General features: G+C 42.3%; 1 protein-coding gene across 2 annotated transcripts; it reads right to left on the reverse strand.

The window, feature by feature from the left end:
- Positions 1-1,092: 1,092 nt before the first annotated feature.
- PRDM1 (PR/SET domain 1) lies at positions 1,093-25,872 on the reverse strand. Of its 2 annotated transcripts, XM_053974004.1 has the most exons (7): positions 25,715-25,872; positions 23,954-24,202; positions 17,290-17,409; positions 13,911-14,163; positions 5,092-6,200; positions 4,660-4,788; positions 1,093-4,258 (listed from the first exon to the last, which is right to left on the reverse strand). In XM_053974004.1, exons 2-7 carry the CDS (start codon positions 24,134-24,136, stop codon positions 3,683-3,685), a joined length of 2,370 nt encoding a protein of 789 aa, XP_053829979.1. In that variant the 5' UTR covers positions 24,137-24,202; positions 25,715-25,872; the 3' UTR covers positions 1,093-3,682. The 2 variants fall into 2 exon arrangements, with proteins under 2 accessions (XP_053829979.1, XP_053829978.1); XM_053974003.1 differs by lacking the exon at positions 25,715-25,872 and having other exon boundaries at positions 23,954-24,235.
- Between the last annotated feature and the right edge of the window lie 46,217 nt (positions 25,873-72,089).

Genomic DNA, 72,089 nt, shown 5'->3' on the forward strand with positions numbered 1-72,089 from the left:
CAGAACCCAAGGCAGCAGCTGCCGCGCTCGGCCTCGCGAGGCTGAGATCTATAACGTGCATTGTCTTTTTATGTAATGTGTTTTATTAAACATCTTCTAAAGCTTACAAGTGTCCCCAGGACATAACTCTCCAGCACAACGTAACGCTTTGCCAAGTAATGAAGTATGATTTATGGCGGTAATGGTTATCCTATGTTTTTTTTTAAAATTATTACAGCAATAGCTCTGTCGAATATAGGAATATAACATGCTGCATTTGGCACGTTTATGACAACAGTGCTCTGGTTTTCTTAACTCCACAGTTCAGTGTTGGCAGTATTTCAAATTCTTGAGACAGATGTTTAAATGAATTTTTTTAAGAGGACAGTGAAATACTTTTAAAACATCATACGGCACTGAGTGTCTCAATATGTGCAGGAACGTTATTTCTTTAACATTCAGGTAGGGCAGGGCAGCACATGGCCTCTCTGGTTTAGATCTCACGGTAAATGATGGAAGTAGCAAATGTTGAATTAGCTTTCTGGGGCATCCTGGCCTGCTGTTGCTCTTGGGCTGAGGTGGGGAGGGAGGGATGGACACTTGACCTTCCCCTGGATTTAGTGCAGTGTTCACATCTCCTTTGTGAGCACTTACAACAGATCCACGTTTGTTTTGAATGCAGTTCCCACCATGCTGAGACAGGACTAAGTGGTCTCACACTGGCATTTTGAGTGTGTCATTGTGGTCCCAGTGGTTAGGGTTTCAGGCCAGAAATGACAATCATTTGGAAAAATGTAAATGAGAACCCTGGTCATGTATTTCTGAGGCAGATAGCATTCAAGTATTTCCATTGAAACACTGAAAATTCTTGGGGTTTTTTTTTTCTAAAAATAGGTATTGGCTTAAACTGAGGAAACCTCTGTACAAAATGAAGCCAGGGTATTCAGCTCTGGCATTGCTGTTTGCACCTTTCAATGAGACAAAATCAGAACCCACAAAGGCAGGAGTCAGCACTGCTGAAGACACCATCACCCTCAGTGTACCAGCGTTGGGGCCACAACCAGGCTGTGCATCCAGCTGGTGCAGAGAGATTGAAGACAAGGGAAGCATCAGTAAAGCAATGAACACTTATATTTAATTTACATTTGACAATTTGCACATAAATAATGATGTAAACCAATACGTAAACATATAATAGTTTGTTGTTCTAGCAAAGTAAAAAGCCTGTTAACTTTGGTCAGAGTCTTTCTTAAGAGAGACAAAAAAACCCCCAAAAACACTGTTGATTGTTGCTACATTCACATGTAAAACGTCTAAGGGGAGGGGGAAACAGTAAAGAGAAGTAACAATTCTTAAAGCTGATGCATATAAATTCTTGTAAATTTTGTATCAAATACAAGAAAGCACTACAGGCAATAATAGGAAAAGTGTGTGTCCAGTGACAGAGTAGTGATACTTTGGTTTATCCTACAATTAAGTACTATATTTATGAACTATTGCTACATTTAAAAGATGTCAGCCTCACAATTTGCAGGAGTGGAAATGTAATGAACTGGAGTCCTTCAAAAACTGTGTTTAGAGACTTGTATTTCAGGATTGTCTGTTTTTTTTAACAGAAGGCATTAAATTGAAGTTTGCTGTAAAGAAGACCACCGAATCCTGAATTCTTGAGGTGGACTTCTAAATTTTTTTTTAAAGAACATAACCAGACAAAAAGGGACACAGGAAGGTGAGGTGTGTAATAATGCTACTTATGTTTGTGTGAGTTGATTGTGCAACTCCTTAGTGGCAGGGCACAATGAGACAAGGACCTTGTCCCACCAGACTTCCATCCTACCCTTACTGTGATTTGTGACCACATCACGCACTGGTCATATTTGGCTTCTTTTCAAGTTCTTTCAGTTATATTTTCTGGTTGTCTGTTGACTGACCACCAGCCTCCTTCCTCCCCCGTGCAAACTGCCAGGAGAGCACAGGACTGAAGGAGCCCTGGCCTGCAAACAGGATCATTCCCACCAAATCCACACGTGGATGCAGGAACATGTCATTCATGTGTTTGCAAGTTCCAGCTTCGCCTTCAGCTGCGCATGTGTATTTGCAAGTGATAAATGCCTTGGTACAACCTTCTGGTTTTGAGGTCACTGGTTATTTGCAAAACTGGGATAACATTTGATTTTCACACTTAGATGAAAAATAAGTTTTATTACATGGTTTGGCTCACAACTTAAGTGGTATAAATATATATACATATACATATATCGTATAGTGGTATAAATATATCTATAAATATACATGTATTCTTTGCTACACCTCAAACATCACCATATCATCTTTGGGCTTAGCAAAACAAAAAGATAAAAGGATGTGCATTCTATCTTTCCCTGTGCACATTTTGGTTTCTTCTCTAAAGTAGCAAAGCATTTAGGTAAAACAGCATTGTCTGCACCACTGGACACAAGCACTGAGGTAATTGTTGTTCAACAACTTTGCAATGCCCTTTTCTTCTTTAATTAAATTAACCACAAAATGTACAAACACAAATACTGAGAAAAATCTGAGTCGTACAGGAAGGAAGAAAAAAAATTTATGTGCCAGGAAAGGACTTTGTTCCCCACTTCTACCCAGGCAAAGTGGGAGAGAAAAATACAAGTAAAACTGAACCCCTTCTTACTCAGGGAATCTGACCATCTTTTTTTTTTTTTTTTTTTTTTTTTTAATTATCCCTGGAAGGCTCTGGCCAAAAAAAAAACCCAAAATAAAACAAAAATCCCAAGAAAGAAATCTGCCCTAACCCCCCTTTTAGGCAGAATAATATTTGTGTCTTTGCTTTTAAACTGCTTTTGGAAACAAAAAAATGTAAGTGAGATTTTATTTTGGAAAAGCCACTTTAAGTTCATGTGTTCCTTTGGTCTTAAAGTTACATGACAATGTGTGGGGCTGGAGCTGTGTTCTAAAAACCTGTGGTTTTGTCCATGGCAGGTCAGTGTTTGCTGTGCCGCATCTGTTCCAGGGAGAGCTGCAGGTAGAAGAATCTTTCTCCTCCCCTCAGAGAGGCAGGAGAAAAAGTTTCTTCCCTGCTTGCTGCTACTCTGGGTTGTTGGTTTGCTATTTTTTTCTCCTTTTCAGTTCCCAGTGGGGTGATTTGCTCATGAAAGTACACAGCATTTTTTTTCAAACCAACAGCATCTAGGATTCTGTATGTCACATGTCCAACTTTGGCAATATGAAAAACCACATTTGTTTAAAAGACATCGGTACATAAAACATATTTACTGAAACCCTAATCTTAGGTTCTTAAAACAGATGTGCAGAAAAAAAATATCTACAAAGAATGGCCATAAAACAAAAAAAAAAAAACATTTAAAGTAAAAATTACAATGAATTTTTCCAGTCATTGTAAACATTTTCCTAATTATTGCTTTTAGAATGATTAATTGCATAATAAATTATGAAGTACTATCATTGAAAAAATAATTATGAATAGATGATTGTCTCTTAGTAACTGGCGAGGCAATGCAGAGTCCTTTGCCCCTTTTTATGCCCTGAGAAAACAGTAACTTTGGAGTTCCTTTCAGCTGGAGAGCGTAGGGAAACTACTGTAAGCCAAGACTGCTTTGCAGCATTGAAACTATGTACAAGCAACTGCTACAGGCACCCTGACTTGCCAAGTCATAAATAAAAAAAATCACTTTGCCAAAAAGTCTTAAGGGTCCATTGGTTCAATTGTTTCTTGCTTGACCTTTACAGGTAACAGAGGTAGTGGGTGACCATGAGGCAACTTCATAACTGACATATCTGATGACTCGTAAAGGTTGCATCCTGAGGAGATAAGCCCATTTCCCAGGTTCCTCTGTAGAGAGACTTTAAGGTTAGCTCCTTCCATTTCCCTCCTGAGCATGGTCAGTATATCCTTCTCCACGATCGATGTTAAGTCGATATTGTCCTCCACTTCTTCCAGCTTGTCAGCATTGTCACTGATGTCAAACTTCTCAATCTCCTCATTGATTCGGTTCAGGTCCTCCATGGAGAGGCCAGAGGCCGGGGCGACGGGGCAGTTGCCCTTCAGGTGGACCTGGAGGCTGCAGAGGTGAATGTAGCTCTTGTGGCAGTGGATGCATTTATGGGGGCGTTCCCGGGTGTGGAGACGCTTGTGCAGCTTCAGGTGCACAAACTGGGTGAATTTGGCTGGGCAGAGCTTGCACTGGTAAGGCTTCTCTCCAGAGTGGAGCCGCAGGTGGGTTTTGAGATTGCTGGTGCTGCTGAACCGCTTGTGACAAACCTAGTGTGGGGGGTGGCAGAGAAACAGCAAATGAGTGGGAGGCGATTTTATAGTTCAAATCACAGACACCTAGGAGGAGACGGCAGGATGAAGCAGCAGCTTTCTATATCTTCACACTTTCTCACAAAGGGAAAAAAATCCCCACCTTTTTTATTTAAATATTGCTGAATGTCATTTTGAATGTGGCTGATGGCAAAACTGTATCAGGCAGGTGTTGCTCTAGCAGGCTGCAGGCAATCGTGCTGTGTCACAGACGCTGCTGCACCAGGGCTGGGCCCGGCTGTGGTGCAGATTCTGGCTCTCTGAGCAGCCAAAAATTTGTCCCTCAGCCCTCCCTGCACACTGTAGGGGGTGTGCAAAACCCCCTCCGAAGGAATCACCTCTCTCTCTGTGTTACATACCTGACACTCGTGGGGTTTTTCTCCCGTGTGTACCAGATAGTGCTTCTGGAGGTGAGCCAGCTGCGTGAAGCCCTTATTGCAAGTCTGGCATTTAAATGGTCTCTCTCCACTGTGTACTCGGAGGTGCACCTAGGGAGAGACAAAGCAATTAACAATTTGCAGTTTCCACTACTACAACAAAAGTGCTTTCAGATGTTTCCTAAAGTCAGCGGAAGAGTCCCATTGCCAAAGTACAATGTTATCTAGTTAATTAGGTGGCGTCAGTATTAAAGCACACAACCACGCTTTCTTGCAGGGGGATGCTGTATTAAGCCCAGACGCGTAAACAGCCTAACAAGCAAGGGAGACCTGACCCTGCTTTTCCTCGAAAACCTACAGGGAGAAATCCGAGCCTTCAAAGAAGGCTCTCCTGTCTTATTCTCCGCTGCCTACCTTCAGATTGGAGAGCTGGCCAAAGGTCTTGGAGCAAACATTGCATTCGTACTTGATCTTCCCATTCTGCTTTTTCAGTGGGTATGGGAGGGTTTTGTAACCAGTCACATTCCTCTTACTTTTAATGAGATTCATGGCTTCTTCACCGCCGGTGGCAGCCAACACCACTGAGGTAGGTTTAGGTTGCATTATGTGTTCCGAACTGGCTGCTGTACCAGCGGTGGGGGACCCACTGGTAGGGCTGCATGGCTTGTCCTTCATGCTGGCAGCAGCGCCTGTGACAGAGAAGGCACTGTTGGGTGCTGGTATGAGGAAGTCTCTCGGATGATCAGGCTGCAGCAATCGACGGCCTCCTTCACTGGGCAATGAGCTGGGGAGCGTGGTGGGGTTGAGCATGTGGTGGGAAAGGCTACCTCCGCTGAGCAGGTTGCCATAAAGAGGGTACATCCTTGGGAAGAGATTGAAATTGTTGATGCCATTGATATTGTTCAAAGCGCTCAGGTTATTACAGCTCATATTGAATGGAGGTAACAGGAATTTGGGGTAATGGGGGTTATAGGACGGTAGAAAGGCAGGTGAGAGGTGGCCAGGGGGTGCATATCCAGGATAAGACCCCAATCCTTCTGAGCCATATGATCCGTTCAAGTAAGAGTATGGCTCTCTGTGCTCTTGGGAAGTAGGTGCCAGAGGTGAAACTGTGACCCCCGGACTACTGTGAGGGCTTGAACTTTTTAAACTTTGGTCTGGGCTGCTCCTCCCGGAAGGACTTGGCGTAGTAGATGCCTGGATGGGCGAGTGAGTAATGTAGCTGGGTCTGTCCATGCCATATGCTAAAGAAGCTTTCAGATAGTCTTCTGGAATGTGAGGTCGGATCGGGTAGACAACTCGAGGGAAGAAACACCTCTCCGGGCTATAGTTCTTACGTAAATCGTCCAAGTCTTTTTCTGGAGTAACTGGTGAAATGTTGGTCTGAAAGAAGTCTTTTCCTTTAGGAGGATTGGATTCCATTTTCAGGATTTCTTTCACACTGTGCTCCTTCTTTGGGACGCTTTTCTGATAAAGCTCATCTTTATCAGCGCTGTGCTGCTTTGGATTAATGTGGGTTTGTGCTGAAATACAAAAACAAGATAATGATTATTTAGATATGTCACTGGTGTTATCTCTTTTCAAAACAGAATCTAACCCCTACAAGTTTAGTGGGAAGGAAGGGCTACTCTCAGAGACGAGCAATCATTCAACTTGCCACAAAACTAATGGCTGTGTGAAGAAATGCCTGCTGGTATTAAGTGTTAATAAAGAGCATTGTTAATTTAAGGGATACTGACCAGTACATAAGATCTGGATGATGATGCATTTGCAGAGTGCCAGCCTCCACTCCGGAAACTGATTTCACCTTCCTTCCCCCTTAAATTTGCCTAGCTTTGCTGCTGAATGTCTCTTTAAGCAGTATTTCTAATAAATGTGGTAATGAGCATTTGTTCACAAAACAGGTTTAACTGAAGGACTTTGCAGAACACAAGCTCCCAGAAATGTTCCTCAGTAAAATAACAAGGCATGACAAATCGGGTTTTGCCAAACCGCAGCAGTCACTTCACCAGCCAGTTCAATTACTTACAGTACCAAAAAAACCATGGCTGGCTAGGATGAAAGCCTTCTTCAAAGAGAAGGTATTCTCCATCAGTAAACAGATCATTACTCATTAAATATACTGCTTAGGAACATCTACAACAAAGCAGACTATTTACTGCAGATTTCTGTGGCATTCAGTCTATGCAAAACTCCTCTGCTTACAGCTGTATTTTATAAAAAAAATGCTGAAGCAAAGCAAAAGAAAGCAAGACTGGTTGGCTCCAGCTTAAGTTGAAATGTGCTTTAAAAAAAAGGGAAAAGAAATATGTATTTAGAAGGAAATAGAAACTAGCATACATTCATTTCAGTTCAGCACATACTCTATCTGTATTCAAAGACCTTGCTGTCTGGACATTATACAATCTTAACAGCACACTGAAAGATGACTTCAGTAGAAAAACAAATCTGCCTTTATCTTTGTTACATAATCTTGATTACTTGTAAGATATTTTATTAAAGGGGGGAAAACTACAAGAAGGTTTCATAATCATAGTTAGTGCAAGGCTTTCCATCAGGAGGTAGAAGCCAACACCAGTAGGTATGTGACTCAACAACACTGCAGTCCTTTAGCCACGTTTCTGCTTCCATGACTGACTGTTCTTACTTCACTATCTGAGGTGAGAAACGGTTATTTCTGATTTTTGGAGGATCATCTGAACCAAGTGAGGAACGTGACAACAGGCAATGACCACGCCACTTTCAACACAGATTCTTTGCTTCACTATTCACTACCCTGATGGAATCTATCATTTGGCAACATTACCCTATAAGGCAAAGAAACAGCCATTTATTAAACATATCCAAGAAAACAGCTGCTTGCAAAGCATGCTCCTACTTACAGCAACCCACTTTACAGTAGCATTCTTTTTGAAATGGCATTAGACTAGAAACAAGAAAATTTAGTTTGAGATTTTTGAGTAGTTTGTATATTTTCAAGCTCCAGTGAAATGCAATTGAACACAGTTAAGTTCAATTAAAATATTTATGATAAAACTTAAATGTGTTGTACAGCAAGCATATGCATACATAAGGTCACAGCTTTCCAGTTACTTCTCTTGGTGTCCAAAATTTAATGCAGAGCTGTATCAAAAATAAAGTAATAACATGTTGTGTTTTCTGGCTTTAAAAAACATTCACTTTCTTTGGTAATTTTGTCTGTACTTGTGGACTGGTAACTGATTTCCTAAATGTCAGCCAGATTTTTGGGCATAGCATAGAGGTCCTACTACGTTCAAAAAACTCTGTAATGGCACTGTGAATAATATTATCTGTATGTTCTTATCAGCTGCCTTTCACCACAGCAGTGTCTCAGAGCAAACATTCTTGGTGACACTATCAGCATCAGGAAGTATCAAGACCAGCAGTATTGAAAACTGGACATGGGGGTGGGAGGCAGGACTTGTGAAGCCTTGCAGCAGGAAAAATAAATAAATACCACGTTATCAGGCCCGTATCAGTTTCTCAGTGGGGTCTGTCAAGCAGGAAGTTCAAATTGACACTTTTCTCTTTTAAAGAAAAAAACCCAGGGGGAGGGGAAGAGGAAGGAGAAATACTGGTGGTGCTGGAAAAGTGATAGAGAAACTGGGGCCTCTTCAGCTGGAGAAAGAGCTCCCACTGTCACAAGGTTAAATGTGAGGATGGGGATGTACGTGCCTTATGTGCAGGAGCAAGCCCAGGAGTGACAGAAAGGAAGCTCATGCAGAGATCGTAACTTTCTTTGTGCAACAATCCATGCTCACTCTTGACTGACTAAAGAAAATTGCTCTTTTCTTCCCTTCTGAATTTTCCCGGTAAAGCTGTCCCTCTTACTAATTTCCATGTTTAGGCAGAAGTTGTGATATTTAAAGATAATTTTCCAAGTCTAACTGTGACAGGTCTCGTTAGTTTGCAAGCTATCTTTGGTCCATAAATCCCCTCCTGGCTTTTTCCCTTATTACTTGAGCACAAAGGACACTTGGGAACACCAGAGAGATCAAAACATAAACAAGTGTGTCAGCACTGTGTAAAATAAGAGAAGGTAATGTCCATGAGTTTTATACTGAAGGTGAATTTAAACCAGGGCTGAAATTGATTGAGAGGTTTACAACCTTTCTTGTTGCTCTTAAAGGAGCCATACTTCAAAGTTAAAGAGATATATTTCTTTAAAATGGATTTTTTTTTTGAACTTGTGATCTTAGATTTAAGGCTTTTCCAATCAGAATGTCTCCTATTCACTCCTGAAATGCATTTCTCCCCTCAACCCCCATATATACACACATACATACATATATATACAGTAAATAGAGGCACATACTCTTCCAAGATCTGTCTAGTTTCTGTGGTCAGAGGGACACACAGAAAAGAGAATCATGACAAAACAAGAATGGTGCAGCTGCATTTTTAAGTTACTGATCTGAGGGGGGGGGGGGAGTAGAAAGGAAAAAAACCCCAAACGTGCCTATTGAGGAGCCTGATCCACTTCTGAGGTCAACAGATTATTTGCTCAGATCTGAGATTAGTGAGTGCATGCAAGAGGAAAAGGGACAAAACTTCTGTTACTTTTAAGTATTAATAAAACTTGGGTGAAGGAGCTGCCTGAAGTCACTCCAGTGTGGGTGTTCCAGCTACAGACTACTGCAGAGCTATAGACTTTGCTCTCGGTTCTTGTGCTCTGAGCTGTAGCCTGAGAAACATTTCATAAAAACAATGATCTGTTCTTTTCTAAAAACTTGAAAAACGGTTGTAGGCAGACAGTAATTGCAATAGTAATTTCAGGAGTGAGATGGTACTGAACACTTCGAGTGGTAGAGCTTAATTATGCCGATTCACATTTTCGATCTAAATTAAGCACCTCTTTTCCTAGTAGAAAGAGAACCTCGAAGTTGCGAAGCGGGCAAAACAAAGACTGTTTCCACTCAAAATGAGAACAGAGACCAACATTTACAAGTACAAAATTTGATCATCTGTTTTCTAAATGTGTCTGTGGCAGTGTGACATGCCTTTGAAAACTTTTTGCTCAGAGAAGGGCTTTCTGGGAGCCTTCAAATAATTCTCAATATTAAGACAACTTCAGCCCCCAAATTTTGATTTTGTGAAGACAACTTCTCATATCATTTAAAAATCATTTTTCCTGAGCCCTTTTGAACATTCCAGGAGGCATTTTTTTAAGCAAGTGCAGATGTTTCCTCTCAACCCAAACAGAAAAGCTTCAAAACCAGAAAGTGAAACTGCCCATAAACAAAAGGGAAAGCGAGTGACAGGGCTGAGCTAACGGCCAGCATGTCAGGGCCAGCAGGAAGAAGAGACGAATAAATTGTATTTAAGAAAAAAGCATGAAAAAGTTAATCTTCATAGAACCGGAAACATTTTAAATAATGTCTCACTAAACCTGTTAATGAAACAAAAAGATTGCCACATATTTTGCAAATATGCAAATTATCTTCCCCCAGCTTGAACTTTTTTCTGAAGCTTGACCAAAAGATGTCACCTGCCTGTACTTGACTGAGGAGACAAACATGACATGAGCAGCAGGAAGTTGCATCATATGATTGCAATATATGAACAAATTATTATCAAATAGTCATGTCCTGAGTCAATGCAATTGTTTGGATTTTGTTGGGTTTTTGTTGTTTGGTTTTGGTTTTTGTTTTTTTTTTTTTTAACTGTTACCCTCTCCACCCCTCCATCCTAAAATAATCCTCCCATGTTGAGGTAAGAATGAAATTCTAAACCGTTTGGAACTGCCAAAGCAAATTTCCTCAGTGTTTGCTAAATAAAATATCACAGACAAAAAGACAATCTGAAGGAGCAGTTGAATGAGGTTAAGCACATTTAATTAATTACTGAAAATTTATTTTTAGCAGAATACAGAAATCTTGTGCCACCATACTTAAAACTATTTACTGGATAACGGCACCATCTGAAGGTGACATCTCAAATCTTGACAGAAAACATCAGAGGCCTCAAAACAGGCAGGAAGGGAATGACACTTGAGTTTCCAGCACTGGGATAATGTGGAGTCTTGCCTCTACCACTATTGTGCAACTCCTTGCAGGCACTTCAACATCCATTTGAAGTTACGTAGCTCCACTCGGAGCTAATCATGGCCATGAAGGTAGGTGTGTGCTCCAGCGTCTGAAGGACTGGGTCAAAGGCCCCAATTCAGGAAAACACAGAGGACAGGGTTAAACCCACAACTAAGTACATCCCTAATTGCTGTCTTGCATCTGGATGCTTTCCTTCTGCGGCACAAATGAGCTAATGCTGGGGAAGTTACCTTTAATTTGAAAGTTTGCTGTTACAGAGGCAAGTAGATGTTACATGTGGGTGTGTAAATACATTTATGCTCTAAAGTGGTAGTTCTCTCATTTTTGAGGCCACTAATTACAGGAAATAAAGCCAGAGAAATTCCCTGATACATTTTTCCCCAGAGGCCCATCCTGCTCTGGTGCCTAAAGAGGAACTAAGGTGCTGAACTCTAAGGCTGTGATCCCCAAACCCTTGAGGCACTTAAAGCAGCTGCCTATATTTTAAGTTGGCAAGACTGGAAGGTCTCTGTAGGTGTGTGTCCCAGGTGGCCTCTCCTGTGCTGGGCAGCCAGCCAAGGTACGACTCTTCCAAAGCCTCCCACGGGCACCAGTGTGCACTGCACACCCAAGACACAGCGAAGAGAGTGATCTGGGTGCAACACACCATGGCCACTGGCTGCCCCCCACCCACACCAGCATGTATCCCATGGGAGGAGGCCCTGACTTCAACTTGCCTCTTGGGACCTGGACCCCAGCTTTCCCTCCCTCCTCCTCAGCGGGTGCCAAACTCAGCAGGCACAGGCTGTGAGAGCTGGTGATGCACCCCTGCTCTTCTGAGGGAAGCCATACCACTTTAAACACCAAATTATTAGCAATCCATTTGGCTGGAGAGGACTTTCCTGACTTCCTAACAGGTTGTGGGGGGAGGAGGGGGTCCCCTCTAGCAAGGCTGTGTTCAGATGTCTTGCTGGGCCAAAGCCCCACATCTCTAGCAGGTACAGGGTGCCAGTGAACTGGGGATAAACTCCTGCACTTTACTCATGGATGAATGCTGTGCCAGGGTACCTTGACCAGCCTTTGTGACAGAGAGAGGCTGGAGAGGCAGTATGATGCTCTCTAATTCTAGATTTAACTAGTGACCGGGGAGAAAGAGCAGAAGAAAGCTAAACAGTGCTGGCATTCACAGTAAACTCATCTGGTTCCAGTACTAATGCTGGAAAAACCACCCCTGCTTACACCATTGCTACAGGGAATTTGGCAAATAAGGATCTTTGGGAGAGTTTTGGATTTTTCTTCCACACTTTTCAAAAAGCTAACTTCAGAAAACCTCAATCTTTATGGTACCTGTAAGGTTTTGGCCCATCTGCAGGCTTTAGGCCTGAATGTGCTGCTCACAAGAATGAGGGGAAAAGAAAAAAAAAAAAAGTGAAAAGTATTTCTCATTTTCTGAACTGCTATTTTCTTTAGGTGGAAGGAGCCAACATAAAATTTCTAAATGGTTTAAATGCAATTATCTTAAAGAAAAGAACGTCTATTTCAAACTCATCATCTGGAAATACTGCAAATATTAAGGCTGAACTACAAAATTGTGGCTCAGGTTCCCATTTCATTAAATCCTTATACTGAGCCTACTACTTTTACTAAAATCAGTTATTCTGCCATGTCCAGACACCCCTAGTTTTGACCTGATTAAGAGTAACTGGACAGAGTAAGAAACACTTTACAAATACATTAATTGCTACTTCTGCAAGGAAGCCTACAATGCCAGCAGATGCAGGAAACCCATCCTGCGTTTGTGTATCCTCCTAGCTAGTGACCAAATGTGCCTGACTAGATTTTAGCAAACTCCTCATCCACCAGAGCTCTGCATGCTCATCTCACCTCCAGGTCCCACTGAAAAGCCAACAGTTCATTACATCAGGAAATAAAATTGCACAGACAGCGGTGAAATTACATATATGCAAAGATGACAGAATCAGTGACATAGTTTTTGAATAGAAAATATAGCTGCATAAGACATTCCCTCCCTCTCTTCCCTCTGTCAATAGGAGACAACGAATTTTCTTCTATTAGTTTGTAGGGAAAGACAAGAAGCTACTGAAAGGATGACACCAACAGAGTATAGATGTACTTTTGATTAATCTGAATGTGTGATCTAAGTTTTATAATATGGGATTCTAATGATTCCCGAAGTAAAACTGATATTTTATGAACCATCCCTTGTTGCCACATAACTGTAAATAGTTATTTTTATTAAAAAAAAAAACAAAAAAACAAACAAACGAAAAAAGACACCAAAACAAAACAAAACAAAAAAAAACCAAAACACCTGCTTGCAGTTTTTCCTTCAAGTTTCAATGTAGTCACTGGCAGAAGGACAAAAGAATACTCTGCTCTATCTTAGAGTAGCAGCAGGGGAAGTAGCCTAAGAGTCCACTGAGAAGTCAGCAAGAGTCTTTTCTTCTCTAGAAGGGGCTCTGGGTAAGGCATCAGGCAGTGATTAAACGAGAAGCAAAGCACCAAGGCTGGAAATAATCAGAAACCACAGAGGAACACAAACTCCTGGAAACACCTCTTCCCTCTGCTACCAGTGCTATTATTTTTGAACAGAAAATGAAAGCTGCAATAAAAGTCAAGAAATGGGGACAAAGTACACTAAGCTTAAAACACAAGTAACCAGAATAAGAAGAGCACAGGAGGTTTGCTCCCATAAGATAAGTAAGGGTAGATGCAAGGCTCAAAGTGCATTATGCAGTAAACATGTATTTTGTCAGACACCTAGACAGAGTCATGGCATGTTGCCACTTCCTGGTACAGTGAGGGCAGCCCTTTGGGAGCATGAGTGGACAGCTTTTAGTATATGCTACCAAAGCAGACTTTTGCTCAACACACTGTGAGATCTGAAATTGCAAAGTCTGAGAGTGAACCAAGACAGAGGTCAGGTTGTCTGTCCAGAATTTCACCAGGTAAGACTCAGATTCAGATTTTATAATCCCTTTCCATTTGAACAGGCACAGGGAACTCAATCTCTTGTGTTGGGTTTTTTAATTCCCCTTTTCCACTCCAAGCTACCCCCTGTGACACAACAGATGATGCAGCTGTGTAATTATACAACTCATTATTAGATCGTATAGGCAGAAGAGACATTACTAGCATTCCTTGTTTATACTGTAATCCACTTACTGAGGTTCATCATTGTCAGCTCTCTGGAGGGGGGATAGTGCAGCCTCTCTGCAAAGTCTCGGCAATACCACACAAGCAGCTCTTGGTTGGCAGGGATGGGCTTGATGGTATAGAAGTAGATGTTCATTCCATTCTGACAAGCAGCCAAGTTCTGCTCCTGAACAGAGTAGCCAGGGTTTACATAACGCATCCAGTTGCTCTTGTCCTCGTTAAATCCATCAATGAAGTGGTGAAGTTCACCACTTGAATAGATCTGGAAGAGAGAGGAGGTGCTTATGAATATATATACATATATATAGGCACAATATGCAACATTTACGCACAGAGTCCAGAGGGGAAAAGTGATAAGCTCCCTTTCTTCTTTTTTTTTTTTTTTTTTAAGATGAGCATATATTACTGAAGTAAGAGTCCAAGCTGTGTTCCTGCCTTTCCAACAATGACAGCCTCTGAGTTAAGAAGGTATTTAAAGGCAAGTCCACAGTCACCTTTTCCATTTAATCTTAGCCTGTGTCCCTGCTAGCTTTGGAAAACAAGACCCAAAATCTGAAATGCAGAGTACTCTCTCTGTGTGAACCGTCTACCTTAGAGTCCTTTTCCTGGTGCTCTGATCAACAAGTGGGTGATGCTGATGACTGCAGGTCTGAGTGCATGCTTGCATTAATGCTTTGAGTCACCTGTGTAAAAGACTGACTGGCTGTGCTATGTCAGAGTTCTTCTCGCCTCTTTCTATGGCCTCTGTACTTGCAGTTTCCTACCACCTCCACCCAAAGGTTTAAACTATGCAAACATTCTCCACCCCCCAAAGTCCTAAAGCAACACTTGCTCATAGTTGAACTGTAACCCTTTTGTAGGAAGGCTGGGCGAGGCAAAGATGAAATTCACCTGCCATAACTGAAAGAAGACCTGGTGAGGGGTTAGCCCATGAGATGTCACTTTTCCTACTAAAGGACATGTTCTGACTTGTCCACAGAGGGGCAAGAAAACATGAATCTGAAAACTGCTTAGCGGTTTTGGGGGAAAGAAGTTCCCATCACTGACAGAAGCTAGTTTCTTGAAACTGTAAGAATAAGAGAATTATTAAAAAAAACAACAAAAAAAACCCAAACAAACAAAAAAAAACAACAAAAAAAAAACAAAAACAAAAAACAAAACAAAACAAAAAAAAACAAAAACAAAAACAAAAAACTCAAGAGAAATCCAGGAAACACGCTTGTAAAAACACCCTGCTAACTCTGAAGGGCAACTAGCTCCATGCTGGATGAAATGGGGTTCCTGGTTTTCGGGAAACAGATGACCAGGCAAAAGCCAGATCTTGAAGTGGGAGCAGCTTGCACCAGTAACGCACCTCGCTGAGCAGGAAATGCCTTTCCAAAGGGGAGACAGCTTATCTCGGGGAGAAAACACTCCACAGGGTGTTGCTGCCCGTGTGCTCTCAGCACTGCCTCCCGCACCTCCCTGGCCGGGCAGCGCCCTCCGGCCGGCCGGGACTCTCCTGTGCTCCCCGAAGCCCGGCGGGCAGAGAGGGGAGGCGGCCTGGCCCTTTAACGCGGGCCGTAAACACCAGAATCACTTTCTTTAAGAGTAACTTCCTGTAAACTGAGAAGGGGGAAATACATGTGGCCTCATCAAAGCAGCTTGCGAGAGATTTTGCGGTGTGTTTGTTATGAGAAAATGGAAGAGAGCCGGGCGAGTTGTGTTGCATCAAGAGGAGCCATCGGGTTTCTCTGCTCACCCCGGCTCGCAAACTTCCAGGAACGCGGGGCTCTGGCGCTTGACGCCTGCCACCACTTCCCAAACCAGCCTTCCACCGCTCCCACGTCAGGCCACAGCTCCGACTCCCCGGCAGAGGCAGCCCCCAGCTCCCACCTATTCTGGGGAAGGCGCGCCCAGATGTGCTGAGTCACGGCGCGGTTCCCAGAAATGACGCGGGCCCCGCGGCCCCGCTCCCCTGGCGCGGGCAGCGTCCCCGGGCGCCCAGCAGATGTTCCCGCTCCTGCCAGCGAGCCCAGGATGCATTTAATAACATGTGGGAAGTTATCTCCCACAATTTCCTTTGCAAGCCTATGTCAGACCCCTAGGAAGGAATTAATTTTCAGTGCAGCAGTCTGTCTTGAACAAATCAAGAGATTCTAACAGGGAATTTAATGATGGCTCCTAGGATATTATTTCTGAGGATCCCTCCGCATTAAGGCTTAAAATCACATCATAAGAATTATGTCATCTTTCTCACTGCAGTGAAGTCCCGTAAGATGCTTATCAGCCCCTCTTCCCTGTGTCAGCCTCCGGGTCTCTTTCTAGACTGGACACAAGCTCCCAAAAAGTTCAGCAAAAAGATACATTTTGTGGCCTTATTAATGTGAAAACAGTTGCCTGCTCTGTAAAAACACTCATGCAAATAACTGCCTGTGCAATGCTGTATTACATTGTACAAAGATGATCTGAGAAAACCAAAATGATTCAATTATGTAGGAAGAAAGGGTGTGGGGAATGCTGGTGCATGCCCTGGGTTTCACCTGGATATGAGGTTGGGATATTACTAAGGCAGGCAGGCATCTGAGTGCAGAGGCTTGGACACAGTCCCAAATCCACGGATTTAGACACAACCTACATGGCTAGAAGGCAGCAAAACAAATCAATGGAATGAGATGGGGCTGAAGGAATGTTCTCTAACAATTAATAATGTGTCTGTAAGGAAAATGAGGATTATGTCCACTGATAAACTGGAAGCAAATTCCACAGCACAGACTGCCCACGCCAAAACATTGGCTACTGCTTTCTTCCAGCTTATACTGTGGAGTGCAAATTAGGCACCACCTCTGGTGTTTGTCTCTTTTCCCTTTGCTAAAATCCATGAGCTGCTCTTTTAACAATTCTGAGGAGAAAAAATTATGAATTGAATGATACATGCTGAAGACTACCACCACTGTGTTATAGCAGCTCTATACAAGAAGCAGGAAAAATGTCAGAAAATGTATCATAATTCTAGAGTGAAAGTTTATGCAGTACTTTAACAGCTTCTTCATGGTGGGAAAAATCAAGGACATGATACTTGCATAAATCAGAATGACTTTCCGTTGTGAAGAAATGCAAAATAACCTGTCCTTACAGCAAGCAGCAGAACTATTTCTTTACAGAATCAGCACCAATACATTTTGGAAGAACAAGCCAGGAAGTGCTGTGCATCTCCACCCACACTGTCCCTACATCCAAGACAGCCAGGCTTTTACTCGGCTTAATTCACCCACTGGCCCTGTTTGTGTCTGGCCACATACAGAGGCTGTCCCCTGCATCACACAGCAGGAAGTGACCCAGCTTCTCAGCCATACTCATTTAGTGATCTGCTCACTGCAACAACGTGGTGCTGTTTTTTCCTACTTACCCGCCAAAAGTATTTTCTGTTTGCATTCTTGGGAACAGTATCACTGGTATAGATCTCTCCTACCAGGGGTCCAAAGCGTGTTCCTTTTGGGATGTACTCTTTGCTTATCACTCCAGTGACCTACAAGAAGAGCAGCACAGGATCAGTCCATTGCCAGTAGAAAAATGAGAAGTCTCCCTCTTCTCCCTGTCCCCCAAACATAACAAAGTAAAGCAAACAGTGTGAGAAATTTTTTGTGACAGGTCAGCAAAACAGAAATGAATAAATGAACAATTGTGTTGGTTACTATACGAACAGTTTTGTTAGGTACTAGCAATTTACTGAGACATGTGGAAGCTAATGATGAATACCACCTTAAAAATGTGCTTTTTGGAAATACATTTAAAAGAAGAAACAGTAAGCAAAATGTACACAGACTGTCAAGTATCTTCAGAAGTTATTTTTCCTATCAAACGCAACTCCTAAAAGTCTAGCTCCAGCAAACAAAAATATGCAATATCTATCAATCACTTTACTGCTACAGAGCTTGCTTTTCTAATAAGTTAGGAACTGGAATGACTGCTCTTCCAGATCAAAATGAAACCACCCTCCACCCCCCTCCATTCTTTGGTCTATACCCGCCCTGATAGCTGAAAGGAGAACACCAAAAAGGACAACCTTCAGTTCTCTTACCAGCATACAGTGGCATATAAAACAGAATATGAAATGGCTCTAGGACATATACTCACAGGTCACTTTCTTGTACAAAAAGGAATCATCAGTTCCAGTAACATATATTAAGTGGGTTTGGTCAAAAAAGGTGTAAGGATTTTGAAGAAAATGCTCCACTATGCTAAGTCTAAGAAATGTACTCTGGTTGTTCAGCTTCCTTCTTGACAGTAATTATACCAAAAAAAGTCACTGACCACAAATCAGGAAGCAATTCATCATTATTCAGAAGAACGTGCCTTGGAGTAACCCTTTGCAAAACACTGCTGAGTTATTGGTTTTGTCTCTCTGTTTCTCACCAATCTTCTTAAATTTAATGTATCTAAACAATGTTAGAAAACCAACAGTTTTGTAAACCAAAAACCCCAAGCCTTTGCAAGAGTGATCTTGCTGCTCAGATACTAGAAAAAAAAAAGAAGGTAAAAAGCCCATTAATTTGGTATTTAAACCAAATATATTATAAACTCTTATAGCAAAATGTATTAAACATCTTGCCACACACCTTGCCACTTGTCTTTTTGCTTGCCAGGATTTCAGAACAAGACAGGAACACCAGAAGTAGCTGAGGAAGACTGAGAACTGGGATTACTGCTGTCTGTACCCCACAAGGAATCAATGTCCTTACCAAAGCAGATTAGCACTTGCCAGACCCTACAGAAAACTCACTTCAGAGGGCTCTTCTATCTCTTTTAACAGTCCTTCTCAGCAAAAGGTGGTAGAAACTCTGGACTGTATGTAGACAGTGCTTCACAAATTAGCTAAGCCTTCTGATTTTCTCATGCTACGTTTTCTTATATTGTGTGATCCTTAATGTATAAGTGAGAGGCAGACAGAAATCCTTGCCTGTGTACTGGTCAAGATTAAAAATCCCAGTAAAAAATGAACACCTAGCATAATTTCCTGTTAAATGTCAAAACAAAGGGGCCAAATAACAGCCATGGATTCAAGGAATCACCTGGAAACAGATTGCTGGGTGTACGTGGTGGCTGTTTGTACTCGTTTGCATTTTAACATGTGTTTTCAGCACACTACAAAGAAAAAAAAAATTAAAACATCAACAGCAGAGGTAGTTAAATGCTCCATTGATCTGCGCAGCTGGACTGAAGAGAGAGAAGAGGGACTTCCAGAAATTTTCTTACACCTACCATATGCTGAAGCATGCTCAGTAGCTCAGTTTTATTTTTGTCTTGCTTGTACATGTCTCATAGAGAGCTGAAAAAGGCAGATGTTCTTCTCATTTTCCCTATATATCTTAATTTACATCCATTTGCCCTCTCAAGAAAAGTTCACAACTAAGCTACAAGTGCACCCTACCAGTTTTACTGCATGATGGCTTGAGATTTTTCATGGTTTTAAAAATATCTTGGCCTTAATTAAAACAACTTTAATGAAATTCTCAGAATCTCTAGAAATCACTCCTTGAACTAGTCAACTTGAAACACTCTCTGACACAGCAGATACTTTTTGATATCCACCTTATAGACAGCATTTGTGTTCAGCTGTGCCAGGGGAGAAGCAAAGATGATTTCTCAGCCTGTACCCATAAGAACTTGGCAGAAGAGGTTCTGCACATCTGTGTGTGCCAACACTGAAGTTTTGCTAAACCAGACTATAAAGCTGTCCAGATGACTTTAGCTGGCAGTGGCTCTCAGGCCAGCAATTCTCGGCCTCCACGGTTCCCTCACAAGCTCAGCTGTTAGGATCGATGAGGGGCACCCTCCAGGAGAAGGCCACCAGCAGTGCCAACGCAGCCTGGCTCCAGCCTGCCAGCAGCCCCCCCTGCCGCAGCCAAAAGGGGCTCCTGCCCCGCCGCAGCTCAGCTGGTGCGGCTTAAGAAGAGGCCAGGAAGCAGGGAGCTGCCGAGGACTGGCAGACAGGACAGCGGCGCAGCTCCGGGTCCGGAGCCGGGGGTGAGCCGCCCCCGAGCCGCCGGAGGGCTGTGCCAGAGCGGCACTTCGGAGCTGCGTCCGCCAGGTGTCCTCCAGCGCGCCGCTCCGCCCGGCGGGGAGCCCTTCCCGGGAGCCGCGGGGAGCCGGGCGCGGGCGCTCCCCAGAAGCGGAGCCCTTCTGCCGCTGCCGCCGCCCGGGCGCTCGCTGCGGGGCCCGCACCTCGCCGCACGGCAGCGCACGGGCTGCTTCTCCCCCATAGTTCCTCTCCACAGGCGCTTGCCCCTTCTCCCTTCAAAGCTCCCAGCACTCCGCCGCGTCCCTCCTCTCAGCACAACAGCATTTCCAGCAGGGAGGTGCAGCCCGGCGTCAGCCGGAGCCCACTGCCCGAGCGGCGCCCGGGCGCGCCGGCGGGGACAGCGCGGCTGCCGGCGGGGCTGCCCGGCGGGGGGAGCCCGGGGCCGGCGGCCGCCCGGGACCGCGGCCCTGGAACTGACCAGGGTCCTAATGCGGCGCCGGGGGCCGGGCACGCCGGGGGCCCGCCTGGCCCGCTCAGCGCATCCCGGCCTGCCCGCGGCCCCGGGCATGAGTCGGCTGGGCTCCGCTCCCAAATCTGATCTGAGATGGCGCTTTGGAAGATCAGCGCTCCTACATCTTTGTTTGGGGAGAGGGCACTGAAATAAAACGACTCCTGCTGATTCTGCAAGGGGAGGGTATTTTGCAATGGGACCACTAACCTGCTTTTAAAAAAAACACAACACCAAACAAACTCTTATTGGCTTCATTAAAACAACAGTATTCTCCACACGCAAACAGGGCAGGCCGTCATGTGTCCTGAATTAACACTGATTTCAATTTCTTTTTAGCTACTAGTTCTATAGTTACGTGTTTTTTTACCCCTTTATTCAGTGACCAATTTTCTAAAAGTTATGCCACAAAATAGAATGCTTTCAGATGGCTTCCTCGGCAACCACATAAAAAATAAATAAAAGCAATAGGGGAGAGCAAGTGTCTGAGGTCAGTGAGGCACAGTTCATAACAGCTCAAAATCACTGCTTTCACCAAAATCACTGATTCAGGGTCTGTCTTTAAGAAATCGCCTTATCAGAGATATGCAACAGTAATGGGTGGTTTGCAGAGATGTTTTCCTCAGTCAAAGCTCACACACCAGGATGAGATACTAGTAATATTCAAGACATCAGAGTAACTGTCATTTTATATCAAGAAGGGCTGTTTGGGCTTTAAGCACTGAGACCAAAGGGAAGATTATTGAAAAAAAAAATTTTTAAATGTCTGCATGAAAAGATCATTCACATATGGCCTTCCAGAGCATAAGCCCGACACCACATTTCATCATTTTTTGACAATTGCCAAAACTGGGGGAAAGTATAAATAATTCACGCATAGAAATAAATAAATGACTTCATGTAAATCTAACAGCCTAAAATGTTATGAGCAGTAGTAATTCATTTTTTAAAATGCTGACACATTCTGTGAACTCACAGCAAAAAATGTGTTCTTTAGAAAAGTCCCTGATCAAGATCCAAGAATAAACAAGAGTATGATGACGTGTCATGGGCTCCCTTGCAAATTGCATAAACCTTTAAAGAGGAGCTCCACAAAACATGCAAGGAGAAGATATAGAAAAAGCAGCCCTCCCCAAACAGCAGCGGCCCTACTTCCTCCCTCCTAAGCAGGCACGCAGTACTTTTCCTGCTCCAGCCAGAGATACGATACTAATCGTGACAGAGCTAGAATTTAATGATCTAATCATGACAGTATCAGCATTTCACAAGCGATATATTATATATGTTTTTTTTTGACAATAAACTGACTCAGCATTTTAAACTCTCAACCAGATGAAGCCATAGCTCTCTCCAAAGTTAACAATGAAGACAGCTCACATCTGAAACCCACTGGCAAACCTGCACGTATGCATCCCTCAAAGTCTTACCTCATCCTTTTGCAAGTGAAAAAAACCCACTCTCCCAAACTGTCAGGACTCCAGTGGTTTTCCATGAGGTCAAAACCAGAATCAGGCTCCCTCACTGACCCACAAACACCAACACGCAAAAGCGACACATGTACCCAGTCCTGACCCCACTAAACAAAATCGAACTTGGAAGGCAGACAGAAAAAAAAGTACAGGGTTTCATGTCAGAAGTTCCTAGCACACAAGCGGATTATGCCATTTACAACTACTTCACCCTGAGGACAAGTAGCAAATGAGACCTGTCTGTACATTCACCAGAATGTAGCCTTCACAGAAGGTTGGCAAAAGAGCACATCATATCGGCCCTTCCTTTCAGAGCTACCTTGAAGAGTCAGGGTTTAAAAGCTCCGATTGCTTCTTAGGGTAGGTGCAATTCAGCACAAATGAAAGAGCAGGGGGAGCTTTGGAGAACAAAAGGAGGATGTCCTATATTCAGACTCCCACTAGCAGGGAGCTGCACGGGTCACATTTTACAAGAACGAACCAGCAATCTTTCAACAACTTCTCTCTCCCCCCACCTCTTATACAGAGATGGCAGCAATCCTCCTGATTCACTGACCTGAGCCAGGGAATAAGGAAATTACACCTTGGTGTTTCCAAACACAGTGTTGGGAATTTTGAAAGCTCTCTGGATGTCTCCAGCCACAGCAGCAGGACTCTACAGGGGCAGAGAGAGCAAGCAGCCTCAGCAGCCAATCAGTCATCAGCCGGCAGCCAAGGACCGACCCGAGCTGTCACACTGCAAGCTCATCCTTCAATCAAGAAATCCTCCTGTATCCCATGGCAAAGTCTCAGTTTTATTTCCCTCTTCACACCAAACTAAGACCTATCTAGCAATGCAATAACACAAAACCACGTTTCACACTTTTTTTCTGGAGCATGACCTTTCTCTGCCAAAGTTCTGCAGGGCAGGGCAGGGCAGATGGGAAGAGAAGAGAGATTTTAAGGAGAATTTAGCTTTAACTTCTTACCAAATGTACTTGGCACTCTTTTAGGCGCTGCCAAGCTAAATTCCATGGTGTCAACACCCTTCAGCTGGGGGTCTGGCCCTATTTCTGTACAGAGGATTAAACAAGTACCTGCTCTGGAAGGAAATATTTGATAGGCATGGATGAGTGTACCTCTTCTTTTCAGCTCTGTGGTCAGTATGTTTAGCCCAAGCAGAAGCACAGGTAATAGTTGCTATACCACAAGTCTCAGCACAGGGAGAAATGAAGGGTTGTCCCCTGGGTTGTTACGCTACTGAACATCACACCTAGCTATAATAGCTACTCTATACGAAGGAGTAAACACAAAACCAAATTGCTCATCCAGGCTTGTTTCTTTCCAGCCCTTCTGAAACAACAACAAAGAATGTACCCACTCCAGGGACAAGGATGGAACAGACTCACACGGCTAGCTACCGGTGAAGATACTGTCCCAGATAAACAAAAGTTAATTTAAGCTACGACCACACTTGTCAAGCTTGCTACAGTTCTGCCATTTACTTCCTTAACTGACATGCCAGAGTTTTTAAGAATTTAGGAAGTTGGGAATACAACAAGCTCACGAAAAGAATAAAGCAATTTCATAACCAAAGGGAAAACAAAAAGAAATAATTAAACACATTTCCAGGAATTTGTTTGGTTTTTTTTTTTTTTTTCCCTTTACTTTTTTAAAGCTATTTATTGGACAACCGAGGCACTTTAATCTCTGAGCCAGAGGCAATGAATGGTCCTGGCAAACAGCAGCCTAGAAATTGGCACAAAGAACTACCCCACAGTTTAAATATGCTTATTCAGATGCTGTTCAAATTGTGTGAAAATTTAACTGTTTGCGAATTGGTACAGAACCAGTTTCAGGGATAGGTTGGCTACAATTTTCAGTGAAAATATTACACAACAGATGACCAGCACACAGTTTCTTAAAAGAGTTATTAGGGTCGCATATTAAAGGCCAGCGGGGCAGCATTTGTTGTTGTTGGTAGGGTGTGTGTGTGTGTATGCTAAAGAATAAAAGACAGGGTGAGCACACGCTTTCCAAAGCGCTGTGATTTGGCTTGTCTGACTCCAACCTTCCCCAGAGCACTGCCGCTTACCTCTTTGCAGTTAGATGCGTATTTGAAAGTCAAGTTCCTTGGCAAGGAAGCCTCTGCCTGAGTTAGAGTGCCTCCATCGGCACTGGGATCCAGCGGATGATCATTTACAATATATGTGCACTTCTCTTCAAAATCAGCCTCTGTCCACAGAGTCATGTCAGCATCCTCCATGTCCATTTTCATTGTCCACTCTCTCCCTTTCACCAGATTCTTGAAACTCACAGCGTCCGAGCTACACGGTGTAGCAGCCTGGAAAAAAAGAAAACAGCCTTTAATCCTCATTGTCCTTCAGTGTTGTGGTTTCCGTTGATACAGTGTGACTAATACAGTAGTCTGTGACACTTTAAAAGCGTATGCAGGATAGTTGGTACAGTTGAGTAATAGCCAAAAAGCAGTGTAAACGAAGCTGCTCTGACTGAAGCAGCACTTTAAAATGCCAGCCTCTGTAGTAACGAGGGAACAAAAACAAAGAGGAGAAAATCCCTAGGCTGTGACAACCACTTTACCTTTTTCAGACCCTTTCCTTAATGCTTCAGAGAGAAAATTATATTCCGTGCTGAAGAAAATGTGGGGTCATGGCCGTGAGACCACTTAGTTGCCTGTGGAAAAGCTGCCTCAGAAAAGTGTCACACAAACAAGGAGAGGAAGAGGAAAGGAACTGCTGTCTGCGTCTGAATGAAGCTAAAAATGGAAAGCGCATGTTGGAAGAGCGGAACCCAGCCTTGCCTCTTCCAAATGGGGAAGCCTGAACTTTCCCACCGGCTTTCAACACACAAACAACTTTCAAAACAACCTGGCCCCCCCGCCTCCTCCTGACGTCCCCTTATCCTTTGGCATGGAAGGCTGAGAAAGCCGACATCCTGCCAGCATCACTGTAGCAGCAGCAGCCCTGCACAAAGCACTGCAACATGTTCCTGGGGGGTCAAACCAGAAAAGGAGCAGGGGAAATAAATAAAATAAATAATTGTTTAAAATGTTATTCTATCCCTTTTGATTTTGATGGTGCCTCCTAGAATTAGTATCCCAAAGCAGTGGATATGAGCCTAGCAGAATAGTTTCAGCAAGTCCTTCAGCCCCTCTGTCTGTTCAGGACAGAAGCACTGTTATCTAACCTATCCCCGAACATGTATTAGGGTCGGGGTCCTTCCGTAAGGTTCATGAGGAACCAAAATCTGTGCCTACGCCGGTAGCTGAGAATAACGCTCAATCCGGCGTAAATTCCCTTCATTTTTCCTTTTTGGATGCGCAGCTACTATGAAATTCACACCCCTCCTCCGGGAAAAACGAAACACGAAGACTGAAAGCGCACGATCTTCCGACAAAGAGGTTAAGGGCTGACTGTGGGTTCGGGGAAGACCCCCGGCGCCCCCCGGGACCGGCCCTCCCGGGAGGCACAGCCGAGCCGCCCGACGAGGCTGAGGCGGGGGTCGCGGGAATACACAGCCCCCACCGCAGGCGCGGCCGCCGCCGCCTCCGGACCAGCCCCGTGCCCCGTCCTGACCGCGGTCGAGGCAAGCAGTGCGACAGTGCCGGACCCTCGGCGTAGAAGGGGAAGAGGGGATGAACAGCGAAACTCAGGCCGGGGGCGTGACAGCTGCGCGGCGGAGCGAAAGGGTTAATGCCGATCAGAGGAGCGCTCCCGATCCGGGAGAGGCGACGAGGAAACTTTTGCTCCGTCCCGCGGGCGCCGGGACGGGCGAGAAGCAAGAGCCGCGGAGGTGGAGACGGGGGTGAAAGAGGGGACGGCATCGCGCTCCTTACCGGGGCAGAGTCCGCGCGCGTTTCCACACCGAAGCCCACCGGCGGCGGCAAACCTGGCTCATTTCTACAGAGTAAACATTTCTCCTTCCTTCCAGCGGCCGGGTCCCCGGGAGACTGACTCACACCTCCAGCCGCCGCTCCCCTCCCGCTCCTCCCTCCCCCGGCTGTCACAGGTGCTGCTGCTCTTGCCGTTGGGGAACGCTGGGGGGCCGCCTGCCACAGCCGCGCGCTCCGCTCGCCCTGGCCCGCCCGCCGCTCGCCCGCCCGCCCTCGCTCACGTACCAGCCCCTCCCTCCCTCCGCCGGCCCCTCTCACAGCGCGGGAGGTGGGGCCCTACCTGCGGACCCTGCCCCGCCCAGCCCACCCGCGTTGGTTTTTTTACATCACTGTTATTATTTTATTTTTTTTCCCCTTCCTTTCGGCCCCGTGCGTCAGCTGGGAGAGCCGCGGCGCTGCCCCGCCGCCTGGATCCGCCGGGTGGGCGGGCACCGCGGCGTTTCGCGGAGAGCGCACCTGAGGCAGCTTTTACTAGAAATCTGTTTTCCGTGCTATTTTTAAGCTCCGGAGTTTAATACGTGCCCGCTTTCGTTCTTGCGCAGTTTGACTTGATAGAACTTTATAAAAAAATACCAACTAAAATTAATTTACTAGTTTACTGATTAAAACTCGATTCAAAGTACTTGCTCCCAAACCTCAACAATTATAGTGTTTTACTCGAGATGACAAATTTGGGAGTTTCAGAGTTTTGATTTTATCCCTTTCCAGAGTCTCTAGTCAGTGTCTGTTATAGGACCTGGGGAAAACATTTCTGTTTCTGCCCTTAAACAAAACCTCCCCCCTTTCCCTTGGTAACAGCAGGGAAGCTCACAGCAGCAGGACACGGCACGCCGCGTTTCCGAACCCGATGCCCCTTTCGCAGCGCGGTAAGAAAACGAGCACGGGTCTTGCACGGGGCGATGTGCGAGCGGCCATCCAGAGCCTGCTGGGGGAAGGAGGGTTGGTAGAGCAATCAGCAGATCCCGGCACCCAATTTTTTTTCCTCCGATCCAAGTCAGCATGCTGGCTGAAGGAAGGACATCCTGTGATGATGGCATACAATGTCCTGTTTGTTTATTATTAAGAGCATTCCTGCTTCTCATTACAAAACAACCAGATGCCTTACTTCCTTCAGTGGTCCTGTCTCTTCAGCAAGGCGTCCTCGGGCTCAGAGGAACGGTGATGCACAATTCCATTTATAGCCATCCACAGCCCAGTGCAAATGCTAGCTGCTTCACTGTGAGGCAACTCTACTACTTTTCCTTCTTCTCACACGTCTGCAAGCATATTTCTCGTCACTTCCCTGGCACTTTACGTGGCAGCTAGTTTCACATTCTTCTTCTAAACATACATTCTTCTAAACATACACAGATCATATTCTAGGATGATCTCGGTATATTTCTTCACAGGAGAAAGGGAGAAGTGGGGAGGAGGGAAGTAGGTTTATGCAGTCGGGTGCCTGTCTGTCTCTCAAGGCGTACACAAACCCCTTTCCCTGAACCTGCTCCTCCTCCCACTGATAAAAAGACGTGTGGAAAGGATTACTTGCCATTTTGGGCCTGCGATGCTGAGAATAGCATATCTGTGTAAAGACCTTCCATGTGTGTGCGCTAACGCGGCAGGGCTCGTGGCAGCAGACCTAAGTAGGGCAACTGCTCGCAAGTGAGTGTCCTGGCTTAACTGCCACCACAGCGTAATTCCACAGCAGAGGTGGCCCGAGCACTGGGGCTGAAGGATATAAATGTAATTGGATATACCCTGTAAAACCGAGGCACATCCAAAATGAGGTCTAGGAAGGCTCTGAAGTAGGAAGAACCATTCATTAAAGGAGAGAAATCCGGCCTACTTGATTGGGTTAATTAACTGATGCTGAGTCACACTGCATAGAACAGAAAAACAATGTAGTCATACTGAAGGTGATTATTTTACCGAAAAATAGTCTCACTTCGAGAGGCAGCTGTTTCAGAGCTTTTCACTTCCCTGTTAGCTTGCAAGAAAAACAAAAAAAGGCGGGGGGGGGGGGGGCAGGGGGGAAACAAGAAGAAAAGGTTGATGTGTTTCCTTCAGGGACTGATCTTCTTAATGTGAAGGAGAGCAGGGGAAAAAAGCAAATCTGCTTTTCAAGGAACTGAGAATGCTTTTGGGCTGGAAAACAAGAGGAAGAAGAGATGAGATTAGATTAGATTAGATTAGATCACATCAGATGAAGTGAAATATTCATCAGGAGGATGCCAATATCCCAGGTCAATGCTGCTCTATCCCTGGAGCCTGGGGAGGTAAGTACAGCCTGTGAAGCCTATGGACATCAAATAACTCTGTGGCACGCTCTGAGGCTATCCTGAAATTAGCTCCAGGTGTCTCAGTGAAGCTGAGCCCAGAACTACCTTAGTGCAGGAGAAGGGGTTTTGCTGATGTGCAGATCCAACCTAGCAGTTTCTGATCTGGAATAAAACTAAGTTTATCAAGAAAAAGAGACAGAAACAAATTGTTAAGAATGTGGACTAAAGTAAGAATCACAGAGGAAACTCTGCCATTAAAGAAATATATAGACTGACCTTCTGACCTTCCTCCTTAAGACAGAAACATAAAAAGACACCGTGTTCAACCAGAAGTTTTCTGCTCTTTTACAGAAATCATTTGCACCAGTAGCTGCTATTGTCTAGAATGTGCAATCTCAAAATGTTGCTCATTTCAAAAAGAACATTTTTCGTAATATTTTATTTTTTTCCTTCTCACTCATAGAAAACCTCAATTACTGTATTAATCAGCATTTCTCAGGCAGCTCTCTCTGCAGCAGCTTTCAGCCTGGCAACAAATCATGAATGGCCCTAACAGCTCTGATCTCAGAAATCCCCATCCATTTCCTTTGATGCTATCACCACTTCAGCTCAACAACAAGCCTGTGCAACTCAGCCTCAGCTGCCACTGCTGCTGTTCTCCCTGTGCCTGCTGTAATTGTAAGGGGAAGAAGGAGGGAAAGGGAGCTGACTCTAATAGATGAAATTTCTTTAAAATTTGGAGGGGAGATAAAATGCACACAAGAGATTAAAGGAGAGTCTCATTTTCACATCCTCCCCTTCCCCAAACAAGGTCAGTGGCAGATTGACCACATCAAGGGTAACTACCAGACCCACCCCCATTTCCCACTTCCTGCATGTAGGCATCCTTGTGCTGGTAAACATTTGGGGACCAGTTGTGGTCATTATTGGAGAAGGTACATGATGTAGTTGCATGACTGCACATCTTTTAAAAGCCAACTGAGAAATCAAACTCTAAGAAGAACTTGCTTTCAAGTTCTGATATGCACTCATGTTTTGGGGCCACATTTTTGAAAACATGGTTGCTGTCAATTCAAGGGAAAGAGAGAGACCCAGCACACTTTAGTGACTGTGCAACAGGAAAAGTTATACTTTATTGTAAAAGAGAAGCTGTCTTCAGACTGGCCTGACCTTTGGAAAACCTGCCTGTGGGCTTCAGATATGATCTCAGAGGCTCTGTATGCCCTAGACAACTTCAGCTGGTATTGCCTACAAGGAGAGAAATTAAAATTGCACTTGAATCTACAAGAAGCTTTTTGCAAGGGCATTTGGGGTGGTGTGTGCTATAGCCAGGAGGCTTTTGAATTAACACATGCAGCTTTCAGGGACTGCCTTTAATTACAGAGCACCCTGGTCATTGCCTCGTAGCACTTCCAAATGCCAAACGTTTATTTTTATTTTCGTCTGGGCTGTGCAATACCAAGAGCAGATCTTTTGGCTGCACTCTCAGCTACTGCCTAGTGCAAGCCTTAACATCACTTTTGGTTTCTGTTGTTTTATCCTCTCAAGAAATTTTCCTTAAAAAGAGAAAAAAGGATTCAAACTAAAGTACCATATTCCATTTTGTTTCCCACTAGGCCTTATTAAAATACTGCTCAGAAGACGTATGAATAAGCCAAAACAATTCTCCTCCAATAGAATAAAAAAGTTCTCACAGCACACAGAGGCAAGAATTAAGCTTCAGCCTTTTCCTGTTGTTGAAGCTTGAGTTTGAGAAGAAGGAGCTGAAGCTGTCTGGGCCTATCAGGAGGGCAAGAAGGCTTGTGAGAGGATGGACCACAGATGTTCCCTTCTTGGTTACCATCAGCCTTCCCATCACACTTCTGAGCAATGGTAGTCTTGGGAAAGGTAGGGATGATAGTCAAGAGCCCATATAAGAACATTTTTACTGTCTTTACATGTTTCTACCAACACAAGTTTATACTGGACAAGAAAATCTGAGTACAAATTCTACCTTTCACGTCCCAACCTTGGAGTTTTGAATATTCTGTCTATTGTAACTGAATCTGAGGAAAAATGAGTGACAACTAGCCAGACTGTTCCAACTACTTTAACTACTTTCCAACCTTAGTGGTGACAAGAGGACTGATAAAAGAGTGTGCTTTGGAAAATTTTCATTTAAAATAGGCTGACTTCCAGATTGTCATGGAGGAGGGATGAGATGGTATGCATATATTAGAAGGCTCACTCTTGTGAATACTTCAGACATCAGCCCCATAACAAGCTCACAACAAGCTGAAATAATGAAGTCACCTCAGAATTAACTGTATTGTTTCAACTTTCATGTCTCTTCATGACACTTTTTGGGGTATTCTCTCTTCAACCTGCCTGGTAAGACACAGTGATACGAACAATGGTGAAACTTCAGACTGTGCTCCTGCACAGTTCAGTTTTTATGTCAGACACTCTCCAGGCTGCCCAATCTCCTGGAACTGATGAACACAGCAGAAGGAGGGCAAGATCCATGGGTGGAACTACGCCACTTTTCTGACAAAGAGCTGGCCACAGAGCGCATTTCAAAACAGATTAACAAAAACAACAGCTACACACCATGACAAAGTGCATGTGGTGGAAATGAAAATATTTACCCACAGATTATCACACATCCAGCAGTGTGACTACCATGCACTGAGCACTAAAAGATTCAAAATAGTGACTGTATGTTTAGAGATGATTAGGGAATCTGGAAGGGTTGGTCTGTAATACCAACTTTTTAAGCTTCTAAGAGTACAGTTGTCATTTCTCCACCTCTCCTACCCCAGGGTGGTGAAATAACAGTCTTTTCATACCTGTGTGTTGGCTGGGGGAGGGAAGAATTCCTCTGCTATTAAACACAACTTCTCATTAAATAGTTGACACCTTATCCTTCTTTAAATGTTGTAATGTTTACTTTGCAAAACCCAGGAAAGCTTTTAAAATAAAGATAGCAGAGAGATTCTTAAGCCGGGTGTCCTTGCTTATCTGCTCTTTATCAACCAGCTATTGTTTCTGGAGGAGCTCGTTGGGGAAGGTGGAGCAAAGGGGGTTAATGTTCAATAGGTATCTATCAGTTCCCCTGAAGGAATAGTGCTGCTGACAGAAGAGCAACACTGAGCTCTCAGCTACTTCCTGCAAATGTGACAAACCAGAGAGGGGAAAAAAACCCAAAACAACTGAGGGCTGCAGCCACTTCTTCTCTTTTTTTCTTCTTTTTTTTTTTTCCTCCCTCTCCCAAAACAACTAGTTTTAAGAAATACATTGTCCTTAGGAGAGATAATCCCACAATAGAGAGTCCATTAGAGGTATTAAAGCATTGGCAGCGCCTGATCTACAAGAAGGGCTCTGTCCTGACAATAGACAATTAAAGCTGATAAATCTGCACTACTTGTTGCCGTTCTAATTCCTCGTAATTGTATGCTACTTGTCCCTGCCTCCTGCGTCCAGGGATGAAGCATGCTTCTTTAATCTCCAGAGTACCTGACCTAGTTCCTATGTGGTCTTTTCAGGACCTGTTTTCTTCCCATCTGGACTTCTTCCCTCCTACTCTCCTTTCCTGCTTCTCTGCCCTAAGCATTAAGAAGAGGTTACGATAGAGGGCATAGAAAACACCAGAGCACAGCACCCGGATCAATAATTCTGGAGCCCCAGACAATGCACTAATCTGCAATAACAGCTAATCATGGTCAATTTGGCACACCAGTGATTAAACTGTACTTTTCATTAGGCTCAACAAGTAGAGCAGACGCACACTGACAATTCAAATTGCCCTATCAGTAAGAGCTGCCCAATTCACGTGCACTTCTGCATTTGTAGCTGCTGCATCACTAGACTTGCCAGACTAGGTGCTTTGTGGGGTCTTACCTGTTTTCTTTTGATATTTTATGAATTGGAACTCTTAGCTGTGTTTTCTATAAAAAGCAAGCCCTTGCCTTAATCCACTGCCACAAGTTCTCTTACTTAAAGGGCTCAGTGATGCTGAATTCAGGATGCTGAAAAATGATCATCGTGATTACATATTCCCTCCTGGTCCTAATGAAATTCTTGGGCTTATTTTATGTCTCAAAGATATTTGGTGGTTTTGTGAAATTTCTTTTTGTTTTTCATTGAATAAATCTTAGAAGCCTGCTGGCAACAGAGCAGAAGCATGAAAATGCATCACAGGACTCAGAAGATTGAAAGCAAGTAAAAATTATTTTGGATCTATTTATTTTTCAAACCAAACTGTTCAGCCAACCTCACAGAGTATTTGGAGACTCAAGAAGGGTTTGGATTTTTTTTTTCACCCCTGAACTTATGAACTAGCCACTACTGTGCCCACCTTGGAAATCTACACAGTTATTATCCTTTATATGTCATATTGAAAGTGACCTTCCTGTCACCCTCATAGAACAATTTCTTGTGACAACAGTTTATTCTGGTTGCAGTCACACCTAACGGACCCATTTTACAAACTGCCCTGAAAGTCTCACTCAAGAGTTTACCACAATCTTTCTCTAAAGCACAGCACCAAATTCCAGAACTCCTAGAGACCAACCCCACACACTCAGAGGTCTCCTTCTGTTTAACTTTAGCTTATCATCCTTGTAGTAACTTGAATAAGTGTTAAAACTGCACTTCAAGTTGCTCTTAAAAAAAAAAAAAAAAACGAGCTTGGAAGATGTCAAATGAAAGCAGGAAATGTCTATTCTAGTATTAATATTAATGAATCCCTAATGCATTTGCAACCCACTTGAGGTTAAGTCAGTAGAGTTCTTCTTCTGACAGCTATTCCTCATCAAACTACCACTGCTGAAGATGTTGATGCTTTCCCTTTTGCTCTGTAATCTCCAAATCAAGTTTAAATCACACCAGAGCCTACCACAAAATAATGTATTTTATCCTAAGTGAACACAAAGCCCTGGAGACAGCAGTTTAAAACAGCACACATGTCCGCTCAATTTATCATTTTAAGATAGGAAGCTGCTGCAACAAACAAAACACCTCCTTGAAAGTGGGACAGCAGCAGATTGCGGTGCAGAAAGCTCCGGGATCTTTTGTTTTCCTGGAGAGCAACAACACGGCTTTGCAGAGAAAGACAACAGCCTCCCCTTGCTGAAATCTAAATCAATTCATATAGGAAAGCCTGCCAACTGCTAGTTAGATGGTAGCAAAATATTGCAGATAATTCACTTTTCACGATAAAGCAGGAACAAGCAGGCATGCAGCACCCAGCAGGGGCTCAACTGATAAAACGGTGTCAAACTCAAACCATTTGTCAATTGGGAGGGAAGAGAGCAAGCTGAAAGATGGATTCAGGAAGTAGATTTATCTAGTGCGACACATTAACTAGTATAAATACTAAGGAAAAAGTAAACACATTTACCCAGCAGTATCTCTAGCCAGCAAAGAAAAGGCTTCTGAGCCTCAGACTCATGCTGGCCATCTAACCACTCAGCTGTCAGCTACAACAGCAGTAGCATTTTTCTTCTTGTGCAGGATTGCAGTGACATTTAATTCACGGCACTAAAAGGTTTTAATAAAAGTGTACATTATAATTAAGCAAAACAAAAGCGTGACTCGTGTGCTGTTCTAGTCTCCTCCCTCCACCCAGTAGCCAAACCAATAAAACCACCTTGGCAGCAAACAAGTCAGGTAACATACCCTGGAGAAGAGCACAGATTTGTTATAGAATCATTCACTTGGTGTCTGGCTTGTTCAAAACTGCCTTATCAGAAACTTCTGTGCCGGAGGCTCCTGCGGCAATGGAGGGGGCTGACAATGCAGGTCAGGCACAGTAATTCACCAACAGCGTAATGGGGGCACATAAACAAACTGGAATAATGCAGGGCAGAAGGGCTCTTTGGGTGTATGCTTTCCATTGGAAAGTATAAACAAATAACACAGTCTGTGCACGGCACATCTTGCTACAATCACTGGGATGAAGGAAAACATTTCAAAGGGCTTTAGGACACCAACTTACAGCTACGTGGCAACCTGTAATATCAAAGAATAGTGCAGCATATCAGCAAACCATTTTTACACTCAATCTAAGGCAAACCTCAAAGATTAACAGCAAAGTAAGTATTCTGCATCTCCCCCCACCATTCCCCTCCAAAAAAATAAAGAGTTAGTTCATAAAGAAAACTACAGCACAGTTCTTTGTTCAGCTGTACCTTTATGTATCCACACAGCACAGGTTCCCCACCTCCAGCTTATGCATCTCAGGATTTTAGTCCATATGGAAAGTCTGTCACTCACTCTCACACTCTTACACACACACGCATGCTCACGCACTCCACACCACACCCGCACTCTTGCTCCCCAACACACACTGCCTGGAACTGCTCCGAGGATTTTAGAATTTCCTCTTGCTAGCAGATTCCTCCCTCCCCTCACATCCACTCCACCCCGTTCTGTAATTAGGCTTAACAAGAACAATTAACAAAACAAACTCCTCTCCGCCTGGTGGCCTGATAATTCTGATTGTCATAATGTATTAAGATGTGTAAGCCAGTTTAAAATAAAGGTAAATTACAGCATTGCACAAGGGTCATTTTGCACCTATTTCTACTGCTTTTATTATAGGGATAATGAACATTCAGCCACGCCTTTAATTTAAAACATAAAACACCAAAACTCACATCTGAACAGCAGAACTCAAAATTGATGCTTTTGAACCAACAAGACTATTTTGATTTTTTTCCTAGTTTGCTAGAGGGCAGCTCCCTTCTCCTTTGCACAGCAAACTCCTTAAAAAGATTTTTCTTTATGGAGCTACTTTGTGATCCTAAACATTCAAGGTATAAAATCAAGTTTTAATGCATCTTCTGGCTTTACAGTTGTCCGTGAATAAACTGATTGCAATTGTTCCTTTTGCCCTGCCTGGTGTCTAATGGCATGGTACAGGAGACCCAAGCCATAACATTTTTCTGATGGTTTCTCTGTCCACTTTTAAGTCACTTTCCTTCAGCAAGCAAATCACATAACTTTAGTGTCAGAATCATAAAAAGACCCAGTTGAGGACTAACTGATTTCAGGTGGTCAGTGGAGAAACTTTGATGTTCTTTGATTTCAGTGGGCTATGGGTACAACACGCAGAGAAAATTTACAGACAGCCTGAATTCAGTTGGAAAACATATCAAGTTCTTGTTCTGCTTATACATTTTGTGAGTTTGTAAATGAAATGAGAAAACATATTAAAATCATAAGCACACAGAAGACATGAAAATAAAACCGGTTTGATATGTGACAGGGATTTGGGTTCATGCGAACTGAAAAAATCATTCTGTTCCCTCAGTTACGTACAGTCTGATTCACAATACCATCTGCCAACTAACCACAAACATTGTTTAAAAAAAGACAAAGAAGGAAAAAAGAAGGCTGGTGTTGCTAGTATATTGTTGGGATCGTGCAGTTTCTGATAAGCTAGCTGTGTTTTCCCAAGTCAATGATTTCATCTCTGCTGGGTGTCAACATTTACACAAGAATAATTTGGGGGGTCAGAAAGACATCAGCAAATGAGATTTCAAAAGGTTTCATAACAGCACAGATTGCTCAAACCCAAGGAAAGGAGGGTTTCAGAAGTTCACTCTTCTGCTTCTTCATTCCTCCTTCCCTGAAGCTGAGTCAAAGTTCTGTAAAAACCTACAGCCAACCATCAGATTTGCAAGACAACAGACTCACATAAAAAACCCCAAGCTTTGCAGCGAGACAAACACTCCAAAATGTCAGTAAATGGGAGACCTATTATGGTGCAAACTCAGGCATTCTTTCAATTGGTAGGAGATGCCAGGAGATCTAAGATTGTGTACAGAAGCTCAGTTCTGCAGTCTTGGCATAGGAAGCACCATCTTTTTCTCCACCTCATTCAGTGTTTAGAAAAAGAGTGCTGACTAGAAGAGCCATTTTTCCAGAATTTTTTCTCTCTCCTTTCTCTTATAAAGGCCCAGTGCCTTAATTTAACCACAGCCTGTTCAAATGAAGACAACCAATTTTGTCTTGTATTTTTCCACTTTGCTCATCAGAACAGCAGCACTTGAACGCTTCACAAACATCAAATAATGACTAATCTGATTTTCACAATACCTCCCCCATATGTTGATGAAGGTATTATTGCTATTCTTGCTCTGCAGAAGGGGTATGGAGACACAATGACATTAACATCAAAAGCATACATTACTTTTGGGATGCAGAGCAGCCGATTTACTCAGCACAGTGCATTATTTTTTATGTTCAAAGCATTTATCTTCCTGGCATCTGTGATGGCTCTGTGCTTTGCAGGGCTTCACATCAGCACCCAGGAAAGATGTCAAAATTATTGCCCACCTGCAAAAGGCCTTGCTGAGGTGAATTGGCCCAAATCTTATTCCGAATCACAGGTAGGAATAATACATAGTTCCAGAGCAGAGCTCACCTGCTCTGAGGAGAGCAGCACTTCCTGCCATGGCCATCTTACTTCCTTATGTAGCAGCAAATGAGATGGCGGGAAGAGGTGTCTTAAAGATAACATTTTATTACACCACCCCAATTCATCTCCCCTAGCAAGCTTGTCTTATGCCTGAATGAGGCACGTAGCCAGCTAACAGTAATTAAATGAGTAATTAAAGACTGTATCATAATGCATAAGAGGATCACATTGGAGTTAGGCAAACCTTAAACTCTGGAGAACTTGAATTTGCAATTTTAGTAAGGTTTTTCTACAGTTTTTATGCTGGTTTTTGAAACTGCAAATAGAAAAAGCAGAGATCTCATGACCTGGCACTATACTGATTGCCTACACAGATCAAGAACAAAGCTGAGGTATTCTGATCTGCCACAGGCAGACCTCTGCAGGGACACTGGCAGACCTGGCTCAGAGCAACCATACAGTTGTTTTTAGCAAGGTCAGCACAAGCATTGTAAGGGATAGGACACTTCTGTTGATGGGTTTCATCAGGTGATAGGCTGGCAGAGAAGGAATGACTGCTTTCAGGCATCTTGATTTCATGCCAGGTGTGGTGTGGAGTTTGTTCTTCCTCTTCCAGTGCTTGACTCAGACTTCTGATTGGTTTCCTTGCCCAGCAAGTCCTCAGCTTGTTCCTCCTGACCCCTCTTGTAGTTTCCCTTTCCAGTCACTCACATCTACCACTCCCACACCCAGGCTCATGTGCGCCAAGTCTTCTCATCAAGCCAGTTTCTGTCCCTCCTGGTTCCTCATCTGCACTGCACTACTTTCCTGTCTCACTTTAGGCAAATGTGACATGCTCTCCATCCCTATGTGCCTCTACTGCCCTGCTGACTAGCAGGCCTGGCCTCCACAGCCTCCTCATCAGCGTGGTGAAGTCAAGTCTGCAGGCATCTCCTGGTGCTTCTGTGCAGGCACGTAGCCCTGAGCTCAGTTCACACGTTGAGCAGACATGGTGTCAGGCCAACTGGAACTCCTGTGACTATGTTAGTATGGCACTGAGCCCGAGCTAATAAGCCCTGGTGAGAAGCCGGATATATTAGCTTGGGCTTAGCACTGTGCTAATGCAGCCAGGCAGCTTTTGGATCAGAGCTGGCTTACATCCCGCCCGCTTTTAACACCGAGCTTGCTCGTCTTCGTCTACAGTAACCCATAAAGATAAATCCCCTAGTCTTGTACTAACCTTACTCTCAGTTTCCCTCTTCCCTGACACTGCTGATCTCCAGGCATAGTCTCTCCTCCTTCATAATCCCCTCCAGGTTCAGCTCTTGTCCATAGGCTTTTAAAAACAGTTCCTTCTGATCACTCTCTGGCCTCAGGATGGTTTGCGCTGAGCACATGCTGAACACGCACTCCTCTGCTCTCAGCTCCAGTGTTCCATTCTGGACCCAAGAGTGTTTGCCCATTGAAGGGAGCCGTGATGCCCTTCTGCAGCTCCGGGGAGGGCTGCTCTGCCAATCCTCTAGGCTGGCTTCTAGCTCAAAAGCAATTCTCCTGCGTGTGGGAGTCAGAGATAGAAGTGGGGACATTACCAGAGTGTGTTCTGATCTTTCTCTGACAGAGAGCCAGTGCAAATGAAGCACATGTGGAGATCCAAGAACTGGGAAGTGCTCCTGACAGAGGGGATGGCATTTGAGCATCCCAGACAATGACAGTCACCACCCTCCCCTGCCACATACACTGCCCTTCCCCAGACCACTGAACCTGTCACTCAAACTTTTCTCCAAAATATGGAGGCTGTCATGGTGGAGAATACTTTTAAACAGAAAAGTCATCACACTCCTAATGTTAGCAATACAATTTTTATCATAGCCAAATTCTTGGAAATGACGGAACAGATTTTGGGGGGAAATGCATCCATAGGAAAATAAAATGCAAGAAACACCTGGGGCACACGTTAGGAGTTTGGTAGATTTATGAGAACCTTAAAGTGAGACCTCCTAATGCAAATTGTCTGCCTGTCTTGGCAATAGGTGATGCTAGCAGGGTACTAGATAGAGTTCCCTGAGATTTATTTTAAGGGCAAGTTATTGAAAACTCCTTTGTATGAGAATAAGAATATTTCCATCAGACACCAGCCACATACAAAGCACGTGCATAGATTTAAACCCTTTTTCCTTGGTCTGCTGTTCCTCTTTCAGCGACCCAGGCCAATGCACTAGAATTTTATTACTTATACAACATGGCATGGTTTGATAGAGACAGAGAGGATGCTCCTATTCCAGTAAGTTTATACAATTTTCTCCTTTTCTTATACTAAATCTTAATGGGAAATAGAAACAATGGAATGCTGAAACTCCTAGTTTTCATCACTGTTAAGATTAGAAAAGTAAACAAGTGACTATGTAATTGCAGTAGCTAGCTGTAATAAAACCAGATCCTTAAATGACTAATCTCATCACCGAATAATAATAATACCAGAAAATCTTTTTGAAAGAATAAATTTGCACCAGTCTGTCTCAGCATGTCCCTCTCATTTAAAACTATTAGCACTATGTGCACACAAATCAGGCAATGGGGAGTAAGGGAAGCTTGCAATCAGACCTAATGTCTTGCCTTCCTCTCAGCCCCCAGTACAGGACAGCCACTTCCTTTCTACAAACGCTTTGCTCAGATCTGTACACAAGACAGGCCACATCTTCCGGGGAGGCTCAAAGTCTTTGCAGACACACAGTTGCCTTCAAAGCATCACTGGAAATCTGTGTGGGAAGACTTTAAAATATTAAAACCATCCTATTCTCTTTTCTTCTAAGCCAACAACAAACCGCCTCTAAACTTATCTATCATTTCTCTGCTCAGTTTATTCTGGGCTGCAGAATAAACTTTCTGACTACTGAAAAAGATACACAAATGCATAAGCTGCACCACATGTGCAAAGGAAAATAAATAGAGAAAATGTGTATGTCCCTTCCAGGAAGACAGTTCTTTTCCAGAACATTAAAATTATGCACAAGCATTTCCTCTATTACAAGAAGCAGGCAAAAAGAAAGCTGGTGTGAAAAAAATGCATTTCCAAATGTAGTTTATCTATCCTAAATACAAACTGACTTACCTCTTAGATCAACACTTCATTGCCATCTTGTCTGATTTTCTTCTTCCACAAGTGAACACTTGCCCTCTAGCAGATTCATAAGTCATTTAAGCCATTGTCTTCAGTTTTAAGAAATCCCCATCTGAAAGTTCGCTACGGCACTTGTAACCACAGCCCGGCAGCAACAGGACGCGATGCTGCTCCTCCTCGCGCAGTGCTCGGGCAGCCAGCCCGTGCTTACCAACTACAGACCAGAGATTGTCATGTTTTCTGTTTCCCCGTTTCTACCCTGAGAGCCAGCCTGTGCAGCAGGATGACTTTCAGAGACACATCCTTCATACCCTCTCCTTGCTGCCAGATGTCCTCTGCAGCCAGTCCATTGCTTTCATTTTGTATTTCACAACAGCTTAGAAATTTTAATAAAAATTCCCAGGATACTACTCTGGAAAAAAAGTTATTATTCTTAAAGAAGGTGGAGAGGCCAAAAGAGCTGATGTCAGTTAAATCTTCTGAACTTCTCTAATCTGACATTTCTTTCTGACTGTCAAATCCAGGCTGCTGACAGTCATTTATATATTTATCCCTTTGAAATATGTCAAGCTGACAAGGTGTGAGGCAATACAGTGGTGATGCTGTTCCCTGAAACACCTGGCACATTTGCACTGTGCTATCACAACTCAGTGTGCAGAGAGAAGAGGGCACTAACAGACCCTCAGAGGCTCCTGACAAGTTTCTGTGGATGGATGCTCTGACCCCACAGATAATGATGAGGATGAATCAATTGGTTTAAGTCTGGCAAGGAAATAAAGACAAACAGGTACGAGAAATTCAGTGTACGTACTGGTTACTGAAAACAGGCAAGACACAGGGAAATATTTTTTCTGATTAATTTACATAAAAATAAATTTGACTTTTGTAGAGTTGATGTGATTTTGCAAATCACCACATTGAAGACATCTAAACAAAGTCCATCTGCATGTTTATAAACATGTACAAGTGTTTAAGGGACGCAATATGTTAAAAAAAAGTCAACAATAATGGTTAGTCTATGCTTCCAATTATATTCTTTCTTCAATTAGTCTTGAAGAAACTAACACCTCTATTAATCATTTCAATTAACTCCACGCACCACATGACATCCGCACCAGCAGCCCATATGTTGCGTTCCAATCACCCAAATATTAAAGCCTTTTTAATTGATTGATCTAAAGAACATTCAACAGGCTCAAGGTGGCAGCCAGCCAGGAAATCCCAAAAGAAGATGACAAAAAGGTGGGGGTGCTAAACCAGCTTCCCAATTTGTTTTTCCTCTTCCTCCAGGGTTCACTAAGTTAATCCAATCACAGCCCATAAAGCCCCTTTTTAATAAAATAAATAAATAGATAAGAGAACACACATGTTGGCTTTCCCCCAGAGAAGCCCCCTCCGCTAAAGCTGGAGAGCCATCCTGTTAAGAAAGTGCCGCATAGGAGGGTGAATTTTTTATCCAGCAGAAATATTTAGCTTGGCCGCCCGCCAGGGAATGCTGAAAGAATAGACTGAATTAGGGGATTTACCTTCCACGTGTTTGGCACGCGTCATTAGAGGCTCTGAAGAGCTTGACTCTTTCGCTCTCTCACTCTCTGTTTTTACTCCCCCCCACCAGAGCTTTGATGCAGAGAATAAAGTATGAGCTATAAGAGCGGTTGATGTGTTGCAGTTCCAAATGTTGGCACGGTGGCTTTTGTGCTGTCGAAGAAAACCGATGCCCGGTTTCTGAAGGTTTTCTTTTTTTTTTTTTAATTCCAGTCAGGTATGGGGTGATACATTTTAAAAGCATTTACTTTAACACAGAAAAAAAGAGCATGCTATTTTTCTTTCTTTCTTTTCCTAACAACAACAACAACAAAAAGTTTCTGAAGTTTTCTGTAGACAGATTTAAACTTGGAGAAAGTGGCTTAAAAGTAAATTCCATAAGTGAAACTCCAACCACAGAGCATTTAAGGAACTCGTTTGAAAGGTTAGTTTTGTAACAATAACCCATTAATTGCTCTGTCATTTGACTTTTATATGCTGTCATGTGGATTTAAGTTATTTTAAAAACCACTTCTTTACCTAAGTACTTTGGTCTTGCAAAAACCTATTAAAATCTATAACCAGAACATGTTAGTAGAGGTGGTTGGTCTATACCTCAAGTAACTTGAGCACCTTCTCAGAATTTCTGATTTGTGAAAGGAAAGGCTGTTTTAAGTTAGCCTCTGCCACCTTAACTTAGGGCAAAGAAAAAAAAAAAGAAAAGGAAAAAAACCCACAGTTTCCAGATTAATAAAAGCATAGAGGTCCTTAAACCAACAGTAAATGCAAATGTTTGTTTCTGGTACATGTGCCAACCCTGTTTACAGGGCAGAGTCTTGCAGATGGACTCCCAGTGCCACTAACACTCATTCACCGAGCTGGTGTGAGCTGGTGTGAGGGCCCTGCTGCAGCTGCCTCTGTTGTACTGTCTCATCACAGTATCAGATAAATTCAGACCCTATTCACTCACAGTTTTTACTGCTATCGATTAAAGCAAATCAGTTTAGAAGCTACCTGATGCCATGCTTACTCAAAGCAAGACTCAAGCAGGGTTTCTGAACTACAGTACTGGCTGTATCTTTATCCCATCTTCACTTGCAAAAAAAATCTGAGTCTGACTTCAGTTCAGCTAATTCATGCCACCAGATGACAGATCACATGTGAATTCTCACCTCTCTTTCAGTAAAACTAGTTCATTGGGCCTTGCATATCAGGAGATCCTGTGGGCTGCAAAAAAGCAACTTAAGGGATGGATACCAGCCCTCGGATGAAAATACAAGATATTAACTCCAACATCAGAAGGGAACTGAGGACCATCTCCTTGCTGAACCTAAAACACCTCAGCTGTAGGGACCTCCTCTTAGCTTAAGGACAGACCAATAGTTTATCGCTTCTTAAGTAAATCATTCATAATTCATAGCCAGGTTGAAAACCACACAAATAATGAGCTCTCAGTATTACTCAGCGGAAAGTAAGAACTGGAGTTTTCCACCTAAACCCGTAAAAGCTGACAAGTTCAGACATGGTTTTGTGAGCTCCTTCCTGGACCCCACGTTTTTAATTCAATTTAAAGAAAGCTAGGCAGCCACTTCCCCCCCTGTCTTTGAAGTAAAGATGTTAACATCCGTGCTAATAATACAAACTACCCCTTCTTTTATCAAAGGCTTCAGCAATTGCAAAGGCTTTCTTTTCATGACAAAGAAAAACTGCAAAGTAAAGCTGCCTGGTTCTGCTGCTAACAGAGCAGGTTTGGCTCTGTACACTGCACAGATGCCAGCCAGTGCCCAAAGCACTGCTTTATAAATTCATAGAATTGTTTCAGTTACAAAAGACCCTTAAGATCATATAGATCTTAAAGATCATTCCAACCATGAGTCCACCACTGCCGAGTCCACCACTGCCAAGTCCACTGCTAAGCCATGTTTCTAAGTGCCACAGCTATATGGCTTTTAAATACGTCCTCCTAGGATGGTTGCTCCACCACTTCTCTGGGCAGACTGTTTCATTGCTTGACAACCCTCTCAATGAAGAATTTTTCCTAATGTATCCAATCAGAAACTGCCCTTTATGCCAGAGGCTGTTTCATTTTGTCATAGAGAACAAGTCCTCACTGAGCCTCCTTTTCTCCTGGCTAAACCATTCCAGCTCCCTCAGCTGCTCCTCATAAGACTTTTTCTCCAGATCCTTTACCAGGTTTGCTGCCTTTCTCTGGACTCACTCTGGCACCTCAGTGTCTTTCTTGTGGTGAGGGACCCAGAGCTGGACACAGTGTTTGAGGTACAACCTCACCAGTGCTTTAGTACAGGGTCCTGGTCACTGGCTAGGTCCTGCAGACCACACTGTTGCTGATCCAAGCCAGGATGCCACTCGGTTTCTTGGCCACCTGGGCACAGGCTGGCTCATGTTCAGCCACTGTCAGCTGGCAGCCTCAGGTCCTTTTCTGCTGGGCAGCTTCCCAGACACTCTTCCCCCAGCTTGTAGTGCTACTTGAGGTTCTTGTGAACCAACTGCAGGAGCCAGCATTTCACCTTGCTGGACCTCAGACAGTTTGCCTTGGCCCATTGATCCAGCCTATCCTGTCCAGATCTCCCTGTAGAGCCTTCCTACCCTCCAGCAGATCAGCACTCCTGCCCAACTTGGTGTCATCTGTGAACTGACTGAGGTAGTTGATATTAAACAAATCTGGCCCCAGTACTGAGCCCAGTACTGGGCTCACCAGTACCACTGGTGACCAACTGGATGTCATCCATCATTTTTACCCAGTGAGTAGTGCCCCTATCCATGCCATAAACAGCCAGGAGATTGCTGTGGGAGACTGTATCAAAGGCTTTACTGAAGTTCAGGTAGACAACATCCACAGCCTTTCCCTCATGCCCTAAGTGGGTCATCTGGTCATAAGGAGACCAGGTTAGTCAAACAGCACCTGCCATTCATAGATCCACACTGGCTGAGCCTGATCCCCTGGTTCTCTTTTATGTGTCAAGATGATTTGCTCCAAAACCTTTATGTTTCCAGTGGAGTGTCTTTGCTGCTAACTGAATCTCCAGATGACTGGCCATGCAGAATTTGAGTACTGTACACTAGTACCATTAGAAACTGTGACACATAATTCCCCACCAGTTGTTTCCATCTTATCAGAAAACAGAGCGTGTACTCTGGACTGACAGTCCCAAATGGGAAAATTCCTCTGTGGAAAGACTGCAAGTTTAATAAAAGGTGAATGAGTGAATGAACCACTGAGAGTAACTCAGTTGGTTAGAGCATGGCGCTAACAATGTCAAGGATATGGGTTTGATCCCTATATAGGCCATTCACTGAAGAGATGATCCTTGTGGGTCCCTTCCAATTCAGAATATTCTGCAAATTGAGATGTGTATGCTTCAGACTTGGATTCCATGACAAAGTGCCACAGGGCAGCATGTGCTTCTCAGTAAGGGAAGGCTTCCCTGTAAGGTAAGGCAGGCAGTTTTCCCCACACTGCTGGCACAGAGCTGTTTTCCTGTAAAACACCATTGACACAAAAGGTGCATTTCTGCAGCTCTGGCTCCCATCATGTATGATCCCAGGGACATGTGGATTTCTGTGTCTATGACTGAAAAATGCCTGCCTGCTTTACTTCTTTAGTAGATACAGTGAGGCCAAGTGTATTTCAGTATTGTGATTGATAATTTGAAACCTGGGTCAAATAACAGAGAACATTGGCCTGACAATGTCAGTTCCATGGCAAATTGCTTGATATATGTGTCACCCTTAAAACAAACTTGTGTTTCAAAACAGTCTGCTTATCATATTTACAGAATAAAAATATGACCTTTAAAGTGAAATAAAAGAGCTCCTTTTTCCTCCCCACATCTCCTCTCTCTGTGTTTTTAATTAAAACCATGAACCAACACATGTATCCATCCTTCCTTCTGTAATAGCTTGGGATTCCACTCTCAAATACTATACAGATAAAACGAACATATATGTGTTAGCGATTCGCAGTGCAGTAAATTCTCCTTTCCAAACCTGCCGTCTTCATTAAAATCTTATTTGCTTTGTAATCTCCTTTGATCGCTAAAGTTATAAGAAGCCCCCTCCTCTTCTTTTGATACTATCAGTGTAGCTTTTGACCAGAGAGCGTGATGAATTAAATGTATGACAGATATGACAGGTGAGGAGTGCTTGGAGAGGGCTTAAACAGCAGGGATAAGACAAAGCCTCCATTTAAGAACAAAACCCCTACCCGATGGCTAGCCCGTTAATGACCAACCACTCTATTTGTCCTGGTGGATGAGGAGCAAGCTGATACTACAGACAAAGCTTTGTTAGCCATGGGGCTGTTCTTCAATCAGGCCACACAACCAACTAATTGAAATGCCCAGTTTTTTCCCCCTCAGGATTTGATATACAAGCCAGGGGGTTTGTAGGTATACTCTTTCCTTTTTCTTTTTTTTCCCCTTGTAATGTATTAATTCAGCCATCACAAGTTTACAGCTGGACTAAGTGGAATTACACCATATAAACCTAAAAATCTATCTGCAGGGATCCAGCTAAGCCCTGGAGAGAGACTAGTCCAGCAATACAAATCCAAGGAAATTTGGAAGTCAATCCATTAGGATTACCAAGCCTTTGATTTTGGAAGTCACAGGCTCAAAATATGGAAGTGATGAACTCCATCTTCCTTCATTTTAGCCTCTTTTCAGAGGACTTACTGACCCCATTTTTTTTTTTCTGTTAAAACACATTGATAAATGTGAATGGAATTATATTGGGTTTCCACTATATTTTAAATGAAGGAAGACATGAAAATATCTGCCTTCCTGAACTTGTGGGTAACATATCCTTTAAAATTTCATACATATTTTCTACATATTTGAAACTGCCACAAGCAAAGTCATAACTCTTCTCATCAGCTAAAGGCCCCTGTCCCCCTCTTTAAGGTTCATGTTAACTTCCAGTGTGGCGTGCTGCACCTAAACATGGAGCTTCAGGCACTGGAAACTGTAAACCACTGGCTGCTTCCCAGAGGTGAAGAAATCTCTGTGCCCCCTGCAGACCAGGATTATATTCTCAATGGGCAGTCTCTCATTTTAGCTCACCAATCTGAGGTTAGCAGAAGGCCAGGAGTTTCCAGGGGTAGGTGTCAATGCAATATTCACTGTTAAACACAAATGGTAAAGAAAAATTAGATTACAGGGATGTAGAAATGATCTGGGTATAATGGAAAACACTACCTGAAACAAGAATTTTCACCTTCAGAAGAAATTAATTTTTTATCTCTTTGCTCCTTCCTGTCCTGCTCTCACAGTGTACTGTGGCTGAATAATTTGTGCTGGTATCAGGAAACCTGGGTTCTGTTCTTAGCTCTTCCACAGGCCCAGTATGTGGCTTCTGGCAAACCTCAGACCCTTTCTGTGCCTCAGTTTCCCTATAAAAAATGCAAATATTCCTACCTATTTCAGAAAAAGTGTGGTCCAGTGGTTTAAACCATAGAATCAAGATGTCTGAATTCTCAAACTGAATATGGTATCAATTTCTGCAGTCTTTGAAGCAACTACCCTTACTGACCCAAGGGGTCAGCTTCCCCTGGGAAATGCTGAATGGCCAGAACCCAGGCTTCCCAGTAGAACATATGTGCTACTTTCTGGGTAAGTGGTGTTTCTGTCTGGATAAGAGCTCAGCCTCACCTCACAGTGAGACCACTTACATGAAATGCAAAAGAAAAGACCGTCCAAGCTACAGCCAGCAAAGCTTTTGGGAGCTGCTCTCACTAGAAGGCCACAGTGACCTTCTCTCGGAGTGCTCGTCTGCAGACCACCCAGCAGAGCTGGCCTGACTCTGGCTCAGCCATTACACTCCTAATTCAGCATGTGGAGGCGTAAGGCCAAAGTTCCAAAGCTTAACCATGCAGGACAAAGGGCTGAAATGACAGCTTTCCCCTTCCCCAGGGAGCACCCTGGAACTTTTGGCCATTTTGCAGCAAACCACTGTGGCTCTCACGCTCTCTCGTCCTCCACTTCTCCTCCATGAAAACTCCCCCAAAGTTTTGAGTCCATTCAACTCAGAATAAGTAGCAATTTGAAAACTTTTGGAGGGCAGAAAAAGCACTTCCTGTCTGGCTCTATCTCATGGTTCTCTGACTCACTGGACAATTGCAAAGGTTAGTTAAATAATGTTTAGATGTTCGTGATACGTAAAGCCCCAGACAAATGGTGTTAATATTATGATGCATAAAACTGTCATTCAAAGAGAACAACCTTATAGAAATAAAGAGGAGAATATTGTTAACCTCACAGAAATAAACATTTTTTCCTTATGGACTCCAATAAAGATAGGCAAAGTTGTTACCAGGATTGTCACTAACCTTGTACTGAAAAAAACTGGACTGATTTTTAGGAAAAGAGCATAGAGATTCAGATCAGTAAATCTAGGGGAAGGGGGGGGTGCAGGAAACAAAAAACCCTCATTAATCTGGTGTATTTTGTTTTCGAATGTGCAGATCTGAACGGAAGCTGCATTTTTTTCAGACAGCTTTCCAATCTCCCTATTAGATATAATGTTATAGTCTTATTACACATGTTGCCTACTAGATGTGCTCTGACTTTTATAGATGTCAACTCCATTTCTTAATTCAAGACATTTGTCTCTTGTGATCTCTGCGCCTCTGGGTTAGAGTTCCAGCCAAAGAGGTGAGCCAGCTTTGTATTTGCAAAGCAGCCATAAAATCCTCTGGTGCTACATCCCTGAATACTGCTGCTGCCCTGCAAAAAGGCCTGGATTTTGTCTGTCTGCAGCTCAGCACCCAGAAAGGACATTTTGCAGAAGGGCTCAGTGGACATTCAGGAAAACTGCTTTCAGGACCTTATCTGAAGGACAATACTTAACTTTCACCACCTGGGCCTGGCCCCTGAAAGGAAACAGTCACACTCAATAATTGTCTTTTTCTAGACAATTACTATTTAATAAAACCTCCAGCTGATATTAACTGGTGGAAAAAAGGCTATTTTTAGTCAGGACAGTGATTCTCCCTCACTCCTTTCATCTATGAGTAATGTATTTCCTTTTGCTCTCAGTACCACAAACCAGTCCACACCAGATGCTCAGTATTAGGTAAAATTAAAAATGTGGGCATCATACCCTTTGAAAGATGCTTTGAACTCAAATTAATATACCTAAACCCACTATTTAAATTAAAGATATCCTGTCTCTCTGCTGTGTAGTTTTCCCTTTTATCAGAAGGGGAATTTTAGTCCATTTAAAGGTTTTTTGGTTCAGCTCCACAGACCACTCTTTGACTTAACAACACATTGTAATTTCCTTTTAGCCACAAGAATAAAGGAAATGTATAGAAGCAACACCATAATCTTGTCAAGCACTCTCTTTCGTTTCCCTGAACAAGCCTGTTTGAGAAAATGTGAAGCCTAAGATTTTTAAGATGTTATCTGGAAGATGTTTAGATCATGGAACACTTTTATTGAAAACAGATGTATGTATTTTTATGCATCTACTGATGTACCCACACACATAAAATATATGCCTACTAAATTCTTTTATGGACAAGAACAGAACAGTCTGAAACCTGAAGAGGTTTTTCAGACTTCAATCCTCTTGCCTCAGCATTTTACCTTTTCCAGACTTTTGCCCTGAATCTGCACGAATACTTGAGAAAGCCCCACCAGGGAAGTAACAACCAGGGAGCGCCTGCTCCCACATTCACCTGTGAGCAGGGCTCTGTAACTGCTGTCACAAGGAAAAATGTGGGAGCAATGTAAAATGCATTGATTTCTCATGTATCTCTATGCATATATGTAAAACGGGCTCCTGCGTGACTTGTGCCATTTATTTGCATCTTTGATCTTTTTCAGAACACAATTATTTAAATGCGACTGCTCTGCTTCTGGAGCTACAGGACTCGAGCAGTTTGCTGAATGTAATCAGACTTTACATTTCATAAACACCAAACACCACCCACCGTCATGTTTAGTCCATCCCCTCCTGATGCCGCTCTTGATGTCATCACTGACAATGTTCAAACTACAGGCAGAGGTGTAAGAGTTGTGTCTTCCCTTTGGCACTGAACCATGGAGCTGTGAGTGCCCTGGTTTAGGTTCCGTGGGACCAGGAGCCACATCCTGTCACACACAGCAAGCCTGGGAGGCGCCCCCACGTGCTCTGGGGCATTCAAGTGTGCCTGGGATGCTGCTCCCTCTGCAGACCCCAAGGTCTCTCTTGGTCCTTGGTAGCTTTGCCAAGATGCTGGTGAGGCACTGGAGGACAGCTGAGCCCTGGCCATGGCACAGCAGAGGGAGGTGGACCCATGAGGAGAAAACCCAACCACCAGGCTGTAGAAAGTGGTGCTGCTGAACCTGCTGTACTGGACAAGTGGAGAGGTAATAGTTGGCAGTGCTAATGATGCCATGAAAACTACTTCAGGACAAGGCAAAAGAGCAAGACAAGCATCTGCAAGTTCTCTCAGTGCTGGTTAGACAGTGATAGTAAGAAAGTTTATCCCCAGGAGCTTTCTCCTCACTGAGGGTGTTGAGTTAACTGGAGGTGACCTCTCACTGACCCACAGGCAGCATCTGCAAGTGGTGTGTGGCAGTGGCGGCCAGGAAGCACTTCGGCCAGGAAGCACTTCTCCCAAACAGCGCCTTTCAAAATACCACTCCGAAAAGCAACAGCTGAGGTGAGCCAGGAGTCAGCCACTCAGCCCTGTCCAGCATGGAGGACTCCCTGCAATCTCCCTTCACCCTCCTGGGATTTCATCCATCTTCATTCGCTTTTGCTTGCTGCCATTTCCTCTGGCTTTTCAAATCTGGGACACTGGTAGCTATTATTCATTCTCCTGTTTCTTACCAACCATGCAGCTAAGAGCTGCAACTTTCCATCAATAAATACCACATCAGTTGTTATTTAGGTATTCTTTTAATCACTGCATTTTTTTCTCAGGTACTTCTTGAGCAAAAGCAGGCTTTACTGCATTATTACAGTTAAGAAATCTAAGAGAGAAATATCTCAATGCAGTTACTAAGTGCCACTCTGGGTAACCACAAAATAACTTGCTAATGAAAACTCTGAATAGGAATGAAAATATAACTGAGGTGTAAAGAAAGTAACTGTCCAAACCATTTGTATTTTAAGCAAGTATGAACAAACCTCTTCATTGTGTACCCTTTTTGTCTATAAAAAGGGTGAGGACATGAAGCAGCAGGACTTAACGCTTCCACAACAAACAATGGTGCAAACACCAAGAGATTTTCCAATTTCCAGCTATAACAAACCATTTAGCTCTGGGTAATTCCAATAATTTTAGTCATCAACTTGCAAAACTGTATAACTCATATTCAGTTGACATGAATTTGAGTAATCTTGTTGCCATGTCTGGTTAAGAGAAGACAGATAATAATATATCTTGGTTTCACAGTAGGGAGGGGGAAAGCTATCTCTTCTCTTCCTCTCCACTTCTCAGTGGTTCAGGAAGAACAGGGGAGAAATGGAGCTGTTGTGAGGGGAGAGAATTAGCATGGGAGATGAAAAGGCAAGCAGGAGTCCTGGTAGCAGATTTGGGCATAGGATCATGTTCACCATTCTAAGAACAGCCCCCAAAACTTTAATACCTCAACTTTCCTCCCCAGATATGAGAAGGCAGGCTCTCTAGCTTGCATTAGTGGATAACAACGGTGAGGAATGCATGCAAATGTGCAGCTGGTGACAAGAACCTCTCAGCTCAATGGAAAAGACAGAAGGCTCTGGGATTTTGTGTAAGAGGAAGAGATCTAATGACTTCCCCAAGGTTTAACTGAAAGCAGACAGCAGAGATAGGAGCTGTACCCACGAGTCCTGAATCACAGCCCTTTGTCTCAATCACAAGACCCTCCTTCCCCTTGGATGTTTTGCATTATTTAGGGTAATCAAGAAAAAGATTGCCTTGCCCTCCTAAACCAGGAAGAAGGGCAATGGGTTCCAAAGGAATGACAAACCTTGCTATTGCTCCAGAAGCAGAGTATTGTTTCCTATGCTGGTCATCTGTGTTGAATCAAGATCAATTTTGATTGCATTAGGTTAGAAAATGCAGAGCCTTTCTTAGATGCAAGAGAGCATGTCTAACCATGCAGCATGCTCTATTGCAAAGCCTGCAGAGCCAGCTCCAAGACCCACTGGCTGTGGAAAACTGTAGTGTCCTGAGGGGTATCAGGGCATCAAGAGAGCAACGCAGATACAGTAACAACTAAGTTAATAAGCTTTACATCTCAGAAAGGCTCACAAATTCGGGTCCAGGGACATACTCACAGTTTCTAAGGCTACCTCAATCACTACTCATACTCCTGAAGGCTGCTGGACCATGTTTCGTTATGCAATCATGATCTTTCTTACTTTATGTTTTTGCCAAGGTTGGGAAAGGATGTGGTTGTGCTCAGAGTGTCATGCAATAAACACTAAGGATCTATTTTTTGAGATTTTTCAGCTAAGAATTTTCCTGAAGAACAAAACTCTCCCAAGCAAATTCAGACAAGAAGTTCTTTAGTCTAAGAGGGGTTTTTCCATCACAGCAGTGAGGCAAAAAAAAAAAAAAAAGCCAGTCTTGGTAAGATGGGCCTCATATGTTAGTAGAACAAATTTTTTTATGAAGTTGCCTTTTCTATCAGAAGACTGTGCTGAGTGGCTGAGAAAGACCTAGACTCATCTTTTCTAACAAGTTTTCTAAGGTACTTCTAAGAAATATCACAGTGGTCTGGACATTTAGGTACTTCCAGAAGAGTGAATTAGTAAAGCTCTATGCAGATTTTTTTTTTTTTTCAGGGAAGACCATACATAATAAGTTTTCCATCTTTGGAAAAAATTCTAGCTGACTGAGCAGTATACATGCATGTGCATGCCCATGAACTCACACTATTTTCAGTATCAAGACATCTTCAAGCAATTTCTCACTCTTATAACACATTTATCTTATGTAAAACAGATGCATGTCTTTGGGGTAGGCTTTTGTCGTTTAGTCTTAAATTGTGAATACCCCTTTTAATTAAAACGGGAAATACAAATTTCCTCATTTAGTTCCAAGCCTGAAGCCCACTAGCATAAGCAGCCATCTGCAGATTCAGCTGGAACCCTTTCAGCATCCCACAATAAGTCTGCTGGTTAAAATAAGGATCTTTGGACATGTATAGACCAGTGCAGCTCCACTGAGCTGTGCCCTTGTATACTAGCTGTAGCAAAGCTGAACTAGTAGTGCTGTATCCATCTCTCCTGAAACTCCATCTCCAATTGGAGTTAAACAGTTACATTATCACTATTTAAAAGCTGCAGAGCTGATGATAATGCCACCCTTGTTGGCAATGCCTTTTAATGTCTCTGCTCTATGCCGTGCCTATTGGGATGAAGAACAAAAATGAGAAAAGCAGCAAGCATTGCAAATGGAGATTATCAAACTGCACAAGAGGCAAACTGAGGGAGGACACCTAATTATCCCTAATGCAAAATAATTCAGACCTAACTTTCTCATTAAAAAAATATGTATTTTTCAAAAGTCTTCCCTTTTCTTCACATACCCAAATGAAGGGGAAAGTAGTCATTTCCTTTCCCGATGATGGAAGTGATACCAACTATTATGTCAGTATTAAGTGAACTTCCTCCCATCCATTTCTGTCGAGTTAATGTCATCTGACTCAAATGAGATTATTAAAAGTCGGCTGTTCGGTTCCAACAAACTAAAAGCTTGCAAGTTTATAGGTACAATTGCTTCAGACCCCTCCTACGGGTCATCAGAGAGGGTGTCTATTGAATGGACTCAAAGAAATACATTTTCACACCTGTCAGGCCTAGATTAATATCCCTGCTAATTGCACTTTAAGAATGGCCAATTAGTTCTAGTTATAGAAGCTTTCATGGGTAAGGGGGAGAAGCAGCCTGTTATCACCATCAGGGCTCATTGTTCCCCTGAATAGATTTGTGTCCCAAACTGCGCGTGCCTCAGCGGTTGGACTGGGAGCCCTGCTGCACGCCACTGTAATGATGCCTTTATCCCAGCCCCAAACCCTCTTTAATGATGATAGAGACGACAGAGGTGACCATAAACATAAAGGGAAAATAAACTAGTGCTATGCTGAGATTACAAAGCCAGAAACTGTTTTCAAGCCAGAAGTGGTTTGCTGAAGTTTCTTAATAATCCAAACTTATTTTTCATCTAAGATAAAATCTTGGTTTTGCTCTAAAGCAACAGTACTTTGTAATAAAACACTTGCTCCAGCAAGAAAAAAAAAAAAAATCCAGTAATGTGGCTGAATTTGCAAAAGGCCGATAAGTGAAGTTGTGGCCTTGAAGTGGCAGCCTGAAGAATGACACTGCAGCGCCAACACCACCGGTGGGACACTTGAAAACAAATCAGGGACCAAGGGTTAGTCCAGCCATTGGAACGTGACAGGAAGGCTAGTTAATAAACACCAGCTAACCCCTTCAATTACAGCAATAAATTGTTCAATTGGTTAAATGTCCACAGGTTCTGCCCCAAACACCTCTGTGAACTGTTTAATTAGCAAACTCTTGCATCACTGGACAATCAGATCCCGGTGAGCATGGGGGACGCTGGGCTTCTGGGGAGTGAAGGGCGCTGGTGCCCCACACAGCTCGACTCTGCAGGTTTTGCCTTTGAACCATGCAACCTGCTATGTTTTAAAAGCTCTGGAAATTATTCATTCAGTTACACCTATTTTTTAAAAAAACAAAATTAATACTGTGAGGGCAAAATACAGCTTGGTTGCCATTCTTTCCACATCAGTTTTCTGCATTTCGATAAGAAGCCCCACAAATTACAGCTTCTCACCCTCCGCAAGATTAGATAGCCGCGCACGCGAGACGGGTTACGCAGCACAAGAGATACAGAGTACCTGGAAACTGCATGTGGTACAAAACAGACCTGCAGATTAAAAGTCAGCAAGCCTATTGCTTGAAAATATTTAACACACTGAATCTGGAATTATCTCAACAAGAGTTAAGAACATTTGAAACATTGCAAAATGATTTATCATTAAGATTACTGCTGACTGTGAGGAGTATTTAGAGAATATTCATTAGGCATATGCCACAAAAACATTTGAAAAAAATCATGATACAAACCCAAGTTTTTGGTAAAAGCTATTTTACATAAAACAAACAAACAAAGAAAAACCCAATTTTTTTTTCCTGCAAAAACCCCCAAATTTAATTTGATCACTGAGGATCAATTCATAGTTAAAGACTCATGTGAGTTTCCTTCACTGGACTTTTAATCACCGTGATAAACCATTGATAGTACATATTGTGTTACCAACTAAAAACCACACACTGATGCAGTGGAAAAGAATGCGTGGCTTTTAAAAATGTTTGTATTAATAAGATCCATTTAACAGGAATTTTATGTCTGAAAAACAACTAGCCAAAGGAGATAAGTACTATTTGTTATGTTTAGACAGTGAGGAGAAATTGCATTTCCCTGATGAAGTTTTCTTAATGAACTAAACCCAAGGTAAATTTATCACAGTTGGGAGTAAAAATACGTGCGGTGTTTGCCTGTGGAAAGCTGTGATTGCTCTCCGTCTCTCTAGCAAAAGTATTTCTTTGGAAAATGGCTCTAGGCAGAAATGTTCATTTAGATCAAGTTTTTTAATAACATTGAAGAAATCTACTATTTTACACTTTTGCCTGAGAGGTTGAGCCTGTATCCTCAAAGGATATCCAAAGAACAGACAGGGCAATTCCGTTTACGGGGGAAGGATGTGGTTGGACTATGCCCTATGCTCCACTTGGCAAAAATGCACAAGTCATTGAACTAAAATCAGGATGCTCCTGGCTGAACTTGGTGGCTCCTGGGATTTCTCTCCTGAGTACTGTGTTCTCCCACTGAGCCACCCAGAGAGCCTCAGCAGTAACTCAAGCTCTTAGATTCTCCTCCAGGTACATACCTGACAGGTCCACATCCACTCTCCGAAAGCGGTAGGTTCAGCGTTGTTACTGTCTCAGGTTTAAGGACATAAATGGTCTTTTTTTGGTTGAACATGCACAACTTGCACAGCTAAGCAAAACGAACTCTTTAAATTTGAGTTCACAGGAAGATTCCTGTTGACTTTTATCCACTGGGTATATCTTGTACAGAGCAATTTGAATGCTTAATATTGAAGAAATAGTTCTGTTAAATTGGTGTGTATTAAAAACTGTTCTATTAAAAGTTGTGTACTGACTATTGCAGAATCCAAGGGTTTAATGTCTGTGCCGCTAGAGCAGACAATGAAGAGCTACTCTGGTGGTTTTTTGTTTTCTTCTTTTTCTCTTTTTCCACCACCACCCCCCCCCCCCCCTTTTAGTTTTGTAATACTAAGCGAATTAACATCTCTGAAGTCTCGGGGTCTCAGGACAGGCTTTCAGGCGACACCGATTAGCACAGCCTCGCTGAATTAAACAGACTGAAACAATTCAGGCCATTGACAATCCACGGGGGCAGGGTGGGGAGAAACTGCAAATTAGGAAAAGAATAGAGGACACAATACCAGCACTGATGTCCTGGCACACAGGCTTTTATTCTGGAGATAGTTTACAAGCAGTTCGTAACCTTTGGACTCCAGACAGTCTGTAGAACCAACAAGAGGAGGTTCAAGATTTGGTCTGAACTTTCCATCCAGCCCTAGCAGTGTCAATATTTGGAGGATACACAAGAACTCATAAAGTCTCCATAAAATGGATGTTAGTGAAGCAAAACAACAACAACAACAACAAAAAAAAAACCAAAAAAAAACCAAACAAACAAAAAAAAACAACAAAAACAAAAACAAAAAAAAAAAACCACCAACCTAAACTTGTATTCATAAAGTCTTTTTAGACTTTGTCATTTTAAGCCAAGAAGGTATTAAGGAGATAAAAATTTAGAACTTTGCTGTGCTTAAAAGAGGAGTTTCCCAGCAAAAAATCGAATGCATTTTTGTTTAACAAACCGGGAGTTCAAAAGCTGCCTCTTGTTCCAGGTTCCTAATTTCTGATTTGCTTAAAAAAATTTGAATTATAAGTTTAAATTTTTTGCCATTAACAGAATAACTCCTAGAAATGGTGCAAGTGTGACTTTTCTGCCAAAGAAAAAAGTGACTGGAGAATTCACAAATCAAAATCATTTATGTTCCAGGCCTGTCAACATTTCATTGATCTGTCTAAAATATGTTAATCTCTCTTTCATTCTGTATTATAAATCAATTCAGTTATCACATCAAACCATACTCTGTCAACAGAGAATTATTTAAACAAGATAACAATTTAAGATTTTGTATTTTGATAGTACTTTTAAAAGACTAATTAAAAAAATTACGGGTACATATTTTATTCTGTGAATGCAAGATGCTTAAAATAATCATTAAGTATGCTAAAGGCTTTTATGTCAACTAGGAAGTGGCATTTACTATTAACTTAGTTGACAGAGCTTTTGTGCAACCGAAGTCAAATGAAGTATACTGTTAATAAATAACACAAAACTAGAAAAAAAAGAGTTGTCTTTTAAGTCCCTCATAATTTTGTTTCTTGTCACTTGTTTAATGCTCTAAGTCACAGGGAGCTCAACTGAATTAAATGTACTTACACCAGTGCAAGGGTAACCTAAATGAAGAGGGAACTGAGTGACCAACAATATCTTAATAAAGAAATTTTATCTGGTCAAAAAATACTTTAAATGCATCAAATAGTAAAATTCTGTTCTGAACAGAGTCTTCTACTGTTTTAACTGTATAGATGCTATGCAGTTAAAAATCCATCACTTTATACAAAGCTAACTGGTTTTTAGATGTGGGTCACTTCATTCCTCAAGGAAGGAAAAGTTAGTCTCAGAAAATAACCACAAAGACAATTTCTGATGTAATTAATGTATCTCCTACTAGTCAGGATCAAAACATGAAAAACCAACTTACTCTGCCCATAACAGAAAAAGTGAAACCCACTAGTTTTTGCTCTAGATGTGCTTTTAAAGCCGTCAAGGCTGAGTTCTGGATTTCTACCTGTAGGAATAAGTAGGATGTTTATTTAAAAAAAAAACCCTAGTTTTCATATTTCAAATGCATAGAGGGGAATTTGTATTTGCCATTAAAAAACAAAAAATGAAACCCCAAACAAACCCACACTACTAAAAGTCATCCAGAACTAGTGTTTTTTAAACAGTTCAGATTTAAGATAATTACCCATTTTATAAGCCAAGATGATTGATCGAGGTGATCATGCAATGCTGTCATTACAAGAACTGTACTTGGGTGAGAGGTCTCTCACGTACACAAAATGTACATTTATGCCCTTACAGAATTTCAGGAAACAAGATGGTTATCCCTAATAACAAGCAGTTTCCACAAAGTTTTCAAAGCCCCCAGCATAAAAGATCCACAGTTTTGACTCACCTTATCTATTAATTTTCTGCCTTGTACAGAAAGCTCAAAGTTTCAGCACTATCTTGCCCCTTCATTCTCCATACAGAGTATCTCCACACTGTAACCTCCTGTGTAAAGCATGATCTTGCATGTTTCTTTGCCCTTTCTCAAAGCCTTGGCACAAAGTTATGCCAGCTATCCTGAGAAGCTTCACAGTGTGTCAAGCACCTGTTTGGCCCACAGCCAGTTAAAAAATCAAAATAACAGCTGAGTTGAGGTCAGCCACCCTACACACTTCAGAACATACTCAGAAACCCTACTAGCCTCATCCCTCTTGTTTCGAGTGGAAAGCAGCAGCTCTAGTAATGCGATGCCTTCCTTCCCTTCCCTGTTTGAGCAGGCAGTGAAAGCCCTCCTGCTGTCTTCTACTCCTAAGAGTAAAGCTTTAGTTTCCAACCTGAAGTAGGTTATCTGCAGAAATAAGACAACCCATAGCTGATAGCGTTTGTTTAAGGAACACAGATTCAGCAGAGCCAGTTAACCATTAGCTAGCACCCATGCAGATCATATTACACTCACTGCACCTACTTGCTGAGCTACCCTTACATGAAGTTTACTTGAAGAGGAGCACTTGGGTCAATCAATCTTCTCTGAGCATCTCTACAGGGTAACAGCAACACAGAACATCATGATGAACACTGACCCAGCTTCAGGCGCCGATTCCATGTTTGTAGAAACGATGGTTTTAAAATGCCTCACTTAAACCACTCAAATGTTTACTGCCAATACCAAAAACTTCTCAGAAGGAATTCACAGGCACTGAAAACTCTAGATGTTTGCAGATTTAACAGACATCCCTAAAACCGGTCCATGCAAACATTCCCCTACCTTCATCCATAACCTGCTCAACTCTACAGGCTGAAAGCAGCAGCTATCTTCCTAAAAAATAGTGTAAAGTTACCACAGTTCTTCAAATGTTTTTTTCCTAGAATCACACAAGTTAATTATGCTAGTCAGAAAACTACTTAATGCTGCCATTAGTTTGTATCAACCTAAATCTTGACAAAAAATTCAGCTGCAACAATACTCTATCATGTCACACGAATCATTTTGTCATACCCAAAGGACAGGATTTATTATTATGGGCTTGTACTACAAAACCTTCTTGAAGGCACAAGCAAGAGTACTGTGCCAGGCATCATGACAACATGCAGAAAGAAACCTCACCAGCTCAAAGAGTTTGAAAGAAGGGAAGTGGCATCACCTTCCCTTCACAGGACAAATAGAGTGTGTATTGAGGCTTAGAAAGATTAAGTCCCTTCTCCTGCAACTTCAGACTTAGCATGGCAGCTATTAACATTATGGAACTTTTTATGCATGCCAGGGTTCACCAGCAGCAGGGCTGAAACACAAAGGAATGTCAGTCTCCAGTAATTTAGCCTGAAACAGACATAGGAACAGAATGCATATCTCTCCTATGTCCTACCCACGACTTTAACAACCCCAGCTTCACCCCCTTTTTACACCTATATACCCCTCTCCTTGTGACAGTTGGTGCTATCCTGTTCCTGGTTTATATTAATTCAAGATCCAAATCTAGCACGTAGCTTTCCAATCTTCGTAGCACAAATAAGATTAATTTTTAATTTTAAGGCCCTGATTCAGCAAAACATTCAACTACATGCTTAATTCTATCCCTATTCAGTAAAGTACTTAAGTATTTGCTTAATTCTCATTTACTCTGCTGAGACTTGAACATGTGCTTAAAGATAAGCCTCTTCTTAAGTACTTTGCTGAACTAGGGCCTAAACTGTGACCTAGGAGCCAGGAAGAAAAGAAAAAAATAGATCAATAATATCCAGTGTTATTTCCTCAAAATATTAGGTTATTTAACTGCAAATGACAAAGAAAAATAAAAATCACTTTGATACAAGTAATACCTACAGCTCATACAGCTGCTGCATTGGAAGAGACCAATTTTATAAAATCTTACTAAAAATATATTGTCAAAAATTCCTTCTTGTTTCCCATTTATATCTACAAATATGCCTTATGGCAGTGTGTTGAACCTATCAGTCAGTCTCAGTTCCATGACTGGAACCTTGAGGTTTTTCAATTTAGTAACCTGACAATTAGGAAAAAAACTAAAATTTAGAGCAGAATCCAATTTAATAAGTATGGTTGAATAGAACTGAGTTTTGCATTATCTTAAGAGAAAATTAATGGAGAAGTTAGGAAGATGCTAGGGAAGGACTCCATATTAAAAACAAAAGGAGAAAAAACAATAGACTCTGGTAGAAGAGTGGCCTGAGTTTAGTCACCATCAACAGAGACCACATTTATTACATATACACTATGTAATAAATTTTCTTGTTAAAAGGGCTCATCATGAGTGGATACTTTGGCCAGTGTGGAGATAATACAAGATCAGGATCAAAGAAGCCCTTGGCAGGTAGGAAAAATATGTCTAAATATCTAAGCTGAGGCTTAGATAGTAGAGAAGGCAATATAATGATTACAATTTTATTTTTTAAAAAAAGGACAAATATATTGGCTAGTGTGGCCAGTGGCTTATTTCTACCTATTTGTCCGCCCTATCCTTATCACCATGAACCATTCCATTAAGCATCTTCCTCCAGCTGTAAGATCCTAAACTGACCAAGCATACCCTTTTTATTGCAGGCTCACTGTTCAAATGAAAGCTACCTTGCCTGTTTCAAGGATATTCAATTCAACTGACATGGCCAGAAAGTACTGGGAAGGTGTAAGTCAGGAAAAGCATCTGCAGATGAAACTTATGTCCTATTTCTTCCGGCAATCTATCATTTCTTGGCAAAAAGTCTGTTGAAGCCCAAGTACTGAAATCAGACACATGCTTCTAAACTGTAGAAAGATGCTTTCACTGGGTGTGTACCCACGCAAATGGAACTCAATGCTCCAAATGAGTTCCACCCTTGGAGAAACTGACCCATTGGCATTTTGCCAGGAGAAGAGTCCCTTTCACAAATAAAGACCAAACACATGTCACTGACAGGTCTTCTGTTGGCAAGTCTTTCATGTCAGCTGCTGCTGCTGCTGCTTTTCCTTCAGGAACTGCATTTCCTCTGTAGTTGGAGTCCCAGTTTTCATCTACCATTTGATTTCCAGCTAACAGGAATGCTATTTAATCTTTACAATTCCTAACTTACACATATGCTTAGCTTCACGCACTGTGAATGGTTCCACTGAAGCCTGAATTATGGCACATAAAGCTAAAACATATGCCTAAGCTCTTGCAGGACTGGGGCCTGAAAAACTGAGTATTTACCAGCTATTACCCTTTTGATGGATCCCTCCCACTGTAACGATGGATAAAAGTGTTTATTAAAATCTTTGAAGATGAGAGGTACTCTGTAAGTACGTGTGTGGGGTAGGGGAAGTGGAAGGACCTAGAGATACAGATTGGCACTGGCTGCCCTGATGTTTGCCATAGAAACCACACATCATTATTAGCAGCTGCAGAATTAAGAAGCTTACGTGGTTGAGGTAGTTCCTCATATTTTGGACAAGCACAGCCAGATAGCAGAGAATGCAGTTTCTCAGCTCCCACTTCAGTTCAGTGGGAGATGGCAGCAAAAGGAAGATGCCTCATGTGGGCACACCACTCCTTGGAAGTCTCTGTTGCAGTGACACCCACACTCAGCATCAAAATGCAGTCACCCCTGCCACCATGGCCTCTCTCTCCTGCCCATGGCCAACACCTGAGAGGATGGTGAAGAGATGAGAAATGTCCAATCAGTATTCCTGATGTCAGGAGATTAGGAAAGGTCACCTGGCTCAGAACGAGGTACCTGCTCTCCCCTCATGAGCTGCCAAGGCTGTGGAGGTAAAAAATATTTTCTGACAAAAAGAAACTGGATCACTTGCCCAGGGGAGCCATAATGTTTGTTCTGACGACAATGAAAGACGGCTTTGATCCCCACAGCAGCCACACATTTGATCCCCACAGCAGCCACACATCTCTGATTGCAAGTGGCAAGCCCACCTCAACACACTTACAATGCTTGTACCAGCCTCCTTCCTCCTGCCAGGCTGGATGTCAGGCTAATCAGTTTGATCTGACAGATTTTAATTAAATTAATTAAGATCTTTCTGAATGGACTTCATTAGTGTTCCACAGAGGAATCCCCCATGAAAAGGAACACTGTCAGGAAAAGCACTAATGTTTTTTTCCTCTCATTATGAGAAGATTCTTGGGTTGTTATTGGATTTTTTACACCATTAACAAAAGCACTTTATAAACACTTAGCATAGTATGAGTTTTGACACCCTGTTACATTAGGTTAACAACAGTCTTCTACACACAAAGAGAAGATTTTCATGTCCTCCTTCAACCAATTTTGTTTCTGCCAAATCCAGCATTTCAAATGCAGTGACTTAATCTGATTTAAACAGAAATATGAAAAATTGAGTCACAAAACAATCCCAATCACTCCCAATCAACCTTCACAGAGCAGCTTCTTGTACAAATATTTGAAACTCAGCATGTGTAGAAATGAGATGTTACTAAAACTGTAAGAAGCCACCTTGTTCCCTGCTTTGGCTTGTGCAAGAACCAAGACCATTTTTGTTTCACTAGACTTGACTAAGATTGTATTGGCATAATTTTCAAAGGGTTATGTATGCACAAACCTCCCTTTTATCTGTACAGATGAGGGGCATCACCTTGCTTTCCACACCACATCTGTGATCTGCTTGTCTGGGATCTGCAAAAGCTTTGGGGCTGGAAATCCCCTGGTGCTGGTAAGTGACAAATGGCCACAGTCACAGTCACAAGTGGCCACAGTCCACAAGAGACATCCCACCAGCCAAGACAGGCACAGCCAAGCAGCAGGTCCTGCAGCTAGTCATGACCTCTGCTCTATCACAGGCAGTCAAAAGGACGTGTGCTCCAGAAGCCTATTAAAAAGTGACATGGAATCCCAGGTTCACAAATAGAAAAGCTCATTGTACTCTTACATTGCTTATAGTAAGGGCATCCTTGACTACATGATAACCATTAAAATGCAGTTAATTCTTACCACTAATTTAAATTCAATGTAGTTTGAAAAATAAACTTACCTCTAAATATTTTTTAACTTTTCCTTGTACAGCAGGCAGAAAGTGGACTTCTCTATCCACTTCTTTTTTTTTTAATCTCCCATTTTACCCTACTTTGTAGGTTTAGTTTAATAGCAAGTGAAGCTTACAATGAATTGCAAAGGATTTTTAATTCAATCTGAGAGGAAGTAGCAGTGATCTTGTTGTGACTGAAAGGAGTTCAGATAGTGAAAAAAACACTACTTCATCCACCAACATTTCCTTTTTCCCTGAAGCCAGAGTGGTCATTCAAAATACTTTATCTGGAAGGGTCAAATGATGGTGAGCCCTATGAAATTTTTTCTGACAAAGGCTGAACAGGGGAAGGGAACTCTGAGGTGGAAAATAATATATTTGGAATGAAGGTCAAAATAAAGGAGAGATAAAAACAACACTATGAAAAGACAGGGAAAGGACAGAAAAAGTAGGCAAAAAGATTGAAGGCATAAACTAGAGAGAGAAGATTAAGACACAAGGTATTCTGAGAGATAGACTGAATGAGATAAAACAAGAAAGAAGACTGATGTCCTCCAAAGAAAGAAAATACTCTGAAAAAGAGAAAACAGAGATGACAGGAATTTATCTTATAAAATAAGAAAGAGGGAAGAAGAAAAAGAAAAGGCCATTTTAATTTTTGATCCGTGACTCCACTTTGTTTTTACTTTAAAAATTTTTTTTCAATATGTCTGTTCTGCTATACATGTCACAGAAAAGTCTTGTGTTCTGATAAGTCAGCCCCCATTTACTACAGTGTTTCAACAAACAAATGCTATTACAGCTTATCTGCTGGTTACTCTGACTCCAGCAGACACAAATGCATTTTCTGGTGTTATTTTAATTAGTCTCATGGCTTTCTGAGGTTCAAATTCATTTATTCTGAGCGTGAGCCAATAACTAAAGCCTTCTCATTGTACTTAGATTAGATTCACATGTCGATGTACAAATTCCATTCTCAAAACCATACCTGGTTGCAGCATCTGTTGCTGTTTTATTCTCATGACCACACTCAGACAAGAAATAGAAATTGGCTAAAATGTAATTCCGTCACTTGATTTCAACAGAAACATCTATTTTGAGGCATTTTAAGCTGTTTTATAAATGCTTCAAGCAAAAAAGGCAAATAAACAAATAGGCATAGATTTGCCTTTGCCAGAAACAAACAAAAAACGGTTTTCCTTAATAAATTATATAAAGAAAGATAGGATGCAATAAAAAAAAAAAAAAGACATAGCCAGGAAGAAAAAAGAATTCAGTGTGACTGACCTTCAAGTTCCCTCTGCTCTTTCATTAACTGTCCACTGAGGTGATCCCTGGCCAAATACGAGCAATTCAGAGCCTGTCATAGAATTACAAGATGAATTAGGGACTGCTGCCACAAATTTACAGCTACCAAGGCCTCTGCTGATTGCTTTTTCCCAGACTTGAAAGTGATTTCACTGGAAACACTCTTACCATGGCCCCAAGATCAGCATCACGACAAATGAGGAACGGGAATAACACTTTTCCCTTCCAATTATCGGGTGATTTTTTTCTCCTCTGTGATTTGTACGCAAATAGACATAATTTAAACCAGTGTGACATGGAAATGCCAGACCTAACATGGACTGTTTGCTTCCTGAAAAACTTCCCAGGAAAACTTGAGTTTTCAATTTCCTTGCAGAAAGGTGACTCCTGTATTTTTTCTTTAATTTCTGACTGGCAGAGCTTGTTAAATAACTACAATTATCAGCCTGAATAATTACTGACTCACTGCACAATCAATTGAAAAGCTAATGCAGTTGAAACTGTACACAGATAGCTCACTACAGGTGAGTAACTTCACATGCATGAGTAGTGTCACTGCACCCGGTGGCATAACTCATGTGCATAAGTATTTGCAAAACCAGGGCCTCAGATTGTAAACTCACTGAAGCAGAAACCAGATCTTATCTGCCTGTAAAGCACCTGGCAGTGCACCTATCTTTGCCACTACATAAATTAATTATCATTAGCATCTGAATTTTGTCAGCTCCAGCATTCTCCTCCAAGCTCAAACACTGAATTTCTTGCCAGAGAAGTATTGGTGCACAGTAGATGATAGTAATATGTGCATGAATATTTAACTATTGTGGCATTTAATGTAGAATTATTTCAAAAATTTCAACACAAGATGAACATGTGTAAGGCATCTGAAAAACTTCTAAGGTCCGAGATCTGGGTGGGGTGAGGGAAAACTTTAAACGTAAAAAATATACGGAATTGAAATCTTGAAATGCTTTGACCTTTAAATGGAACCTTCCTCCCTCCTGAGGTTTAAGATAAGTTCAGCAAACAAAATTTCACCCTGGGCTTGACACATAATCTCCTAAATTACTAAAGAAATAAATAAACACTTTTTCCTTTAAAAAATTCAACATAATTTCAAAAGAAAGACAGACACCAATTTTTGTAACCGTTGGTGATAGTTTCTACGTACAAGCTTACCTACAATGTAAAGCCTTCAGATTTTAACAGGAAATACATACTTAGAAACTGTTGTGAAATAGCACCTTGAAGATAAGAAACTCTGGACAAGATGACTTTTGGTCATCTGAAGAAAAGAATAGTCATCTTCCTTAATCATTTCAGACTGATTGCTTCAGTTTGGTAATCTCACATTTCAATAGGTTTTTACTGCTGAACCTACAGAAACAGGGAGTGGTGGGACAGGAGGGGATGTGAGAGGACAGGACTGGAAGTGCCAGTCAGTTCACTCAACCCTTCCCAAAAAACCCCAAACAAACAAAAAACACCCTACACAAACCAATCTCAGTCATGAACTAATAAGTCAAAAAAACAAAATAAAACAAAACAAGAAAAAAAAAAAAAAAAACAAAAAAAACCCAACCCAAACCAAACAAAAAAACAAAACAAAACAAACAAAAAACCAAGTCACAGCAGCTGGCTTTGATGCATTTATGGGTATTCAGTGCCACTCTTTCTTCTCTGCTTTCTCTTTCGACTTTCTAGTCTTTGCTAGTGGACTATTTCGATAGCTCCTTCAACAGGCACAAAGTACTGCAGTGAACAGTGAAAGCTACTGCATGTTCATCAAACCAAAACTAAACTAAAATTGAGAAAAACAAATAAAACTGATCAAAAATTTGAAAGGATTAAGCTCTTCACTCATTTGTCTAGGTAAGACAGAAACCCTATCTTATGAATCCCACGCCACCAAAGACATTATAACTGTAATCACAAAGACTCTGATTAACTTATATATTGCACAAAAAATATTGCCTCATTAAAATGAAAAAAGAAACTGCGTTATTTTTATTCTAGTCTGAGACCTGCTTGGATATGTATGGACACAGGAGCTCTTTACTTGCTACCTTATGACATCGCTATTTAAAAGCTGTTTTTCTTTTATTGTCCCCAAAATTACAAAAGCTCCACAAGTCAGTTTCTGGTAGCACATCTTTCCTTGAATTCTTAGGTGGGTCCATTAAAAAAAAAAAAAAACACCTTGAAGAAATTTTAGCATTTTTGCAGGAGTGTGATGCTAAAGTCCTACCATGTAGAGCAGTACTTTAGGTCAAAGAAAGAACAGTGTTTTTCATGTCGATGACAAAAAGGGAAGGAATACCAAATCAAATCTGTCACAAAAAGATTTACAGAAATAAGTGTATGATTAAAATACACACAATGACAATGAAATCGAATCTATTCTAAATCTTTACTCTTTCCCTCTTTGTGTTGTGTAACAGAAAACTGAATACACTCAAGATACCTCACCCCAGAGAGAAGAGTCTCTCCTCACACAACATACACCACTTTGCATCTAATAACTATGTACATTTGAAAAAAAGAGAAAAGGATTTAACTCCCAAGAGTGACAAAAAGTACAGCTGATAACTTGACTACGAAAGCACTTCCTTAAATTGTGCATCATCTTGAGGGCTTCATCCACCTCAAGATGCTATCCTTGGTGGCAGCTACTTACACAGCTCTTTCTTCCCGTGGAAAACACTAAGTGGAAACCTCACCTTGGATATAGGTCAGGACATCAAGTGTGGTCTGCTGGTCAGTGCCTAGGGCAGGTGTGAACAAGGGCCAGTTGGTCGCTTTCACGCTGAGACCTGCGCCAACACTTCAGGGTCTTTATGAAGTGAGAAAGTAGAGCAGAAGCTCAGAGAGTACATCTTTTAAGCAGGATATTTAGCAGCCTCTGCAATCCTTTTACCAGACACACAAATGCAACCTCGGCTGCTTGCTGTTTTTTTTTTTTTTCTTCCCTCCACTCTAAAAATACTAACCCTTCTTCTGAACTAGTTGGAAGGGACTTGTGAAGGGGTGGAGTAAGGGAAATCAGTGCACAAGTCACCTTTCAGCCACCTATGACATCAGCCTGCTGCCCTGATTCCTTCATTAATACCTTTGAGCTGAAAACAATGGGGCTACCATTAAGCACCACACAGTTCGAGATAAGAAAGCCCTAAGCAGATAATAATCGGTGCATTTAGCTGGATTTCAAACATTCAGCTGCTTAATCATTTCTTCCTCACTGCATGCTACCCAAACACACGGGGAATGCTTTGGATGCCTTGGGCTAAGGAAGAAGGAGCTGGGGTGTGGGGAAGAGGAGGGAGAGAACGGAGCCACAGGATGGGGGTTGGGGGGGAGAGGGGGATTTCATTGGCAATCCTCTCCCTGGGAAATGAAAACATTTCTTAATTGCCATTAGGGAAATAGGTTAAATACAGGCTTGCTAAGCTGCTAAGGGCTGGCTAACAGATTAGAGGGGATGGCTGTTGAAGTATTCTCATTTCCATTATATGACAGAGCAGGGAATTTTTATTTTCTTAATAGTCTTCAGAGACAGTTTCTGTCAGGCACTGGGTGTGAGACTGCTAGTTAGATTTTAACTAGTCACCTTCCAGCTGACGAAATGAGGCCCAGTTCCCTGGCCCTGAAGTGACTGCTTTCCTGTTTCATCCAAGGAAACAGAAACTGCAGGACATGCTGACAGGGAAGGTATTGTAACACCTGCTGGCTTTGCTCACACAAAATAACAATGAGTAATCACAGAATCAGAGAAACTAAAGGCATGATGAAGCATACCTGTCATACAGGAGGGGAAGAAACCACCTCAGGATCCCCAAACACTGAACAGATTCACGAGCTGAGTTTGGGCTTAACAGCAGTCCTGAACAACTCCTCACCTCGGAAACCTTGGGGTCTATGGTGGGAAGAGTGTGGACAAACCAAAAATCTCAGATGCCACTGCCTGCCTGCTAAGATCCTCGAAGTCTTGTCCTTCTCCACATTCTCCCAAGGCACCTCCTTCAGGTGAGTGCCCTTCCCCCTCACTTGTAAGTTCCTCAAAAGCCCCATCTCTAGCTTATAAAGAGGATGATAAAGTTTTTAGCAAACTGATTGGGAGCAAACGGAAATCAAATTTTCTTGTAAATGGGCACAGCCTTTATTAATCCATAGAACTAAAACGCAGCTACAGGCAGCACACACAACAAAGCTGAGACATCATCCTGTAATCCTGCGTCATGCAAAACTCCCTGGGGCATGAGTGGGAGTTTTATCTGAGTAAGGTCTGAGTTTTTAAAGGAAAGTCTTTGTTCTGGGGCTCCCTGAAGCCAATATACTGAACTATTCAAACGACCACGGATTGTCAGGTAAGTCGACAGGGGGTCATTTGAAGAACAAGTTTCTGGCAGCAATGCTGGTTTAAAGCAGTTGCTGCCACCTCTCTGTTTCTACCTGCTGACATATTTACCTTCCCCCACCCCAGTCTTCTCCAGTGATAAAGACACAAGGATTTGCTCAGCTGTGGCTGCAACCATTCTATGGCACTTCAGACTACTCACCCAGGAGGGCCTATGTCACATGTACCAGCACCACTCAGACTCCTTCACAGGGCTGCATGCAAGCCACCTACAGCAATGGCAACTACACCTAGCTTTAACACCCCAGCTGTGTCCAGGTATCGTCCAAAAGAATGCTGGATGAGTCAGGCCACAGCTGCTAGCAACTGTCCCCAACAGTGCAGTGTAGATATCCAGCACCTAAGACTCCTGTGCCCAGTAGGCCAGCATCACTAGCCCAGCAGCTCAGAGACTGATTGTTCAAGGTGTTTTGTCTCCTCAGGGAAAAAAGAGCAGCCTGGAGTGATCTCCACCATCTTTTGACATACTCACTGTGTATCCTTCTGCATCATCAGACATCTATCTCAACACACTTTAAAAGTCTGGTGCTAAGTGTCAGTTTCATCTGACCAAATGTAAACTTCTCTGTTGCTGATGTCTGAAAGAGATTGATAAATGTGTTGTAAATGTTGGCTGGTTTTCTCCGTGGACAGTAAAGGAAGCTCTGAGAAAACTGACTCAAACTCTGGCATGTGAAGATGGGTGAAAAATATGCCACCCCCACTTCCTGCCCATGCTGGAGGCAAATGCCAGCCATGAAATTTAATTTGGATGTTCTCTCTTCCAAGTAAATGTGCTTGCCACAAGATGAGACCCAAAGCACACTTACCTGGGTGTACAGACTGTGCAACAGCAACCACTTTGCTAACAAATGGTGTTGAAGGGCATTTGCTCAGCTATGCTGCTATCACAGATTCAGCCAGCACGGGCAGAAAGGCCATTCATTTACACAGCACTAGCCTGTGTTTCACTTGGCTGGTAATTCTATGGACCTCATTTGCATGGAATGTATTTCCCAGGAACACACTGGATCTTGATCTGATGTCAATAAGAAATGGAAAAGCATCTCACTTGGTTCTGTTTCCCTTTGTAAGCTCTCATTCAAAAATGTTTGACTGTTCCCCATACAGTCTTCCCAGATGATCCAAGAATTGATTACATACACCAGGGCAGCTAGGGAACCAAGGTTATAGTGTGCTTGTTCTAAAGAGCCTTGGACAGATCCTTCACATCTGCCAATCATTTCAGGCCAGAAGTTTTTAATGCATGGTTTTCCTGTGACCACCTATTTAGTCACAACCTATCTAAACCAGCCACAGCAGTGCCTGAAAGACAACGGAGTAAGGAAAGTACATCTTTGTGTACAATTCAAAAGTACATCTTTGTGTACAATATCCTTAGCACCTGAAAGCAGCTGCTCTGGCTGGGTGTAAGAAACACTGCTTTAGGTCCATGGAAATCAGTGGCAAGTTGAGAATGTGCCTTTTGTATGCAATTCTATAATAACACTGAACTATCTTTCTTAGAAAAGAATTATTAACATAGGGTTCATTTATGCCGCGGTGTTGGTGGGGTTTTTTTTGTTTGTTTGTTTGGTTTTTTTTTTGTTTTTTTTTTGTTTTTTTTGGTTGATAGAGAACAGGAGAACAGCAGGGAAGTAAAAAAAGGGTCTACTGGTCTACTGTTATCCCAGAGTTTCTGACAAGACTTTTTTTCCAGCGTAGGTACAGTTCAAGACTGTACACCCTTTATTTACATTTGGACATGCAAGTGTTAGCCTTTCCAAACATAACCACGCTATGGTGCAACCCTTCTTGGCAAACAGCACACATTTATTCGTGTCCAAGACCATCTGAGTGCCTCTGAAAGGCACTGCAGGCTAAGCCAGCACAATCCTGCTTCCCAGTGAAGAAAAAAGAGGCTGTCACAGTTAATGTGTTTTTTTCTCTTGTTAGGGAAAGGAGAGGTACTCTTTTGAAGTACCAGTACAGTGGCAAATAGTGGATACACTGTGCTTAACATGAAGTACTTTCCTTTACAACCCAAGTAGCATACAGGTAATTTGTCTCTTTCTGCAAGTTATGACAAGCCCAATGACTCTGAACTCTACCTTTGGTTTAAGGCACTCAAATTCTCATTCCATAAACCCTCTAACATGCACATTCCTGTAATATAACAAATTCCTTTTCCCTGCTTATTGCATAGGCATTTATACTACATGTAAATATAGAAATAATGTGTCTATAGTAATGAAGATCCTCCAAAATAGTATCATAACATCAGAGAGTTATCCTTCATAAAATTAATAGGGTCAGTGGAAGAAGTGGCTCTGTGGTAAGCATGGAAGCTGTTGCTGCAAACAGGGCTCCTGATTCCTAAATATAAATAACTCCAGATTTTTTTCCCCTAAGTTATTATTTACAAATTTTTTTCCATCTCATGCATCTATAGAGAACATCTCTATTACAGTATCATATTCTACAAAAAGGAAAATTAACCTCATCAGCAATTCTGGAATCCACCACATTATTAATTGCATCTCAAACCACATTTGGCAAACCCAAAACTTTGAGTAATCCTGGACAAGTATTTGGACAGAGGTCTACTTATAATTACATAAAAATGTTGTGCTGGGAAATAAGTTGCTTGTGAATTAACTATGAAGAATAGACCATTTTTCATCAAAATGGTACTTGCATCCAGTCCTTTACACCGAAGGAAAATGAGGAACAAATGGACTATATGCCAAATAGATGAAAATCATCTCAGCTACAGTAGAGCCACTCCACTGCTGCCCAGTACAGACACAACAGCAAGAAATTGTAACTGTATGAAATCAAAGAGAAATAAATTTTAAATACTAAATTTTATTTTAAACAAATAATAAACTGAACAGTCTGACACAGGGGATTGTCTGTGTTACTTAATGCCTTTCAAACAAGATTAAATGGCTTCCTAAACACAAGCACATTCATTTAGGATATGACAACTGTGCAGAAATTACTGGGTGAATTTCTATTACTGATGCTCTGCTGAAGATAAAACTATGTGATTGTAACAAATGTAGGCTTTAAATTCTCTAAGTATGAGGAATGTGACCCACCACTACTTATGATGTGACAAAAAAACTCCATTGACTATTACTTAGAAAAGGAAAATTAGCTTTAAAGAATATTAACAGTTTTTCATTATTCAAGTACATTTTTTTTTCTCCTGTCACTCTCCTATCCCTCCTTTTATTCAAAACACTAATACACAAGCTTATTTTACCAAATTAATGTGGGACTGACTTTGTGCATGAAAGGAAAGCAAGCCTGAGTTCCTATAAACCTTTCAAACTTTCATTCCACCTCCTTCCCAGTTTGCACGGAGGAGTCTATTTTACAACTTTATCCATGTAATGATCCTTGCAGCCTGCTTCTTCATGCCAGAATTTCTCTTTGAAGTTTGCTCTCCCATTAGTGTTTCAGTGTAGGTATTCAAACTGATGGCGCAAGCACAGCAGAACTCCAGAACTGTCCATGTTCCATCAAATACAGTTGTTTCATGTTGCTCATGATTTACAGTCTTAATTAATGCTCTCAAAGAAGAAGAGCACATCTTGGTGGAGCATCCCCCTTACACACACACACACACACACACATGCACACACACACCCCTCCTCCCTTTTTTTTTTCCCCCCCTTTTTTTTTTTTCGGTACAAACCAGTGCTCTCAGGGTTTTGTTGGACATTGTGCAGGATGGCTTTGCCAAGTAGAATGGAACACACTTAATACTTTTCCTTTATAACCTTTGCAATAAATCAGCTACCACTCCACTTACACAAGAATGGCCATTAGTGTCCTGTCCCCTCCCCCAGCACTTCCCGAATTTTAAACAAAGTAGGAATAAACTGA

This window comes from Vidua macroura, chromosome 3 (genome assembly GCF_024509145.1).
Source record: "Vidua macroura isolate BioBank_ID:100142 chromosome 3, ASM2450914v1, whole genome shotgun sequence".
NCBI classification, from domain to species: domain Eukaryota; kingdom Metazoa; phylum Chordata; class Aves; order Passeriformes; family Viduidae; genus Vidua; species Vidua macroura.

Excerpts from the sequence above, each read along its gene's own strand:
- PRDM1 (XM_053974003.1), bottom strand. The coding sequence starts at position 24,235 with ATGAGGATTAAAGGCTGTTTTCTTTTTTTCCAGGCTGCTACACCGTGT. Across the intron at positions 4,789-5,091 it reads GCCAGCTCTCCAATCTGAAG|GTGCACCTCCGAGTACACAG; the intron begins GTAGGCAGCGGA and ends GTCTCTCCCTAG. Across the intron at positions 4,259-4,659 it reads AAAAACCCCACGAGTGTCAG|GTTTGTCACAAGCGGTTCAG; the intron begins GTATGTAACACA and ends CCCCCACACTAG.